At 42.1% G+C, this 72,089-nt stretch overlaps 1 protein-coding gene across 4 annotated transcripts; it reads left to right on the plus strand.

Moving 5' to 3' along the window:
- Positions 1-2,728: 2,728 nt before the first annotated feature.
- PDGFRA (platelet derived growth factor receptor alpha) lies at positions 2,729-37,354 on the plus strand. 4 transcript variants are annotated; one of them, XM_051790374.1, is made up of 24 exons: positions 2,729-2,947; positions 8,920-9,148; positions 10,153-10,213; positions 11,616-11,930; positions 14,639-14,902; positions 15,632-15,762; positions 16,765-16,936; positions 17,039-17,228; positions 17,725-17,840; positions 18,318-18,444; positions 19,442-19,635; positions 20,095-20,189; positions 20,300-20,432; positions 24,475-24,579; positions 25,258-25,368; positions 25,714-25,867; positions 26,983-27,149; positions 28,278-28,393; positions 28,969-29,091; positions 29,702-29,813; positions 31,686-31,785; positions 31,903-32,008; positions 32,719-32,954; positions 33,972-37,354. In XM_051790374.1, the coding sequence occupies exons 3-24, from the start codon at positions 10,165-10,167 to the stop codon at positions 34,117-34,119; spliced, it is 3,264 nt and encodes a 1,087-aa protein (XP_051646334.1). In that variant the 5' UTR covers positions 2,729-2,947; positions 8,920-9,148; positions 10,153-10,164; the 3' UTR covers positions 34,120-37,354. The 4 variants fall into 4 exon arrangements, 3 of the variants coding, with proteins under 3 accessions (XP_051646334.1, XP_051646332.1, XP_051646331.1); XM_051790372.1 differs by lacking the exon at positions 8,920-9,148 and having other exon boundaries at positions 2,729-2,954; XM_051790371.1 differs by lacking the exon at positions 8,920-9,148.
- The last annotated feature ends 34,735 nt before the right edge of the window (positions 37,355-72,089 follow it).

Genomic DNA, 72,089 nt, shown 5'->3' on the forward strand with positions numbered 1-72,089 from the left:
CAGTGCCCCCGATGCCCGGCTTCTGCCGGCGCCGCGGGCCCGGGAGCGGGACATACACCCACCCATCCAGGCCAGGGGGTAGGTTGGGAGCATAAACAGGCGAGAGCTGCTCTAGCTCGGGCACCGCAGTTTTGTTTAAGACGTGTGCAGCTTCCATCTGTTGCCACATAAACATAGGCTAGCGGGATACTTTATGCTCCAGCCCTTCAGGAAAGGGGAAGGCGGGAGGAGAGGGGGCCGCAATGGTAAAAAGTTCCCCCACCCCCAGCTTGTCCTCTCGCTAACCCCACGTCCCCCGCGCCTCTCTGGACGGGACCCCCCTGCACCACACAGGGCGGGGGGCAGAGCTCAGCAGACGTCCCGGAGGGTTTATTTTAACTACCACCTCCTCTGCGCGGAACCAATCCATAGACACCACCGATACTGAGGAGGGGGATCGGCCCAACGACGAGAACCGGCAGAGCCCACCTCCCGCCGGCTCGGTCCTTGTCGGGGCGGCGGGCATGGGGACGGCGCAGCCGGGGCCTTAGCGTAGGGAAGGGAAAAGTATCACCGCTCCCCAGAGGGGGGTCTGGGCGACGGGACACCGCCGTCCCTGTCCCCGCAAAGCCGTCGGGCCCCCGCCTGCAGCGCCAGCCTGGCCTGGCAGACAGCTCTGCCAGTCCCTCAGTTTGCAATTTTTATTTTTCGTTGGGTCTTGTGAGATCCCACGTGGAAGCCGTTAACGACCTCTCGATAATGATCATGACAAAGGCATTATTCAAATGAGCCAGGTAATTGCAACCAGAAGGCGCCTCCTCCCCTTTCATTTTGCTCCTTTCTTTTCGCAAGAGTAACTCTCGCATTACATCCCATCCTGATGATACTTCGCCAGGAATCACCACCTCTGCCCCGCACGTTAAACCAGACACGCTCACGCCGATACATCAAGGACCGAATCCTGCAAGATCGCCTCGAGGCGCACAGACAGTTGACGCTCATCTTCGCGGGGCTTATATTTGCGAGACCTCACAGCTCTGATCCAAGTCATGATAGAACATTTCCCTCCACAAATTAAGGGGTTCAGGCTACTAGGTACGCTTGCCCTCCCAGATGCAGAGTTCCAGGGTGCAGTGTGAGTTTTTCCCGCCCGTGTTGTTTTTTGGTTGTTTAGTTTTGGATTTTGGTTTATTTTGTTTTGGTTTTGGGGGATTTTTTTTTTTTTTTTTGCCATACTTTTGACTCACTGGGAGCCTGTTGTTTATTCACAAGCATTACGGTATCCTGTTAGCATTCCGACCAGGGGCTGCTCACAGTTCTGACTCCGATGATTTCCTGGAGGAACATGTGGAAGCAATAGCGGGGTTGTGCACTCACCCGAGCCGTGGATGCACTAGTGGAGGGCGTACAAAGGGCCGGGAGCACCACCGGGGACCCTGCGAGCCCAGCCAGGGGTACCCCAGCCTGAGCGCGGTTCCATGGGAGTCGGTTCTCGTTTCTGTACCCATTCCCTCCGGGGCATCTTCGCTTCAGAGGCTTAATTCTGCTTCACTTAGTAAAGAGAAAAACCACTGGATCCTGGCTCTTGACTTTGAGAACAAACTTTTCTTTTGTTTAATATTAAAGGGGAAAAAGAGATGCGGGTGGTGGTGATGCCACATTGGGGAGGGGAGGAAGCAGGAGAAGCCCTGGGGCGCAGATCTGGGGCCGGTACCCTCCCCAGGAGGCAGGCGGCGCGCAGGGACCCGCTCCGCTCCGCTCCGTTCCGTTCCTGGGGCTGCACTGCCCCCTTTCCCGCGGCCGCCGCATCGCCTCGTCCCGCCGGCCGCGCTCGCCTCGCTCCGCACGGAGCCTACAGCAGGAGGACGGCAAGGGCAGCTCCCCGGCAGCTCCCTCGGCCACCCCTTATCACCAGCAGATAGCGACGGCCAACAAAGCAGAGATACCCAGCTCTGATTCCCCGGCGGGGATCAAAGCTCCGTCTGGAGCGTGTTCAAACAGGACGGGCTCGGACGTGCACTGCCCGCGCCTCCGCCGGCACCTCTGGCCCTTGCCGTGCCCCTGATTTGGTTATTACTAGGGTCTGTTTGCGCTGGGAAAAGCGAAGGCAGAGACGAAGAGAAGAGCGTTCTCGGTCCCGTCGGAGCTGCGGGGTTTGGGGGGGCTGGCTCTTGCTGAAGGTTACCTTTCGTTGTGTCTTTCATTCATAAATGTTAGTAATTCGTCTCTCCCTCTCTCTCTCAGTGCTTCCTGCTCCTGGCTGGCTCACGGCCGTCCATCCATCTCTCTAGCCCAAGCCCGAGCTCAGTGGTGTACAAAGGACAGGAGGAAGCCGCGAATTCGTTTCCAGATCAAACTCCCCGTCCATAAACTCGCACTGTGACCGTGGACATCGAGCTCGGCACCAGACCCACCGTCCTGGAGGGTCTGAGGCTCATTCATGAAACTGGGAGCTCTCTGAGTTTTCATAAAAGTTTTTTGGGTTGGTTTTTTTTTTTTTTTTTTTTTATTTTCTCCCCCTGCAGCGCAAAAACTCCCCGCTTCCCCCTTTCCTCCCCCTCGCCCCTGCCATATGGCTAACCTCCCCCTCCCCTGCGAGCCTGGTGAAATCTGGAGGCAGAGACTGGCCCCCCTGCCTGCGTAAGAGCCTCCCGCCGGCGCGCCCGCCTCCGGCCGCGGGGCTGGGGGCGCCGGGCGAGCCAGGACAGCTCTTATTCTGAAGGGGCCTGAGGGGGGCTTCATTTCCTGACAGCTATTTACTTAAAGCAAATGATTAGTTTTGGAAGGATGGACTATAACATTGAATCAATTACGGAACGCGGTTTGTGAGACCATTACAGTCAGATCGGGAGGGAGGGCAAGCGGGAGGGAAAGAGCGCGGCTGAGCGGGGAAAGTCACAAAAGACGTGGACATATTTTGGATGTTTTACAATCTGCAGGATTGGGGCTGCGGATTGTAAAGGAGAAGGTAAGAGGTGAGGAGCAGTTTCCCCACCTTTTTCTTTTTTACACCTTTACTCTCACTTTTTTTTCCTGATTTATCTTGTTATTTTTTCTTTATTTATTTGTCAGGGGGGTAACTTTTTTCTTTTTTTTTCTTTTTTTTTTTTTTCCCCCCCTTTTTTTTTCCCCCTCGATGCTCTGAGATAGGCGTGGGGCTTCTTCCCGCAGGGCGCAGTCGGCGGGCGCTGGCGGCCCCGTGGAGGGGAGCGGGGAGCCGGCGCTGCGCCGGCCGTCGGGGTGCGGCGGCGAGGAGCGCGGGCAGCGCTAATGACAAACACATTGGGACGGCGGGGGCCACCGCGCCGCATTCCTGCCGCGGGGGTGGGAGCGACCTGCCGGGGCTCCGTGGGCAGCGGCGGTGTCCGCCCCGTGGGGGGGAAAGTGGGAAAGCGCACCGACAAAGTAAGCGGCTCCCTCTCTTCTCGCATCCCTCGCTTCCTTCACCCCGCTGCTCACCCGTCCCTTCCCCCACCCTTTGTTTTTCACTACCTTCCCCTCTTCAGACCCCCTTTCTCACCTCATTCCCCCTGACCCAGTAGCCTAAAATGCCCCGAGATCCCGAGCACGTACACAACACCCCCAAGGCGACCCGATCTCCATCCCTGCGAGCCCCGTCTTTTTTTTATATGTCTCAGCAACAGGGAAGATGCTGAATTTAGGCAGGGCTGGTACCTGGAGATTTTCCAGCTTACAGTCCCTCTCGCAACGGGAGCGCCAGCCCTGCCGCATGTCCCGCCGGATTGCTGGACCGCACTGCCTCCTACCCCGGGGGAGGGCAAAGTCTTCGCGGCCAACTTTTGGATTTTGTTAAGCGCGGAGTTGCAAACTTGCCAGCCTCTGCCAGGCTGGAGTCCCCTGGAAAAGTCCTAGGAGCAAGTAGGAAATGGCTTTTTGGCTGTCCGCGGTATTGCTCAACATTTTTGGACGCGGATCCTGCAGCTCAGGAGCCGTTCCAGACAACAGGACTTGGACAGCTTTTTCTGGAGCCAGCAGCGACAGATCTAGGGAGGCAGCAGCAGTCCCGGGGCGCAGCCGCCAGCCCCCGGGGCTCGCCCGCACCCCGTCGGGGAGGAGGCTGCGATGCCGAGGCGGGGGCGATGCCCTGGCCCCCACCCGCGCCGGGAGCATGTTTCCAGCGCCCCATCGACGGCATTTTCGGCGCGTCTCTTGCAAACCTCCGGTTTCCTAGCGCTCCTCCGGGGCCCAAGGCAGCATGCCCGGGGAGGGCTGGGCATCGCCTCGACCCTTACGGGGACCGACGGACCCGTTCCCGGGGCTGCAGACACATCGCTCTCTCTTGGTCCCACAGCTCCCAGGTGTGGCACCACGTCTGTCCCACGCCGCACCCTCTCCAGACCCCGCGCCCTCTGGGTTCATGCTTCACCTGAGGGAGAGGGTTGGAGAAGAAGCACCGGGTCGTAGCTCCGTAGGGAGACACGTCTTTGCTGTGCTCCTCTCCGTCTCCCGTACTTTTCTTTTCCTGGCTACCTCGCATTAGAAAAAAAAAAAGTCTCTCCAGCTTGGCAAAGGTTTTCCTATTGTTTCCCAGACAAACAGCGAAGTGGCTGGGAGCTGCCATCTCTGCTAGGTTTGCTCAGTGTCTTGGGCAGCCTTTGATCTGCAGCGGCTCCAGCCGTCGGGCCCGCCGAGGGGCGGCGGACCGAACAGGAGTCGCGGCGGTGCCGTTTCCCCGCTCCCTGGGGGCTGCTGCCTGGGTTCCCCGCGGGCAGACAGGGTCTGTCAAGCGCCTGCAGCCTGATGGGGGCTTGAGGGTGTGAACGTAACCCCACCACCACCATCCACACCCCAGTCCCGGCTGGCTGTAGAAGGCCGCTGTCTCCCCGACGGGACACACAGGGAAGCGGGGTGGCTTGTTATGCTCTTGGCGTCTCCCAGGGCCGATGCAGAGCCCAGCTGGGTTCCCAGCTCAACTGACTAAACTCTGTGTCCTTGGATGGGGCAAGAGACAGGATCAAAACAAGGAGACAGGCATCAAAGATTCCTCTGTCATCGGCTGATCAAAATCTGAACTGTGAAGATCCGACTTTTAACTCTGGATCTAGAAATGATCTAGAAAGATCTCCCAGCAAGGGACTTCGGGTTTAGCTTCTAGTTAACAATAAGCATTTTAGAACGGCCTCAGCTAAACAGCGGTTCAGCCAACCTCAAAGCTTGGAAAAAAAAAGTTTGAAGAAAAATGAGACCTCACAAAACACTGGGATTTAGGAGTCCACAAGTAAACCAACTCTGTCAGTCTGCAGGCACTGTCTCGCTGCTTCTAAAACAGATCCCTTGTTCTGGTACTCTTCTCCAGGCACTGAAGAGCAGGAGGTGTGCCAGTCCAGTTGCCATCGGGCATTGGGGCTATCTTTACTGTTGATAGCTTGTTAATGTATGAGAAATCTTCATGTGGCTCTGAGGGTAATATATAAGTATTAGGTTTCAAGAAAGCAGGAAGTAATAAATATTTTAATAAAATACCTCTCTTCTGTACTGCAGCATCGAGCTAGGATTCAAGCACAATGAATAGACAGAAGAAGTCTTGCATAGTGCAGACCTCGCTGGTTATTTCCAACTATACCAGTTGGTCTAAAGAATGAGGTTTAAATGTATAACTTGATATAATCCTTGCCTTGCTTTCGTTCTTAGTTCATCATGACCACAATGGCACTTTCGCACGTGAGCACTAAAATTTTTAATAGAAGATGTTTTCTTTGCTTCTTTTAAAGGCTTAAAGACACAAGAATGGTTTCTGAGAGGTGATTTTTCTTGGTAGTAGGCAAGAATTGCTGATAATTTAAAAAAAATCCCCGAACCACAAAGCCAACTGTCCTTTCTCTCCCTCTTGCCTTGCTCTCCTGCTTGACTCATTTCTTTCAAGCTAATAAGGCTTTACATGGGCACCCAAGGGAATAGTTTACAACAGCTAGGCTTCCTAGCTCCTGTGGTCAACAGATATGGATAGTTTTTTCCACACAATGCTTCTTAACACATGAGTTAGGATCTGACGTGTTCTTTGATTCTGAGAACACAGGTAAGGTGTACTCCTTGGAAGTGACACTTTTGGTGTTGGTGGGTTTGTTTGGTTGGTTGGTTTGGTTTGATTTATTTTTTGTTTGTTTTCTTTTCTGTTTGCTGAGACAGTCTGGAAAATCCTCTTTGGATCAAGTGGGAAAATTTAGACTTTGCAATTTCCCCTCCCACCTTTAGCTTCTAAACTGAGGGACTCTTTCCTTGAGGGTTAGGCTGAAGAATTGGGGCTGACTAGAGGGCAACTATTGCCATATGTAGGAGCCCAGCACTGGACTATTCTTGATGCATAGTTATTTCTTGGGCTTTTCTTGATGCATAGTTTCTCCTATGTACAGGCTATGCTGGATTCAAATACTTGTAAAGGGATGAGGAACAAACCTCATTTTTGGAGAATGTTTATACCAGTCTTTTTCACTGAAGACTTTTTCTTTTGTTGTTTAAACCTTTTGCCAGTGAAACCTTCAGAGCCACATGTTACTGCTGCAGGGCAGCGCTGCTCTTGCAGACAGTTGAGTTTGCAATCTGGGAATTGAGAACCAAGAAACGTTTCAGGAGGTCCTGACTGAACATTTACATTCAGATGCTGACAAACACCGCAAGATGGAAATATTTCTTTCTTTTCTTAGGCTTCCCTTAACTCTTCCTGGAAAAGATCAGTTTTCCCAGAAGGACAGGCTGCCACTCTGACAAAATCACCACTGAAATTACCCAGCCCTCTCATAGCAAGGGTAATCATCTCATTACATGCCAAGATCTGCAACCCAACTGTTCTATCCCTTATGTAAATATAGAGCAGTTTGGTTTTATTTTATTTTTTTTTTATCACATGAAATTAAAATGCAAGAATTTTGAATTTTAAGTTGATCTAGGAGACCTAGATTTTTAGATTCTCTCTGGTCCGTTGGAGACTAGCGTTGCATTCTATTGGACAAGAAATTTGGCTCTATATTGTGGATCAACATTGCCATCATGTGGCCAAGAGGATGAACTGTAGTGACTGGGTAGCTGGCAGGAAATCAGCCCAGTAGTTTGCAGTGTTCTGGTAGATGGACTAGTTTTCTCTCTTGAAAGAGGTCTTCCGTTAATTTACAGCAGTATGAAAAAAATGTATACCATTGGCTCTTCTGGTTCCTCTTCCTTTCTTTCTCTTTAGGTCATGTAGAACAATCACCTAGGAATATAATAATTTTTTAAACACATATTTCCATTGGCTTTCTGGACATTGATTTTACCTTTTCTTCTGTGGTACAGTCAATGAAACCTGACTTGGTAGTAAACCAGCACTTGACAGTTAGTGTTTGGAAAACTGACTCCTCGCTGATAAGTTCTTCAGATGTTATTTTTCTGGGTTTTTTTTGGTTTGTGTTTGGTTGGTTGGTTGGTTTTGGGGGTTTTTTTATCACTAAAGAGCACAAGAGACATACCAGGATTTCAGTCAGATCCTTTGAAAACTTATATAAATCCAATGACTCTTTTACCCTGGGCAATCCCCTGCAAAGAATTTGGCAAAGCTCTCATGGCATCACTTAGCTTTTACTCTAGGTGTCCATGTTTATGTATTAGCTAGCAAAGTCCAAGGTATGCAGAGAATTAAGGTTGGCTCAAACTTACATTGTATATGTTCTGTTAATACTGGGTTTCAGCTTGCATAAAGCTACAGGCTTCAGTGAGGCTACACCAAGTTATGGATTGATGGACCAGTGTTAGGAACTGAACCTGATGTGCTTATCCAGGGCTGAGATTTGGATAGTTGAGGACAAAGATAATTGATCTGCCATAAGGAAGGTAAAAACTAAATAAGTGCACACAAAAATGTATGTGATTGTAAATAAACAAAACCAGGATAACTGTCCCTGCTTGGTGTTGTGGGCATGAACAAACTCTCTCACGCCCTAAAGTGTGAAATTGCGCCTATGTTAAACCTTGAGTCTGGCAAGAATGTGTGAGGATATGCTGGTGATGGGACTTCATCATGCTTAAGTCAGATTCATGATACAACTAAATTCAGTTAAAATAGATTTTGAATACAGATGACGGTGAATCCTCAGTACATTATTCTGTCTTTCACAGTGAGGAAGTGTTGCTTTGGTCTTGATGACATTAACAGGTCATTGAGGAAAGATCAAAGCTCTGGGTTGTGAAAGAATAGCCAGATGGAGAAAGCAAATTAAGTTAAGTCACTGTGTTTTTAAACTAGGTTGAGACAATCCTTGATTTCAGCAACAGCCTAACCAAGACAGCAAGTTCAAAACAGCACTTTGTAAATGCCATCACGTTTACTTACTTACACCAGTAAGTCATGGGGCTTCAGTCCTCGCTTACACACACAGCTCTGCAGCAATACTAGTCCACTTCAGCAGAGCTTCTGGTATGCAAAAGATAAGCTAGCTTTGTTTTTTCTCCTCCTGTGCTGCATCACTTGCACTGAACAGTCTGGTAAAACAACACAAAAGGAGGAGAATGCTGTGTTTTCAGAGAGAAAAGGGAGGGAACTTGGCGGACAGTGAGGTAACATGGGTCTTGGAAGGCTAGGAGTTAGATCAATTAAGCAGACCATGGTAAGTCTTTAAAGAGTTACAGTGGGTTACTTTATCAGAAAAAATTACAGGATATGAATGTGCTAAAAATGAGTAAGGAAGCAGAAACTGAGGGAATTCTTTGATATCCAAGAGTCTGCTATCAATGAGACACAGATACATAAACACATGGCAATTATTGTCAATTGAAGAATCAGGCAAAAGGCCTTGTCTCTGCTGAAATATTTTTAGCTGAATTTCAGAAATGGTTTGTACATGTTTTTGAGGCTTGCAGTTTGTAAGTCTTGTAATCCTGCTTCTGAGACCTTTATGTTTGATTTGAGTATCAAATACTTTTGCTTTGCAATGAGTGCTGTCTACTCCACAGATTGACAGAGGAAAGCAGGACTAATTCAGAAACACTCCTCGGTATGTCGTAAGCATTGAACTCCCACACGGCAATGCCAGAGTTGTAACAACTAGTTGCACCTACATGTTTTCCTGTCTCAGCATCAGGAACTGAATACTAGAGGATGAATAGAAACTCTCCAGAACCTTTGAAAAGCAGCTTCTGTCTTGGCACATCATCCTTTATTTAACTCCTGTCTGTGTTTCAGGTTAGAGGCTCTTCCATGCAGTGTTTTTTTAATTTATATTGTCTTTTGGCCAAATCCAGTTGCTACTAAAGTTACCAACAGAACATCTGTTGATTCCAATGGGAGTAGGGATTGTAGGAACTTCTCCTTTAGAAATTACCTAGCAGGATGCTTGAGGGTTTTATGTAGAAATGTCGTTAGCTGGCACAAAAATTACATAGATGCTTACTGCTGTTGTTACTTCTACAAGAGAGATGCCTTAGGATTATGTGTTTGAAAGCTGAAATAATTGCATGTGATCTATGACTCTCCACACTGTTGGGGAGAAGAGATGTTATATGAGTAGCAGTGCTGGCCTACAGTCTGTCGTGGATTTATTTCATTAGAAAATTTCAGCATATGTTTTAAATAGCATGTTGCTTGATCAAGGGAATTCCTGCTAAATAGGCAATAAGCACCATTGTATTCTGTAAGCTATATATATACACATGTACAATGGCAAAACAGAAATATCACTCGGGATTGTACTATTTGTAATAAGAGTGGTTTTCAAATGTGCTTTTTCTCCCATAAAAACCACTTGCAGCTGAAAGGTCAACTTGCTGCCTGAAGCTGTTGCGTCCTCATTGATGCCTGCAAGAGAGCTGTCTCTGTGCAGAGGTGTTTCTGTAGGCTCAGTCTTGGAGGCAGTAGTGGGCAGCAGAGCTGCTTGCAGGTCATTTGAAAGGGGATATACCGGGACCTGGTTCCATACATTGGAACTTGTTTCGTTACACTGCCAGTTGAAAGAAGGGGTTATGGTGCCTTAGCTGCCTGTAGTCTGTGGCCACATGTATCTCATGGGCAATGGTGTGAGTCTCAATGGGCTGTGGGTGTGAGCTGGGGTCCCTGGGTCATTTCTCTTTGTGGCACCATGAGGAGTGGTGGGAAGCTGTACTTGGGCATTGCAGAAGAGGGGTCCTGCTAAGTCTTATGCAGTTATCAGTCCATTAACTGGCTCTCTTTCCTTCTCCTTTCTGTTTCAGTTGTTGGCAGCTATGGGTACTTCCCCACGGATGTTCCTGATCCTGGGATGTTTTCTTACAGGTAATGTTTCTCAGTCCTCTAAGCCTCTCCACCCCTAATTCTTAATAAATTTATATTTAAACTTGCTTTTATTCTGCCCATAATAACAAATACCAAATGGTTGCCAGCTGGCTACAGACGTGGTTTTTCTGCCTTTTCCTTAGGTAAGCTAAGACAAGACCTACTAAGAAGGCAGTACTTTTGCTGGCCCACGTTTGTCACTTCGGCACTCCTATGCTGCTGTAACCTCCTCCCACCCAATTCTTCTGACTGCGCAGGGAAAGTGAGCCTGCCTACCTCCAGCTGTCCCCAGTGCCCTGCTGGGGTTTCTGCAGCAGCATGGTGCAGGCGGGGCTGCCTGTGTGGGCTTCCCGCATCCTCCCACTCTGCACCACTGAACCGCACTCGCCTGCCCAGCTCCCAACATCTGCCGAGTGAATGGGGATAGGAGGGGAGGGCAGGCTTTGCCACAGGCTGCCAAATATAGAAAGGGCCTGTAGACTGAGGTAACTTTGTGCAGGAGTGGAAAATGGTTTCAAAGACAGTCTGGAGTCCTGATGCTGATTTATTGCTGAGTGGCAATTTCACACTGTGAGCCTAGGTGCTTGTTTATCATGGACTACCCTATCTGCTTTGTACAGATCGTTTGGTAGACTGAAACACCAAATGTATTTGCTTGGTGAATTCCTCATTCTTTTAGGATGTAGATACTGTAATTTTCCTTTTGGATTTGGATCTGTTATGAGCCCACCTACAAATTACCTAGACTTGCAAACCTGAGCCTGTAATTGGAGATTGCATCTGAAAACCAGTGCCATCTACAACATCTAGTTCAGTGGATTGCAGTTTTATCTGGCTATAAAACTGTACATTTTGGCTAGAGGTAGACCCAATGCACAACTTTTCAGTCTAAGCCCCTGCTCTGGCCCTCTGCACAAATAGGAATCAGATGTAAAGTGCAGGTGTTAGTCTTGGGAAGTTGTGTTCAACTTTCAGCTGTGAGCTTACTCGAAGGCTAACAGGACTGCTGGCTTCCTGATCATGTCTGTAAGAAGCTGTGAGATACCTGTAACAAACAGCCAGGGTGTGGGATTCACTGGTCTGCAATAAAGCCTGCCCACCTTTGGGGCTGGAAAGCTAATGTGTGAATTGGGAGCTATCTCTAACTTAACCTCTGTCTGTCTTTCACCTCTTGATTTGACAAACAGAAGTCAGCAAGCAAACACTTAACATTTCAAAGGAAAGCCATTTGCCATCCCTTGGGCAAAGCTCTGCCTTTTGACAAGGGCAAATTTCCTGGGACATCAGCAGATCTGAAATAGTCAGAAAAATAGCTGCTCTGGATCCTGTCTGCTTCCTTTCACGTCCCCATGCTGAGGCTGTTCTGTGTGTTCATATGATATTTATTTGTGTCTTTTTGCAGGACCATTCTTAACATTTTGCCAGCTTCCTCTGCCGACTATTGTTCCCAATAGGAATGAAATGGTGGTACAGCTGAATTCCAATTTCACACTCAAATGCTCTGGAGACAGTGAAGTGAGCTGGCAGTACCCAGTGACCGAGGGAAGTCACAGGATAGACATTAGACATGAAGAAAACAACAGTGGCTTCTTCGTGACAGTGCTTGAAGTAGTAAATGCCTCAGCTGCTCATACAGGCTTGTATGTTTGCTATTATAACCACACACAAGTGGAGGATGGGGAAGTGGATGGGAAGGACATCTACATCTATGTGCCTGGTAAGTGCAGGGTGCCAGGGCTGTACTTGGAGGTTTGGATGGGAGAGGTGAACTGTGGATGTTCAGATGAGGTGTATTGCTGGTGGCAATTTTTGTCTCAGAGGAAGAGAAATTGACCCCAAGGCCACTGCCTAACATACAAATCAAGACCAGCCCCTGTGAATCTATGGATATGTTCCTCTGTGTTTTTATGGGCTTTCGCTTTTTTGGTGAGAGTTTTAGTTCCCAAGAACAATGATGAACTCACAAGTTCAGACCTGAGGTCTTCTGACCACCAGGGGCTGGATAGTAGACCTTGGTGACCGGGTCAGCCCAGCTGTATGAGTATGTCCAGCCTTCAGCTTTGCCAGGTTCCCAGGTGGGGATTAGCATAAATGCCGGTCCTTTCAGGGAGGACTTGGATGGATATTTTGGGATGTGTAGGGACTGAATCAGTGCCATGTATGATACTAAAGCAGTTGCTAGATGAGGAAGGCCATATCTTGTTCTTAACCTGAATTAGGCTTGAACTGAGATCTAGAAAAAGCTCAGGTGTCCACAGGGCCTGGGAACAGTAAAGCAATGGAGATGTCTTGGGGGTGACTGTCAGAAGGGTGGGAAAGATGTGTGCTTGCTGGCTGGTCTGATGCAAGATTAAAAGCATGGTGCTACCATGCAGTGCCCTGTAATTTTCAAAGCAAACACAGCCTTCCCAGGCTCTGTGCTACATTTCTCTTTAGTGATGGAAAACCTGTTGCATTCAGAAGAAATGGCATCCCCTCTTTTTGGGAGTGCCTACTCCCAGCATTGCCCTTTCACCCCCTTGTTCAGACTGGAAATCTGCTTAAATGTTTTCCACACTCTCCACCGGATGAAAATCGTTATTGTCATAGCTGAGACAGGCACCAGAGGCTGAGCCATGACCGATGGCCTTTCTGGATGTTTCCTCGGCATTGTCCAGGGTTCAGGGGGAGAGGGGCAATACTGTAGGGCCAGAAAAGATCAAGCCACTTGATTTGCAGCAAATATTCATAATAGGAAACAAAAGAGAGAAGAAGAGACTGCAAATCATCCTGCAAAACTGCAGTGTTTTCTGAAGAAGATGATGTCTATAATGGTAAAGGAGACTCTGGAAGGGGAAAAAGTCAGGAAGCAGTAACAGGATCTGTTTTAAAGGCTGTTTTGCAGTGGCATTAAGTTTTTTCAGTTCATGATTTGTGATTCAAGGACAATGATTCTTCCAAGACTTTTTCTCCATTTCTCACAACAAATGTAAAATCTTCGCATTTGTTCTTGAAGCAAGATGTTTCAGCAGAGTCTGCCAGCTTTACCACGTGTATCTTCATTTCCAAACACCTCTAACCAAATCACCAGAAGAGGTTTTTTTATGTTAAGTAGTCTTGTAATTCACACAGTGAAGGAATATAAAGGCAAGAGATTGAAGATTTCTTCAAGAGGGCTTTTTAGTTTGGTTTTCAAAAGCCTCTAGACATCAGCCTACCAGAATTGCCAGGCAGAGACACCCTGTAATTTTTTCCACTCTCTAACCATCAAGATGTCATAAATGCAAAAACATATCCTTTTCTCCAAATTATAGAGGATGTCTCTGTTTCCACTCTAAACTTTGTCTTTACAATTGTTTTTTCTGCAATGAATTAGGAGGGCAATGGGTGGTAGCAACCCACTTTAGCCAGGGAGGATTACGTTGAGACTTCACACAATATCCTATTTTCACTAACAGCACACAGAGAACCAAACTAGGTGAATCCTGTTTCTGTTTTAAATTACAGTGAGAAAATGAATACATGGAGTTGGCAGTGTCTTTGGAATGGAGCGCTGTGTTTGGAATATTGCTACAAAGAGCCTGCCAGTGCAGCAGAAAGTCTATTGTTGGAGGGATTTGGATTGCTATTTATTAAATTTTATTATAAAGCTTTGCACAGAAGCTTCAGGCTAGCAGGGATTATTTGTTTATTCTGAATGGCCAAATGGAGGGCTGTGCTTTTTATGCATAATGTTATGCAATTATGTTTTAAACTCAGACTTTGGATTGGCTGGGTAGGAAAGTTGGCATGCTTTTTGTTGACTTTAAAAGAAATAAAACTACCAGGTGTTTGTTTGCTTTTTTCCTAGTTGAATACCATATTTTGAAAACCACATGCTGTGACCATAATTAACTATGTCTCATAACTGTAATGTTGGACATGTTAGAAATACATGAAGATAAGTACCTTGAACTATTTTTGATGAAATGTGGCTTTAGTGGCGTTCAACATAACCAACATGAAACTGACTTCTACTTTATTTGACTTGGAAAGTGGTTGGATTTTCATTTTACTTTTATTTTTTTTTCACTGCTTATATGTTGGTTAAAAGACAGTTAGCAATACCATAGGAAAAAAAAATTAACTTAAAATGAGTGAGTTGTGATTAATAACACTTAGCATTTTGGGGGGAGAATCTTTTGCCTTTTTCATCCTGCATCCTGAATTGTCACAAAGTCCTTTCTTGTTTTGTGCTTAGAAGAAATCTCTCACTACATGTCACATCAAATAGCTAAAATGAGATACTGCATTCAGTTAGCAAGCCTTACCTGCAATCTCTGAAAAACTGGGATAATGAACTTTACAAATTTCAGTTATGACCTATAAGTGGCCACTGACATCCAATTCTTGTATGTGGACTTGCTACAAACAAGACAGTGTAATACTATATCTCGTTTTTTACAGACCCAGACATGCCTTTTGTTCCTTCTATACCGGAAGACCAGTTCATCCTAGTAGAAGAAGGTGATCCCACAGTTATCCCTTGTCGGACAAGTGACCCAGATGCTCAAGTGACTTTAACTGACAGCTTAGACAAGGCTGTGTATGCTTTATATGACACCAAACAAGGCTTCATAGGGAATTTTCCTGCGGGCTCATACACATGCAAAACAGTGGCTAAAGGTGTGGAGTTCAAGTCTGATGAGTTTCTCGTCTATATTATAAGAGGTATCTATTTCTGTTCGTTTAAAATAAAAAAAATAGTTGTGTTCTTTCTTCACACTGTAAGAACCATATCAGCACCAGCAACACACGGTTATATCCCGTTTCCCCAATGATGAGCTCCTTGCTCCTCTGTCAGTATTGCCAGTTACTTAGTTGTGAGTTTACTTACAATTAATTTTAATTTTGATAAGAATAAAGTGTCCCTAACTTTTTCTCCTCTCCCATCTCCTCTCTCTCTCCTAAATGGTTGAAAGAAAAGACTTCTGTAGCCCATGTATTTTCATCTTATTTGCTGAAACATAACTTAAAAGGCTGGCATTTCTCGGTGGCTTTGAATTTTAGAACCTTGTGTGGCCTGAAAAACATCATGATTCAATTACTTTGAAAATGTTTTTCCTGGACAGCAAGGGATTCTCAAAGACAGTCACTGATCAGCAAAATGGGAGATTTCTTTTATACTGAATGCCTTTTCACAGGGGCATTTGAGATAGGAACTTCTAATTGAAACTTTATGAGTGGATAATTTCTTTGTGGGATTGAACTTAATGCCTGTACACTTCATCCTTTAAATATTAATTGTTTATATCAGTATAGATCAGCAGTAATTTTACTGAATTTTTCAGATAATTCCTCAGTAGAAGAAGTGAAATGGAAATCTCCTTCTGAAATTGTACCATGTGAAAAGAGCATTCTTTTTAAAACTAAATGAGGTCTCTCTCTCTCTTCTCTTAGCTACTTCACAGCTTCCAGTTGAAATTGAAGCTCTTAAAACTGTCTACAAAACAGGCGAGACCATCGTAGTAACTTGTGTGGTCTTTGACAATGAGGTGGTTAATTTACAGTGGAATTATCCCGGGAAAGTGGTAAATCTCTCTTTCTTTTTCTTTTTCCCTCAATATTTCTAGTTACTTACTGGGAAAGAGGGTGGGGTTGTAATATAGTCTTCTCTTATCTGAGTGAGGACAGCTGAGGAGGGAAAACAAAGTAAGCTCTTTGAATTTTAAGTTATCATAAAGGAAAGTCAATCCCAAAAGTTAGAGTTTGCTGTTAGTAAGTATGCAAAGCATGAGAGGAAAGTGAGGTATGGCTAGCAGTCCGTCCTCTGAGGATCTGTCTTTCAGGTCTTGTGCTGCTTTGAAAAAAGAAATGTGAAATTGGAAAGATCTAGGTGTGTTGGACATTTCAGTAGAGCTCTGCTGCTGAAGGTCTGAACCTCTAAAATGGTTCTCTTAAACTCTGGTTCTCAGGCATAATAAAGGACAATGAAGAATCATATATTCTTAAGTGTTCTTCATTATGCAGGTATAAACTGAAACGACTCTTAGAGTCACTGTAATTATTAACTAATGAGAAACATCTAGTAAGAAAATCTTAAAACTTTTGGAGAACCTTGAAAATTTTCAAACTGGTGTGACATATTTTTGCAGTGAAAAATTTTATTCAGTGAAACTTGGTTAGAGCCCGTCCCAGGCAATTTCAGAGTATCCCATGTAAAAAGTCTGGTCACTGAAGAAATGGAACAATTGAAGTGTACCTGGTTGTGAACACAATTCCCATGTTTTATTTAAGTAAGTTATGAGTCCAAGAGGAAAAATTTGAGAAAGTTTTGTTCCATTTTCTGTCTTACACGTCATAGTCCCTGGTATATGCCACCTTTCAAAACTAGCCCAGGAATATGTTTTGTTCCAGCCTCTCATGATAACACGGTCTGCCATTCTCACCATCCTTTTACTCACAGGAGTCTTCTTCTTTTCAATAAATTATTCTTGTTTTGAGAGGAGGCAGAATCTAGCATCTGGTTAGATTATGATGTGTTTTCAGCTCAATTACTTAAGTAAGTTTTTTTTTCTTTCTCCAAACCACAGAAAGAAAAAGGTCTGATAAAACTTGATGACATCAAAGTCCCATCGCAGAAGCTGGTTTACACCTTGACCATTCCTGAGGCATCAGTGAAAGACACAGGGGATTATGAATGTACTGCTCGGCATGCAACCAAGGAGGTTAAGGAAAATAAGAAAGTAGTCATTACAGTTCATGGTATAGTTTGATTTTAGTGTCCCAAATTACTAATGCATTGGAAAACACCATTCTTGAAAAATGTTGCACAGTGTTGTTTACGCAAGGCTTTTTCCTTTACAGACAAAGGCTTTGTTCACCTGGAGCCTCAGTTTAGCCCTCTGGAAGCTGTCAACCTGCATGAAGTCAAAAACTTTGTTGTTGATGTGCAGGCTTACCCAGCACCAAAAATGTACTGGTTGAAGGATAATGTGACTCTGATTGAAAATCTTACTGAGATTGTTACTAGTTCTAACAGAGTCCAGGAAACAAGGTAAAAACCTTCTGACACTTACTTTGCCATGTTGACTTGAGTTTCCCACCAAAAACCTGGCACTGCTCCTGCTCTCTTTCCACCTCAGTTTGTTGCTTCTTCTTTAGTGGCATTTAAAAATAATTTATTTGTTTTCTACTCTAAAGGGCAATGCGTAATCTGCCTCTTCTTATTCTCTTCATAATACCAACCTCTTCAAGGTCTCTGAGCACTAAACCTATTAATTCCCTTCAACATGTCTGCATACCAATAATGTCTAGCTGTTTCCAGTAAAATCAGAGCTTTGTCAGGTCCCTGCAGAAAATAACTAATCCCACTTCTTTCTCAGTTTTATGTTGGTAGTTATTTACCACTTGAGTAATGACTTCATTTAAAGGCATGCTAGAAATGCTAAATGCCACTATGTTATAATCTCAACATACCCAGATTATATGTTTCACCAAAGTGATTTTTCATGCCTGCTTTAAAAGTACAAACAAAACTTGCATTTCTGCAGGTTTCAGAGTGTATTAAAATTGATAAGGGCCAAGGAAGAAGACAGTGGATACTATACTTTGGTTGCTGAAAATGAAGACGAGATTAAAAGATACACCTTCTCCTTGCTAATACAAGGTAAGGAGTCCCACAGCCTTTCCCACCATAACTGATGCCACACAGCAAAGACTTGATGCACTTACACACTGGATTGCCTGGAGTATAGATATAAAAAAGGCATGAACCAGGGTCTGCGGAGGAGTGTGTGTGTGCTGGGTCCCTTGAGCTCTTTTACCCTGATCCTGGCTTTCATTTCTGCACTGGCCTTGAGCCAAAAAGAAACTTTATTCTCCCAGCTAAGTTATTCCAGCTGACAGCAGGGCGATAGCTCATTCAGTATGACATGAGGACGTGGCAAAACCGCAGGACTTCTTTTTCATAGCTCTAGCCTAAGATCCAAGCTGTCCTATGGGAGATAAGCATTTCCTGGATGAGTCTGGGTCTCTAGCTATTGCTAAGTTGTTGGCCAAACAACACCTGTCCTGCTTTGAATTTCAAGTTGTTTTTTTCGTAAATGCTGACAAATATTTTAACAAACTCCTGACTCCTTCCCAGTTCCAGCTCTGATCTCAGCCCTTGTGGATGATCACCATGGCACTACAGGTGGGCAGACAGTGAGATGCTTGGCAGAGGGGACCCCACTTCCTGATGTGGAATGGCTGGTTTGCAAGGACATTAAAAAGTAAGAGGAGTGGGTGCTGTCTTACCTAAAATATTATGTGTATCCTCAATTAGCTTAATGTAATTAGTTACGGTACCATGTTTTCCTCATCAAGAGCCAGTAAGTTTTAGATAATTTTTATTTCTTTTTAGAGGCATGTTACTTATATTTCAAGAGAGGTTGCCTGTGTCCTTCCTATTACATCTTATAGGAGAAGAAACAGTGCATCAATTCAGCAGGTTTATCTCACAAAAACTTTGTGTTCAATAAGCCAAGTTTGTGGATTTCACAGTCCTGGTTTGAGTAAGGACCTTGAGAAGTAGCTGTCCCTCCACACAGGGAGCTTTTTTAGTTTCCCAGATAGTTCAGTCTGCCTCATTAACATTGTTGTGTGCTTCTAAGTTTTCACTTGTGATTATTCCCCCCTAATTATAATTTTCATCGTCAAAGTATTTTAAAAACATGGAGTAATTACTTCCATTTTTGCCAGTTCCAGGTTGGCTCTTTCTGTGTTTACTGCAAAGCTGCTTTCTCCCTGTGGTATTACCCAACAGGGAGGGGGAGACCATGCATGGAAGAAGGCTAGGAGGCCTTGGCACTTCCGAGCTGTGTTCTGCTCTCATTTTACTAAAACCTCTTAGTGCCTAATGGGGATGGTTGTCTTCCTAGCCCTGTCCCCAGGAGCCTTGTACAGCACTAAGGATTCTGGGAAAAATAGGGATCCATCCAGTACCATAACTCCATGGGATACACAGTGACACCAAGGTCAATCTCTACCAAACCTACTGGGCTGCATTGTTGGACCCTCCAGTCAGAAGCAGTAATGAGAATCAGAAGGATAATTATTATGAGGGAACAAAGATGCAGGCTTTCTATAGAGGCAGTCTTAACAATTTCTATCTTTTAAAAGGATTGCTGTTAGCAGAAATTTGCAGGGAAAGGTAATTCTTGTTCTGTTCACTCTTATTTATCTGTGCCTACAACCAATGCTCATTTCCCCCATTATTCTTCTCTGCAGGTGCAGCAATGACACCTCATGGACCCTTTTGACTAACAACATCTCTGATATACACATGGAAGCCCACCTGGATGAGAAAAATGTGGTGGAAAGCCAGGTGACCTTCCAGAAGGTAGAGGAAACCCTGGCTGTGCGATGTGTGGCCAGGAATGACCTTGGTGCCGTTACTCGAGAACTGAAGCTTGTGGCTCCTAGTGAGTTTGCTTTTTCCTTCTATGAAATTATAGCAGTCAGTTTGACCCCACTCTAACACACCCCCAGTTCAATCTTAATGGATAAAAGTATGAATTGTTGTAGATAATTAATTAAAATGGATTTTTTCTTCCACCCTGAGACATCTGAGGATGAGGCATTTTACAGGTCTTTATGGTGCATCTGTTTTTTGCTTATTATGTGGTTCCATGATTCATTTTACCATTTTACTGCCACTGGCTATCGGGACATTCTTCTAGACAATCTGTATTTGATTTTGAAATAGGAAGGCAGAGCAGCTCTGGGCTTGGAAAGACTTTACAGTCACCAGCCTCAGGAACTGCTCCTACCACTTCCGCAGGACATAGGAACTGCGATGACAGGCGAGGTGGATGTCTTATGTGTGTGTCATGTTCCTCACGGCTCAGGAGGAAAATACTGTCTGTCTTTTTACTCCACAGCCTTACGATCAGAGCTAACGGTGGCTGCTGCAGTCCTAGTGCTGTTAGTGATTGTGATAATTTCACTGATTGTCCTAGTCATCATATGGAAACAGGTAATGTAGAAAAGCATTTCAGTTTGGATGCTGAGCCCTGCTGGGTTTTGATCTTCTCTGAAGTCAAGCACAGGACTAATTGTTGGGTCTGCATTCAATGTGCTCTGCAGAAGCCAAGGTACGAGATTAGATGGAGAGTCATTGAGTCTATCAGTCCTGATGGCCACGAATACATTTATGTGGACCCAATGCAACTGCCCTATGACTCCAGATGGGAGTTTCCTCGAGATGGGTTAGTGCTTGGTAAGTTTTGTCTAAGGGACTAACCTCATTATTCTCTAGGGATAAAGACAATTAAGGACAACTCTGAGGTCTGTGTTACTGGGATTTACAGTGGAAGTTATGGTCACAAAGTTCAGAGTGTCTCTGTGCCTGTCTGTTCTCCTCAGTTCTCCTTCCTCATCCTCTTCTTCTCCTACAGTGGCATCAGCCCTGAAGTTCTTGTGTTAGTGTCTCCTGTGCCTCAATTCCATCTCTCTCTCAATGTGTAGTGCCCACCTCCATGCAGTTTAGGGGGATGCTCTCAGCATTAATTGCCCTCTTCAACACTCATGCTAATACATCCAGAAGAAAAACATCAGTATTTTTTGTTTGCAACACATTTATATGCTTATGTACAGAGGCCAAGGGAAATCTGCAAGTAGTTATGTAGTTTTATTAAAAATATTTTTAAAATTATTAATCCATGCCAAGCATATATCAATAACTGCATATTTTTGTGGCTACTGTCCTTCTTCCTTCTCCTTCTTCTTTCTTGCTTTGTTATTTCTCATTGGAATTCATGCAGAATTCAGTCATAATTACTTCTTCGAGGCTGGCCCAATGCGTCTTTTATATCAATTGAAAATGTTATGATTATAGAAAATTTTAATGTTCTATACAGACAGTGCTTTAAACATACAAGGCTTCCCTCCCTTGAAGGTATCTCTGCACCAAGTTGCATCACAAAATAGAGGGGAAGAAGATGAAATATGTTTTTTGTTTGATATATTTTAAGAAATGCGCTCCCCTGGTGTAGTTCTTCTTCCCCGTTACAGAGAAACAGTTGATGTTAATTCTTGAAAGAAGCAGCACAAAAATTTCTGGTTCAGGAACAATATCCTTTAATTAAATTCGTGTTGCTAATTGAACACTAGAGGAGGGTGGATATTTAATGGAATTATTTTATTACAACCCAGACTTTAATTATATGCCTAAATAGGATTTGTCAGATTTGAGTTGGTAAAGACCACCACTGTGACTTTGTTTCCCTCTGACTCATGAGCACCAGCCTGCTTCAATGCCTTCTTGTTTACAAGTATATTCAGGATAGTCAGTGCTCTAAAAATCAATGCTACATATCCTTTTAGTAATCTGGATTGCACAAGCTTTCTTCTTGACACAGTTCACATTTATACCTGCTGACAGTTTTGCCATATTAAATACTTGCTGATGGGGGGGACCCTCTTTTGTTTCTGTGGCTGATAATCTTGTTTTGTGGGGGTTTTCTCTTATCTGAGTGGGAGATGACAGCAAAGCTATTACACCTTTAGCTCAGGGAGGCTCTGAAGCAGGTTACAAACCCATTTTGCCTCAGCCAGATGAGCATTTCCCATCCTAACTGTGTAAGCCAGCTGGCATTTATTTGTTTTTTCTAGCCAATAGTGCCTGGAGTGCAGTGCTGTGTTAAACGCCAACTTTGAATGTTGACTGGATGAAGCTTGAATTGATGAATTTGGGTTACATTGCAAATTTCCCTTTGCAATCACTGCTCCACAGTGTATGTAGTGCACTGCTGTTTGAAGCTTTCAGCAGCCAGTGCAAGCCTAGGAGATGCATAACAGAAAGAACAATGCAGTAATGCCATGAGCTGCTTGAACACCACTGCCTTCTCCTGGATCTGCTGAGAAATGTCAAGGTTCCAGCAGGACCTGTACCTCCTCCTCTGGCTGATACAGCAGAGAGCAGGGCCTTTTGAGAGTCCTAGTTCTGTTGCTCAGGAACCTGGGGTGGCTGTAGAGAGATGGCAGAATTGCTCTCATCACTTCCCAGCAAGCCACTCATTTTTCCTGTTGACTTTGTTAAAATGAAATGCTGGTCTGACACAGAATCAGACCTATGCCCATTTGCAAAAGGCAAGTTAAGATTCAAGTCACACGAAACTTAGAGATGTCATACCTAATTCCTCATGAGTCTAGAAACTGACTTAGATTGTAAAGCTTGGCACTTGTTTGGCTTTTGATATAGGCCAAGAGACTTAACGATTTAATTTGAGGTGGGCTGATCATCCCAGTTCAATTTTAACCAGAGGCATCCGGTTGAGATGGCTGGATCTGGAACAAATTCACACACTTCACCTTTGAATTTGTGTCCTCTGAGCAGAAAAGCAGCACTTCTTTTGGCAGTGACAGCAGATAAGCTCTATGAATTGGTAGAGAGGCTGAAATAGCTGCTGTTCCTCCACTAGTTTGAAGGGTCTTGAGCTGCTGCTGTGTCTGCACAGTCCCTCTGTGGTGGCAAAGCAGATCACAGCTGTGCATGTATACTGAGAAAAGTAAACACATGCTATAATTTTGGGCTTCACTGAAGCAGTCATCAAGAATGTGATGGCATTACAGATGCTTCCAGTTCTTGAGCTCCCACCACGTTCCAAATTTCCAATGTAAAAGATACGGGGCTTGGGCTACATCTGCAGAGAGGGTTGAAAAGGGGAAATAGCAGTGATGACTCCCTACCACTTAGGAAGTGCTCTCACTGTCTCCACGTGCACTCCGGCCCAGGAGAGGTGATGAAGAGGGAGATATGTGCCTTGTGCTCAGCTAACAATATGGTTTGGGGAGGAATTGGCTTGTGAAGACAAGAAGATCAAGGAGCATCAACAAATACCATCACATTCTGAAGGGCTGCATCCTGCCATATGGCTCCCAGACCTTCAGTCTGAAAAGTTTCAGGGGCCAGATTTCAGACTCAGGTGTTTTGAATTAGTCTGAAATTTAGTGGGAAGCTTTCTCACATCCTGATTTGGAAGGATAACCTTTGGAGCACAGGAATGTTGAAATCACATAGTTTCTGTGGGCATGACAAACTACACTGTCATAATCTTGGAGAGGTTTGTCTGTGTTAACTCAGATAAGCATTCTTAAACCATTTTTTATGCTTGTTAATGATGCAAATATCTTTTGGCTGGAAATTCTCTTTTAAAAATGTGTGTACAATAAAAGTGGGGGTTGCAGCTAGAGGATAACAGAAACATGGCATTGCGTGCCAGATAACGCTTTTCAGAAGTGTAGAAGATGACAACTTCAAACCACAAATGAATATCAAAGACAAAATGCTGTGTATCTCTGAAGTAGAAGTCACTACTTATTCTTTCTGTGCTGAAAGTTAAAAAGTAACATAAAATTAAAAAGAGAGTTTGTCAGGCATACGATAATATCCTGGCATCTGTACCTCATATACAGGTTTGTTCACTGAGTAAGTGTTGCCTTGACAAACTTGGTCTTCAATGTAGAAGCTATGAAATATAGTGTTTTACAGTATGTTTATTCATATTTCTCTAAAATCTCAATCAACCTGTACACAATTCTTCTGCAGGCTGTATCTGTATTAGAAGACAGGATATGATAATCTAAAATGTTTGTCTAAATTGATTAGTGAGAAAAGCGTGTATAAACATTAGCTGTTTCCTTACAACACTTGGAAATTTGCAATACAATTTATTCCAGCAGATGAAACACAGTTGTACATTAAATTTCAGGGAAGTTTCCCCTCATACGTGTTCAACATGCATTTCAGCTTCTTGCAGATCTGAAATGGCCCTGCCTGTCTGTTTCTGAATGTGCTGTTGATGTGCTTTAGTCTGTCTTACTGCTTAGATGCATCCAGCATTATATAATAGACCAAAACTACAGCTGAGGGACCCAATTCAGATTTTTAAGTCAGGAACATGACTGTATTGTATTCAGGTGCTGACTGAGGCAAAGAGGTCAACTTAAGTCTAGGACAATTAGAGAGGATAAAGTGAAGATGACAGGGCACAGGAACAGATGAATTTGAATGAGTTGAGCTTCCAGGTGCAGGTGTGCTACTGATATTTGCTTTCTTGTTCTTAAGAATTGTACTTAATGACAGCATTTTAGATCTGCTTTTCCTGCTTAACAACAACATCAATAACAATAATACCAGTGATCTGGTTGTGGGAATCTGTTCTTTCCACACAAGAATCAACTCATAGAGGAATGACAGAAGGAAATGAGCTGAATTGCTGTTCCTTTCCGAAATAAATAGTGCTCTCCCTTATATTCAGGTCGAATCCTTGGTTCTGGTGCATTTGGAAAAGTAGTTGAAGGGACTGCATATGGATTGAGTCGTTCGCAACCAGTGATGAAAGTAGCCGTGAAAATGCTGAAACGTAAGTTGTTGGAGTTCCATTTCCCAAGCTAGGGGATGGGCAAGGTAGGGCACGTTCCACAGGGCTATTCGAAACTTCCTTTTGTATAAATTAATTCTTCTTATCTGAAGTAGAAAATGAGTGGTGGAATGACTGAAATTTAAAATTATACTTTAGGCTGCTTTATGACATTTCAAGACAGAAAGTACCCAGGCTTCTGAAAACATCCAAAGTTTGGGTTTAGCTGAGCAGCCACAATAACTCAGCAAATATTGAAAAAGATAAAATAACCATGAATGTTTGTGAACAAATGAGAGCCACACAACAAAGGAGAAGCAGGCAAGCCTTGTGTAAGAATCTTAAGTTCACTGAAGATTTTCTAGTTCATGAAAGCTGAGAATCTGATGCAGTGATTCTGGAGGAATCACGGGAATCTTGCTTGTGTTGAAATGAGCAGCTTGTGGAGTGCCTCTGTGCCACTGTACCACTGGAGAGGGAAAAATAGGCTGGATCAGCTATTGAAGGTGCATCAAGTGAGTCCTTTGTTAATTATTTGTGACTCCTCTCCAAATCTTAAGACACATATCAAGTAAAGGATATAGTCTTCTCCAAGAAACCATGCTAGCAGTGCTCCAATGAGGCAAGCAAGGAGAAATCATTTGTTATTTGAAAAAGGCAATTTCTGTGTTTTTTCAACAGCTACAGCTAGATCCAGTGAAAAACAGGCACTCATGTCTGAACTGAAGATAATGACACATCTTGGCCCCCACCTGAATATTGTGAATCTGCTTGGAGCTTGTACAAAATCAGGTGGGTTTGGCTGACAAAATAAAGGTTTTTACAAAATCAAGTAAGTTTGGCTGACAAAGGTTTGCTGTAGGGTCATCATTCACTGTTTAACAAGCGTACAGATTTCACGTAAAGGATTTAACAATAAATATAAACAAATATAGGTTTCACAAACCTGATTGTTATTTGGTAATAGTTGCAGTCATAACTTAGTAGATAAAATTTATTAACTCACAATAATTTTAATGTTTTATAGTCTATTTTCGACTATTTTTGGAGCCTTTTTTGTTTGTTTCTGTAGAGTTTTCTGGGTTTGTTTTTCAAAGACCCCACTCATCGATGCATAATTATGCTTTATTTTAACAGGTCCTATTTACATAATTACTGAATACTGCTTTTATGGTGATTTGGTGAACTACCTGCATAAGAACAGGGACAATTTCCTGAACCGACACCCAGAGAAGCCAAAGAAAGATCTGGATATCTTTGGGATGAACCCAGCTGATGAAAGCACAAGAAGGTGTGAAAAAAAGGAAAAAAAAAAGCGACTTGAGACTTAAGGAAATGTCATTACTAACACTCCATTTCTCTCATCCACTGGTTTAAAGTTCTCCCTATTTTTTCTCATTAGACTTTTATTTATCAAGTTTCTTAGGTCTGGAAAGGTTTTAACACTTTTTGTTCAGTCTCTCTGACATGTGTCCTAGTTTCATGTTTCCTGCATGTAGAGATGCCTGCAGTCCAAGGACCACCGTGGGTTCTCCACGAACATTCTGACATCCCAAATAAGACTTTCATTAATAAATCACAGCCCAGTGTTCGTTTTTTTTTTTCTCTCTGTAAAAAAACCTATCTCTATCCACCCAAGTTTAAAAGTAAAGTGCATCTACCTGTTTCCTTGTTTCCCTTCTTGGGGAATTTCCACTGTCTAAAACTCCTTCCCTTCTACCAGCCTGGCAGAGCTTGTTCTACAAGCTCAAGTACTCTCCTTTATCTACCAATGGCTTAGCCAGTCTCAATAGCTTCCTTATTGTCACTGTACACCCCACAGCTTTTTCCAGATGATGGTGAAGGAAGCTTGTCATCATTCGTTCAGCAACAATGCAGTGCCATAAAATTAGCCAGGATTTAGAAGGTGGAGAGATATTCATTCCAAAAATCACTCAGATGAATAGATCAACTGACTTGGTAGCTGTGTACAAACAGGACTATGCATCTGGACATGGGTTTGTTCAGCAAGACTGGATTTGATGCAAACTGTCTGGGTGGATAAATGACATTTATAATTTGGAATACCTTGAACTAAAAGCCATAGGTAGTGATACTTGAACTCAGTGGGATTTTGGGAATTAAGGCAATACATGTTTACATACCTGACTATTGAAAAAAGCTTGTGTTTAACTACAGTGATGCACAGTAACATGTACTAATAAGTGATGGTTGTATTACATACATGATACATGGCTATGTTGTAATACATGATCTTTATCTATTCCCTATCAAGAAGCCAGTTCTTATATCTTACAGCAATACAATTGTACACCATAAAAGAACTATTAGATATGCAGGATGCTGTGGCAGGGAAGTCACCTGGGAAGTACTAGCTGATACACCTATATTTTTTTCCAATTTCAGTTATGTGATATTATCATTTGAAAACACTGGAGAATACATGGACATGAAACAAGCTGATACCACTCAGTATGTGCCTATGCTGGAAAGAAAGGAGGGATCTAAATACTCTGATATTCAGAGATCTGTGTATGATAGACCTGCTTCATATAAGAAAAAATCCATGTCAGGTAATGTAGAACTGTCTCTTCTGCATATATCATTAATATAAATGCATATTGCATAAACACATATCTTATTTTGGCCTTCTAAATAGATGTAAACTGCTCAGCTCTGTTCAGCAAGTGTGTGAGCATGAGGTATAAGCTAAAAGCTTATGCTTTTATTCTTTCGTTATGCTCTGGGGATAGGAGTGCATGTTGCTGGAGCAGAAGGGGTCCAGTTGTGTATTTGCTTCTGTTCTGAATGCTCTGCAACAGGGCTGTAGGTACCTCTGGAGGCAGTGATTTTGTCACTCTTGTAGTTTGCAAGATTTTGAGCAATAGCAATGGTCAATAATAACAGTAATTTATATTGCTCTGTTTCCACTTACATTTCACATTAACTGACACTTAAACAAACACAGAACACTCCTAAACACTTTCCTGGATTATGTAATGAATATAATGAATACATCTCATTCCCCACCGCTGTTCTCAGAAACCAAATATGCTTTGCTTTAAAAATTGGCACCGTCACTTCTGCCTCTAGGCCTCGGAAACTGAATCACATCCAGTCTCAGATTTACACGACAGACTAATGTACCCATGTTGTTCTCTAGGACAGTCAGGGTAAATGAATCACTGAATTTTGACTGGTTTTTTGCTGATATCTTTCATAAAAGAAATAAGAACTGTTGCCATAGAATTTCTGAACCTTTTTGTTGGTATTGGATTAGTCCCAGTGAATACTTGCTGGGAAACATAACAGTGTTCAGCAAAAGTAAACGGATAATAATGTACATGCATGCACAAAAAACTAATGAAGGCAAGACCTCTAAATGAATGTTTTGTACTACACACCGAGTAAACAGCCTGTGTAACATTACAGTGAGCCTTTTTAACTTCACTTTTTCCCAGGGGAAAAAATTACAGACAGGAGAAAACTCAAACCCTTTATTTAATACTCCATGTTTTTAAGAATGCAGCATGTGCTAGTGACTGATGAAGACATTAAAAGTGGTTAGTTATTATGAAAAGACTGTTTTGGTCATGGTACTCTGCTAAAATCATCAGCTCAGAATCATGATAGGTAGGGGAAGATGGATGATACTTTCACACTCCACAGCACAAACACTTTTTTCCTCTTCTTTTCAATAGAATCAGAAGTCAAAAACCTTCTTTCGGATGATGGCTCAGAGGGACTCAGCCTGCTGGATTTGCTGAGCTTCACCTACCAAGTTGCACGAGGAATGGAATTCTTGGCTTCTAAAAATGTAAGTAAGTAAAAAAGTAAGTAAAATGGAAGAAAGTGTAAAAATGTCTTTTTCTCTAACTATGGGTTTCAATTTATATTTTGAACACTTGACACAATATAATATTCTTTTTGGAAGTGTAGACAGATTTCTCATTTACCTGGAAACAGAGATCACCATGGTGGGAAAAACCAAAGCAGCAATCAGTCCTCTTCTCCTGCTGCAGCCTGTGACATTAGTGGAGTCAGTGTCAGAGATGGTGGAGAATCAAGGCAGGGTCTGGGTGAAGGGTCTGTACAGCCACAGACCAGCATGGTCAGAAGCATAGACATGTCATTAGTACAGGATGGGTAGAATGGGAAAGGATGGTATCACTTTGGTCTCCTCCCCACTACAATCTATCTGCATAAGACCTCACCAGTTCTGTGGGCCAGTGCCTCCCTGTCCCTATTCTCAAGGAATACAGGCACTTGTTCATTAGAAGGTCTTGTTAAGACTGCGCCCAGAAGATCAAACCCTTCTCAGGGATCTTTGTAAGGGAAATGGTCCTCATGGAATTAGCATGTCCTTGAACAACTTTATTTCTCCCCATACAGTGTGTGCACCGTGACTTGGCAGCTCGTAATGTCCTCCTGGCTCAAGGAAAAATTGTGAAGATCTGTGACTTTGGGCTGGCTAGAGACATCATGCATGATTCCAATTATGTCTCCAAGGGCAGCGTATGTACTTAATCAGTAAAGCTCTGCTTTAACTGAAATGAAAAGTGTCAGTTTTAAATGCTGTTTCATGTTCTTGCCATTCAGTGTTGCTTACACTAATTGACCATTGGGATGAATGCTCCTCAGAACAATTTTTCTTCAGTTCATTAATTCCTGTAAATTTTCTAACTCTGTTTTAAAGCCAAAAAGTACTTGGCCGCATTCAGTACTTCACAGTACTTTTTTAAACTGGCAAGTTTTGTGACTGCATAAATTATTAAGGAACTGATAGTATGATATGGAAAGAGTAGTGACATATCAAACAATGACATGTCAGATCTAGTTCAGCAGTGCTGGATTTTGTATCATTCCTTTAATCAGCCTGGTCATTTGCTAGTGATAAAATGAATACAGTTATGTCTTAATTAGTTTTTGTGGGGAGCAGCTAGTAACATTGCTTATAATCCTGGTATCTCTGTGTTAAATGACATGAAAAATAAACCCTAGTCAGGTTAACACAACTTTTCTTATAGAGAGAGGTTATTCCTGGCTATCAAATAACATTTGGAATGGTAAGCATTTCTTTAATGACTAATCTGTGTGGTTTGGGGTTTCTTTCTTTTTGTTATAGACTTTCCTCCCAGTAAAATGGATGGCACCTGAAAGCATTTTTGACAACCTATACACAACATTAAGTGATGTCTGGTCTTATGGCATTCTGCTGTGGGAAATATTTTCTCTTGGTATGCACAGTGAATTTTTTCCTATGCTTAGTGATTAAGATTTTTCAGTTCAAACTGTCTTACACGAAGTATTTAAAATTCTACAGTAAAAATGCACGTGTGAAATCCACCGTTAGTTGTCCTTCTATATGGGGTTTCAGATTCCAGTGTGAAGTGAAATGTCCATACTCTCCCAAAGTTCTATTTGGTTTTTTTTTGTTTGGTTTTTTATTTTTTTTTGTTTTGTTTTTTTTTTTGTTTGTTTGTTTGTTTGTTTTTGTTGTGTTTTTTTTTGGGGGGGGGGTTGGTTTTTTTGTTTGTTTGTTTGATTTTTTGCAAGATACTTTTTTTTACTTTTTCTAGAAAATTGAAAAACTGATTGAAAATCTTTTGTGCAAAAGTATTGATGCGATGTACCAGGACTGATTTTCTAACTAATATGAGAAGCAACATGTTTCTCCCTTGCTGTGGGGTGCCTGGGCTGCAGCCCAGCTTAGTGGCTGGTTTGAAACAGACTCTTCATATGTTTCACAAGAGCATGTCTTAGTCCCATTATGGAATGAAAATAAATGTCAGTCTTCTGGGACACTGATTTCTCATTTCCAGGTCAGCACTGTTCACACAGTTGGTTTATGGCAGTGTAAAGTGGTTATGACAATAAACAGCAGTTACGGACAACGTACAGTTCCCGTCTGGGAACAGCCTGGCTCTTTCCTCAGCCTCATTAATTAGCCCCATGGACAGGTGACTGGCCTGCTTCAGCAAGTGTGCATTGCCCAGATTTACTGTCAGCAGAATTAATTGTGCCTGTATGGTAACTACTGCTGCCTCTTAGCAACCCCAAGCCTAATGTTATTTTCTAGAATAAGTTGTCACATAGCTGCTTCTCAGAAAACAACAGTTGCACCACTGTTTATGGTATCTCTGTAATCTGTAATCTCTGGGCATCATAGGATCCCGTTAATATCCATTCTCCGGAATACCTGTGAGGCATGTGAGTGCCATTGCTCAGGAACTGAAGCACACCTATACTTCACTGCCCTGTAAAGAAGGTTCTGAAGCCCAGTTTTAGGTGAAAATCCTTCTTTTGAAAGGGCTGAGGTTTCTGGGGTAATATTATAGTATGGCTCCTCTGTCTGAGAAAGTTTTCTTTCTTGGAAAGCAGAATATATTCTCAGAAGTGTTTGTTAACAAGGTCAATTTTGACATCTTGCTACCATGCTTGAATGACCCTTTTTTCACTTCAGCATCAACCGAGCATGAGTGCAATGATTCCTGTGTGCTGCAGCCCAAATTATCAGCTAACTGTGTCAGCTCAGGGGCCAAGTCCAGACTTTTGAACAATCCATGCACCTGACATGTCAGCTGTTGTTCTAAAGCCAGCTGCCCAGGTGGGACCACTCGGGTATAGAGAGGACTTACTCACACTGAGGCTTCACCCTCAAAGCCAGGATGGGGTGTGTAACTCAGGCCATGTCACTCTCAGCTGTCATACAGGTGCCAAAAGCAATAATACCAAACAGAGCAAGTGTGTTGGCTAAGATCTCACAGAAATTCAGTGGCAAGGCAGAGTCATGGCCTCAGATATGCCAAATGATGGCTGATGACAGGGATCATCTGATCTCTGTAGCCAATACATTCTATAAACTCTTCAAAGATATTTTTTTCTAGGTAGTACCTACTTCAATCTTTCCTAGCCAATGTTTCACACTGGGACTTAATGTCATCAAAACGGTAGTTCTGAAGTGAAACACTGACTGAGAAAGAACCATTTTGATGCCATGTCAATTTATGGCATTAGCACTCTTTGACATGAACAGCAAGACAGTATTTGGGAACTTTGCATGGATAGTCAAGTACAGAGGAGTACTTTTAATTCTCTTTTATCTGCAGGTGGCACACCATATCCTGGCATGATGGTCGATTCTACTTTCTACAACAAGATCAAGAGTGGATACCGAATGGCCAAACCTGACCATGCTACCAATGAAGTGTATGTGTAAACTTGGCTTTTCCACACCTGGCCAGCCTCCAGACTTGGCTTTAGTTTCTGTTTGGTTACTCATGTTCCTTTACTAGTTGGATAAAGTGGTTTCCATCTAATCTGCAGGTATGAGATCATGGTGAAGTGCTGGAACAGTGAACCAGAGAAAAGACCTTCTTTCTACCATTTGAGTGAAATTGTGGAGAACTTGTTGCCTGGAGAGTACAAAAAGGTTTGTTCTTTGTAATTTTCTCTGTGTTTTGTCTATTCTGTTCCAGAGGGAATTATAAGTGTTGTTCCAGCGACAAGAGCCATTAGCACTGAACTGGCACATCCTAACCTACATGAATTACGTGATTAGGATGGGGACACTGCATGTTTGATTTCTTCATTCAAGCTTACTGAGAGAAGCAGTTCTGCAGTACTGGCTGGGAAGCAGAATTCTCCATTCTTAATGAAATCCTACCAACTCAATTTTTCTACTGGAGAATTGGTTTTATATATTTTCTTGGGATTTTCTAGGCAGTAAAATAATTCTAAAAAAGGGACTACTTGCCCCATGTGTATAAGCTCCCTGTCTCTGTCTTTGTACCCTTACATCATCAAGTTTTCCCCCACACTTCTGATAGCTCTGGGCACGCTCTTCCTGCCCCATTATTCAGTGTTTCATTTTCCCACCTACCTTAACTCCCTTCTCCCTCTCCCTACCCTTCTTTCACATTTACTAGTCTGCTTTGTGCTACCACATTTGCTCTTGCATCATCCAAAACTTACGTGTCACTTCTCCCTTCAAAGTAATTGAAGATGCTGGGCTTCTCCATCCAGTGTCAATGGCTCATAGGGCAGAATATTTGCTGGGCTAACAAATCACAGGTGCCTATCTGAAGAAAGGCAGCCTCAGTGAATAGCTACTAATGAGGGGTTTGAAATGAATATTTTCAGAGCTACGAGAAGATTCACTTGGACTTCCTGAAAAGTGATCACCCAGCTGTCACACGCATGAGAGGGGACTGTGACAATGCTTACATTGGTGTCACCTACAAGAATGAAGACAAGCTAAAGGACAGGGAGAGTGGTTTTGATGAACAGAGGCTGAGTGCTGACAGTGGATACATCATCCCCCTGCCTGACATTGACCCCGTTTCTGAAGATGAGCTTGGCAAAAGAAACAGACACAGGTAGGTGCAGTTTACAGATCCTGTAGCCCATAGTCACCATTTGGGGTCATGTTTGGCAATCTCCATTAACATTCTTCAGTGTCCTACTCTGCAGATCGTTTTCTTAGCTCTGTTGAAAACACCTTTTGGGGGAGTCCCATGTAAATATGGTAGTATGACTGGTCACAGTGTTTTCAATGGGAAAAATGTAATTTTCCTCTGGCAATATGATCGCCACGGGAAAGGAACTGCTAGTAGGGTGCTCCCGTGTGTCTCTGGGACTCCCTTACTAGCTTGGCCAAGCCACAGTGGCTGTCTTGTGGCTCTGTGGGTATATTTTGCAACACATCTTGCCTCCACAGCTCAACATCTTGGAGCTTCATGTGAGCTCTCAAAGGATTGATTTGTTCTGCATGAGACCAGTTCAAAAATTTGGGAGAAGTTTTGAATATCTTCTATGGTATAGTTTTCTGTGACAGCAGGGTATCCAGGACTTTTTACTTCTCTCTTGTCAGTTTGCATGACCAATTCCACTACAACACAACACTGTGTGATCCTAACTGTGAATGACCAAGATTTAATTCAGCACTTAATTCATAGTTTATAGAATTACCAGCCTAGAAGCTTTTTTTTTTAATATATTTTTATGCAATATTCTAGAGGGGGAAGAATGAAGTCTCTAAGAAGAACTATCCAGATTAGGATCTATTACATCTCTCTGTTATTCCTATCTTAATCTCTGTTATTGCTATCTTATTTTCACCTGACCTCCCTAGATTTACCTATTGTCACAGCATTATCATAAAACTGTTTCTCTAACAAGTCTCTGACTGAAAGTGTTTGGAGGAACATATGAACAACTGCTCCTTTGAATTCCAAGGTGTTTCACTAATGATATACAAGATATGTCATGACCTAAGAAGCTGGTGGTCATAGTCACTTAAGATTGCGCCATGGGTCAGAAAGCATCTGGGAGGTGGTGTTCAGTTCTGCCACATTTGCTACATATCTTATCTCTGAGATATTTGTCTCTTCCAGTTCACAGACATCTGAAGAAAGTGCCATTGAGACCGGTTCTAGTAGCTCTACTTTCATCAAGAGAGAGGATGAGACCATTGAGGACATTGACATGATGGATGACATTGGAATTGACTCCTCAGACCTGGTGGAGGACAGTTTCCTGTAACCCCATGGACGTCTTCCAGCTGTGCATAGGGGGAAGCTTGCCTTGTCATCTACAGACTTCTGCTCCACAGAGAAAACCACTTTATTGAAACATCAAGGATGTAAAGAGGAGGTGGATTTGTACAGAGGAACTTCCAGTAATGAGCAGAGGAATCAGCCTGAGTATGAATGAAAGAGACATGTTGAAGATGGATTTTTTTAGTGTTGCTTCTTGCAGTACTTCAGTGGCATCTCAGTTTTGTTTGCCATTCGAACTGGTAGGGGGACGAAGGGAAAGGCCACAAACAGACCAGTTTTGTGTTTCAAGGGCATTCATATGACTTTGATGGATCAAATTTCCACTGCAGCAATATTTCACCATTGTAATTATGTAAATAACTGTCTACTCAAGGACTTTTTGGGGTGCACATTGAACATATGTCATGGATTTTAGAAGACATCACTCAAGAATTTTGTGTACTTCCTCTCTCAATTTCAATGTCAGCTGCTGTTGAACTACCATGTGAATTAAAGAACATGCGAAAACCACTTTTGGACCAAAAAGGTCTAAAACCATGAGGGACTGACTGGTACTACAAAACATGTTACTTTTAACCGTTAATGCAAGTAAAGGGGAGTAACAATCATAATAATAATAATGATAATAATAATAATTAAAAGTCAGTCTATAATAGGTGTTAGAAACCTAGTAAGTCTTTATTAACTCTAGAAGGTAGCTGTTTTCAAGATAATACTACTACTGTTTTCAGTAACACTAAATGTATATTTTACTATTCATTGTCCTTCAGTAAAAGCACAGTTTCAAAAAGCTTTTTGAAGTGCAGGGGAGAAAATTATCACCTGAAAATTATTATGAGACAATTTCTTTTTTTTAATCTATACAGTATGGTAATTGTTCTGATTAGCTAAAACTACTTTAACATGGAGAAAAAAGTTAAGATTTTGTTTTCTTTCATAATCTGAGTAGCTTTTCTAATCACATGTACTAGAGGCATTTAATTGTCCTCTGATTGAAGTTCTAAGAATTTAAATTGAAAAAAATTATATCAGCTTTTCAAGATTCTGGAGAATAGAAGATTATGATAAACCACCAGCAATATCCCATTATTAATGTTTCATGGGTACTCAAAAGAAATCTTATCCTGGGGTTAGCTGTGAAGAATTTATTTGATATTTGAACTAAGATATCTCTCCCAGCCTGGAACTCGAGGTAAATAAGCAGAAATAATTCTGCAGCAAATATTCTTTTCTTAGTTTTCAGGTTTAAACAGGAACAGAAAGCTCTCTTATTTTTGCAGACTGTAACTACAAAAGGTAATTACTTCCAAGAGTGTATTTTGGAGGAACATGTATGAAAACGAGCCTGTTCTCAACCTGCAATTGTTGTTTTTTGACACCACTTATATGAACAAAGTATTATGATTACTGCTATCACTGTACAACGTGTTATTGAGTTATGATGCCTTGGAAGACTTACATGTGAAAAAAGGTACCTCACTGCAAAAGGCCCCAACCTTTCAAACTTCGCCTTAATTCAGTGTGAGGAGCACCTCCTAGGATGTGCCCAGCCTCTGTCATGACATAACCAATGCAAATGCAGTGTAAACTCATTCCTGTCTTGCAGTATTTTCCTAGGAAGTGTGAAAGACGGACCAGCAGCGACTGACAGAACATGCTGCATGTTAAACTACAGTTAAACTTTGAATGGCTCTGTGAAAAGCTCCACAAGTTCCCTTGGTTTCACTTGCTGTGGACAGTTGTGGGTTAAATGAAAGCAAATGTAATATTGCCAATGTTACAGGGTGGAATGCCACACGAGCAAATAATTCTGAGTATGGGTTTCAAACTGTCACCAGGCTGAGGCCATGTACAAACTACAGCAGATGTGAAAACAGGACCTGAAGCAAGCCCCTACATTTTCAATCCTGATAGAAACTGACAATCAGAAAGAACTGTGAATGATGGTGCATTCTCTATTTCTTGTATTCAACAGATCAGGACCAAGTGTCTTCCTGGGAGCCATGCTTTAGGCAAACACGTCACTGAGCTCTGTATGGAGACAACTGTGAAACACAAGACTCTTGATATAGCCAGGACTGGTGAGATGATATAAGGTCTCCCTCCAGTTACAAACTACAAATTGAGGAAACGCAAATTGTCTGTGGACATCCCAGATATCTGAATGGCCAATTGAGACCACATGTACCTTAATTTGCATGTGTAGTCATTATATCTGCACATTCAAATTAGGCAAGCAATTTCACCTGCATTTTTGCACATGGCCTAGTGTTCTTCGGGGTTTGAAAATCAGCCCTAGCACATTTTATTATATCAATTACTGGAATCTAAGGACATTTTCATGCAGTCTTGCCTTTTCCCCACCAGTTTCATTCTGTATCTCACAGCGCATCTCAGGCTAGACTCAGATGGTGGATATGAACCAGAGCTGGCTCACTTTCTGGTCCATGGTAATGTTAGTTCTCCATCTTGTAATGGGTATTGTGAAGATGAACTGCATCTGTGGCAGGGGTCTAGTCAAAGCCAGCTCACTGCAGGCTTGGAATCAGATGAGCTGGCCTGGAAACTGGAATGAGAAGCAGAGGAAGATAAGGAATTTACTAGAGAGAAAGAAGTGTGAGAGGATGAATTGTTTGATTTTACAATATTATGAGTATTATAGACATTTTTTTTTTATGGCTTAATTTTTGAGAAGCCGCTGGAGAGATATTTCCAAAACTTCTTCTACGGTAATTGTATAACGACAATCAGTGTTAGCCTATGAAATGCAGCTTTTCATTTGGAATGGCCAACCAATTCCTTTATGGCGTGGTCTGAAACTTGTACAAAATGGTCCTATTACATGATGAAGGACGTGAGATATGGTGATGTTATACATCAATATGTATATAAGTATTTTTATATAGACTTCTAGAATACTGCCAAAACATTTATGACAGCTATATCACTGCCTTTGTTTATATTTTTTTTACTGTGATATATTCCACAGGCACGTTAACTGTTGCACTTTGAATGTCCAAAAGTTATATTTTAGAATAATAAAAAAGGAAGTGTTTCCAAAATGATGGCTGTTGTGAAATGTTTGAAGAAGGTAAACTGGCCTGAGTGATGGTAGGCACAAAATGTATTTCAAAAATGCCCCTGTTGATATTTTGTCTTTGAAAAACTCTTGTAAATTAAGATCTCTATATTTCAATAAATGATATATAATTTAAGGATATGTGAGGGGTCTATACTCACTTATTGAAAAATGGTTATAAAGAATCAGTGTTGCTCAGAGTTTTTTCCTTTAAGAGGTTTTTGGTTAATTGAATTCTCTGCAAAGCCATCAGCCAGCAATAACAAGCAGGTCTTTGAGCCCTTCCAGCAGGCATAGTGGGGAAGTGCTGGCAGCAAATGACCTGGGTAGCAAGTGACATCTATAGCGAGTCATGTTTTCTCCCAAATCACAGCAGGTGTGATGCTCCAGTGACTGCTGCCTAGAGCAGAATATGTGCCCTGAGATGGGCACTGGGTTCCCCACACAAGATGAAATCCTTTTTGGCCTCGGCACCAGGTGTGCTGAAGGGTTTGATGCCTACTGGTCTGCGCACACTCAGGAAAGGCCTCTGGCTGCAGGGTTTTTTAAACCTACGCTGAACTCACTTCCTTTATGAATCAAACAAGATTTGTCCTATGGTTCTGTGCTCCCACAGTAATAAATTTTACACAGTGGATGTAACTGAATGTAAATTTGAGAAGATTTGTAAGATTTCAACCTGAAATCAGAGTTAAACTTGACAGTTGCACTTCCTGCACTGGCTACACTTCCTGTATGGTTTGCCAGTGGGAGCCAGGCAAGGTTGACTGTGGGAAAGCCCTGTGAACTTTCTGTTCATCGGGTGGTCACTGTTCTTAGAACATGCTGGGAAGTGAACGCTCCATCTTACCTCTTCCCCTCCTTCACCACTTCCTCACAAAGGAAAACCCCTCCTCATTCAAATGGGGTGCAGCATCCTTGGCCCTTGCCTTAGGTAAGGGTTAGAGTAGGTTGTCTCTCCTTTGTGTCTTGCTGAAGAGGAGCCTTTATCTTGTAACACTGCATGGTAACACAACACTTCCTGCCACCCTGGGGAGTCGGGAAAGAGTCATGGCAGTGCTTGTGACCTTACATCCTGCTCAGCTGTGCACCTGCTCTTCCTGAAGTTCAGCCGCTGTGTGAAACATGAGGACTGATGTATTCATTTTTCCTGCTATGTGGGGTAAAGGGTGGGGGTACTGAAATCTCTCCCTGTGCAAGAGAGTATAGAGGTACTCTCTGGGTACAAACCTTAGATTCAGTTCTCCATCCCCTTCTTCCCCTTTATGGAGTTGGGTGCATTCTCCCATGTGTAGGATATGGTTGCGTATGTGACTGTGAGCATGTCTGTCCATGCTGGGGAGCATGGATAGTGAGTTTCTCGCTCTCTTATTGAAGTAGATTAGTTTTGGACAAAAGCTTAGCCCTTGCTCCACTGATAATCCCAGACTGGCTGGCTGACAGGAGTCCCACTCATCATTTTGACCCCTGTCTCAAGGCCTCTGCAGGTATTTGGCTGGAAATGTGTCAAGGGAGTGCACTGGCACATGGCAGAGGCAGTCTGCATGGGAGAGTGGAGCTGGGTAACAGCAGCACTGTGTCTGGAGTAGCAGAGAAGGGTGGGCTTCTGGCTAGAATGTGAAGGGAAAAGTAAGGAATGGCTTTCCACATGGGCCCTGTGCAGGAGACCTTAGTTTATGCAGGTAAAAAGACCTTTGGCTAAGCTTCTGGATTGCTATGAATGGTGCAAAAGGGAAGCAGCAGGTTGACCAGCCAGAGACAAGTCATCCAGCCACCTTGAGATGCTCCCAGTAGCTCTGGAAACCTGAGGCACAGTGCCTTTGCAACTGTCTCAGCAGAATGGTTGTAATCCATCAACTTATCCCCATTGTTAGAGGTTTTGTGGTATGAGAACTATTTTCTGGCATAATCCCCAGGAAAGATGAGAGGGAAACAAAGGAAAGCCTTCGTGGGCTCAAAAACAAAGAAGAAAGTCATCCTATGGACCTGGGCTACCTCATCAAGCAGAGTCCATACTCCATAGGAGTCACATCACTGATGCCTACAGCAAGATAAAGGGTTGGGTTAGGGTTAGGGCTTGTCCATCTGACCCTGTCTCTGTCCTGCACCCCTCGGCACAGCCAGCTTGTGTGAGACTAAAACATAGTGGGTGAACATCAATGCTTCCCCTGCTAGCATTGATGTTCAATGCTTTTCAAAAGGAAAACTCATCTAATTTCCAACCCCAATTCATTCCCATCCAAACAACTGGAGGTAAGAATTAAGGACACTTTTAAAGTTCCAAAGTTTCCTTTCATTTGTTAATAATACGTTTACTGAAATAAAAAGCCAAATTTTTCTTTTCTGAGTTGGCCACAAGATGGAAGCATCAGACAAAAATATGTGAAATCATTCTTTTCCTCATCCTTTTTCTGGTTTTGGTTCCACAGCAGCACATGTGTACTGCCACTGTGGAGGCAGAGCAGCTGGAGCTCTTAAAGCAATAGGAAGTACATACGGTGTCCATAAGCTCCAACTGTTTTATTTGGAAGAACCTATTGTGATAACCATAGTTTTCCATAGGATGACTGGCAACTGCCTTGCTATCCCTGATGACACTGAAGGACATTCTGCATTTTGCCTCAAAAAACTTAATTCTTGTAGAGAGAGAGAGGGAGGGATTTAGGATAAAACACGACTTTAAATATGGTGAAGAGTGAGACCTTAGATATCCCAAACTCAGCTGAGACTGTCTGTCTCTCTGCATTTATTCTTTTGTTGCTTTAGTGTTGTGCTGGTGTTAGATGAGAAGCCAGAAGCAGTCCTGAGCTGAGGGCTGGATTCATGTACCTTCATGACATTAAAAAAAAATAGTTGGAACCATTCTAACATAGGTACCAAGGCCCCCAAACTCTAACTACAAGGAGGCATGTGGGTTTGAGGGTTAGCTTGAGTTTTTAAGCTATTTCAAGTCCTGTAACAATCTGATAGATCATACATTGCTGTATGCACGTTGCCATGAGTTCTGCTGTGCTCTGCCAGCAGGAGCATCGCCTGCTTCATCATTTCTCCATAGAAGTGATGCAAGATTTGTAAGAAAGGGGATATAATTAGACCACCTGATAAATTTGAAAAAAAACCAAAAAGCAACTCAGGTCAGGTGTTGAGGTAGGGCTTCGTAACTAAAAACTGGGTTGTGTTTTCCAGCTCTACTAATTAGCCTCATAAAATCCATCTCTGCATATTATTTCTGTGTGGCTGAGACAACAGCCCTTGTGTTGCCAGCAGAACCACGCGCCGGCTGATATCTGAGTCTTGAAAAAGCCTATTAGAGGCAGTTCTAAGCTTTGAAATTGGAGCCACCTTATCAGAGGTAAGGCAAGCACGAGTGTGTTCCCAGAGACAACGCTGTAAAAAAGTGGGTCCCACCAGCAAGTGTATTTGGGTGTAATAGTGTTTAAACCAAGTGCATTTGTGATCTTGTTGATTGAGTGCTTTTAAAGGTAGAGTTTTGCTTTGCTCATGACCTATTTGACATGCAAAATGATGGGTGCTTTGGTAGGTAAAAATGCTCCTATATTGATGTGGGAAAGATGTCAACGCTCTGAAGCTAATCTTCAATTATAAAAAAAAAGATAATCTACTGTTGTCATTTAACCTGGCATGCTGTATGACATAAACAGAGGGTTTTCCCAAATCAATTCCTATTTGAATCAGAACCTGTCATCTAAAAAAAAAAAGCAGTCTTTTCTCATCTTTGTGAATCCTTGTGTAAATATCAGGTTTTGCAGCTGCTCACATATGAGGCAAGTGTTATTAGTTCAACACTCTGGGCATGCACCAAACCAAGACTTATATCTTCACATTGTTTGCTCAGAGCAGCTCAGAAACCCAGTTAGATATCATTTCTAGTCTAATGGGCTGGATGAGCAGGAGAGTGAGATTACATCAGCATGTTTTAAACACTTTCAGTGTAGTTCCTGGTGTCTGCCTGTGGCAGTTCTGGTTATGTGCATGCAATACTCTGGTGCTCTGCATATGAAATGGGAATTCCTCTGGCTGGAAGTTGGTGGAGGTGGACTGGCCTGAAGAAGGAAAGATGCCTGTAGGCAAAAAGAAATGTTATAACTTTTCCATCCAGTAAGAAAATATAGGTGAATTTAGTTAAATGTGTTTTCCCAATCTGTCCCAAGATTTCCTGTGCTTCTCTGATCTGTGTCTCCCCACTGGATGACCCAGGGAGATTGCTCTGAGCAGAGCAGGAGGTTTGCCACTGCCAACCCCTCCAGGGCTTCAGTCAGGGCTACTTGCACTTGGCTTTTATGTATGAAAAATCAGGAAAGTATAGAGGACCATTCATTCCATTTCCAACTACTGTAGCAACATGGAGATTTGAGACACTGCTTTTGGCTGCAAGCAGAGGGGACTCTCCATGCTCTGTTACAGCTGTGGGCTGGGCAGGAGATGCTATCTCTGACTGTAAGGCTTGGCACAAGTAGTGAGACACTGTTGGGACATGAGACATTCTGCTTTTTCTGCTGTCTTGCTAAGACTTGCATTTGACTTGGCCCTTTTTCCTCACACCCACACTTTTCATCTTCCCCCCCGCAGAAGTGGGCTGAGAGCTCTGCTGCATCTCTGACCCACGTCAGAATAGGACACCACCAGCCACTGCCAAAGGCCAGGGTCAAAGGGATCCAGTGCTGCTCCTAGCTGCTCTTGAGAGCCTGCATAGCTAATGCATTTCCACAGCTCCTCTCTGGATCCTCGGCTGCTCCCCTGGCAGTGAGAAACCATGAGAACTAAATACCGTGAAAAAGCGTTGTTGAAAATGTTGAAGAGAAACTGTATTTTGAGAGAAAATGCATTTGAAAATGTCAGCATAATGTAAAAGAAGATGGAAAAAAATGGTGAGAATATATGTTACTTTACTGTCAAAAACTGAGCAGCCCAAACCTGTCCTGAGCTGCCAAAAATTAAAAATTTTTTTTGGCTCAAATATTTTGGTATTCAAATTTTCTCCTGAAAATGCAATTTTTGCTATGGAGTAAAAAGCAAGCTCTTGGGTTTTTTTGATCCTGTTGAAATCTGCTTTTACCTCCTTGCTGAAAAGGACTCACCCTTTCCATCCCATGTGCTGAGGCTGAGATTGAGATGATACAGGGACCTTTCATAGGAAGATCTGTTAGAAGTTCCCTTGCAACTCGAACATAGTATTTATCGGGATTCCTTATCCTGGCAGGTTCCAAATGGATGCTGGGAGAGGGTAGGGCATGAGAGCTGCCCTTGCCAGATGTTGCTCAGGCTGTGGGGTAAGGGATGCCCAAGCAAGAAAGATGCATTTTGTTCCCTTGCTCTGCCCTGTGGCAGTTGGCTCTGGGACCCCGTGAGGGCCCTCTCTCCTGAGAGTGTTCCTGAGGCAAGGGCTCACATGTGGGAGTGAGAACACAGCGATGGTTCTGTGAGGGCACAGGTCTGCCCACCTGCTGGCCTACTGCCTGCCCATGGGACTTCACCTTTGTGTCCCAGGAGCAACATTAAGGAGGAGTCTGAGTCCCACCATGGCTTTGCAACTTCACGCTGATCAGAGATGCTGCCAGTGCGGCCTGGGTTTTGCCAGCCACATGGACAGGGCTCATAAAAGACACCACCAATGTGACCCACACTAATCCTGAGACTATCTCAGCCAGGGGAGCTCTGCTGTGGCAGTGCTGAATTTTGTCACAACACTGCTCAGGTCATCTTCTGCAACAACAAGTGAGCAGGAGGCTTGTGAGAATACTAAGTCATCAGAAAAGAGGAATTTTCTTATGTGGCTACTAAGCAGTGGTGATGTAGCTCATGGCAAATCTCCCTTCCTGTCTTCTCCTCCCTTCAGCACCATATATCTGGCCCCAACAGCTTGTCCATCATGCTGTCCCCAGGCTCCTGCTGAGATCCCTCAGTCACACACGTACTGCTGGCCCTTCTGCTGAGACCTGTCTGACTTGTGCCGTGGGGGGAACAGTAGCTGTGTCCCAGGAGACCTCTCCAATAACAGGAGGTGGCACTGGATCTGCTACTGGGGGGGGAAGTAGAAGGATCTCTGTTTGATTGTATGTTGTGGGAGAGGGAACAGGACCATATAAGCACTAGAACAGGGTAAATGTCCTCATATAACACACTTTACAGTCCTAGCAGGGATCAAACCCTGTCACCATGCCCAGGACAAAATACCTCTGTTCTCATTCACAGAAGAATATCGAGAAAGAATCTGGTCAAGACCAGTAAGTCCAAAAGTGTGACATTCTGGGATCACCAGGAGAGACAATTAAGGTCTTAGCCTTGAGAAAATCACCAGGAGACCATCACAAAACCATAAAAGCAGTCCCTGCATTGAAGGAGGCTCTTTTAAGGCTCAGAGGATGTTGTGATTCTGCGTAAAGCTTCTTACTTCCAGATGTTCTTACTATTACTGAAGATACCCTCACTGAGTTTTGTGCATTGGCACCTCTCTTCTAGGGAGTGGTCTGAGAGCTTTTTTGGCCTATTTAGAAACCAGAGAGATGGGTAACCTAAAAAGGTGGTAGTAGTCCACTGTTTTATTTTACTTCAGGCAAACAGCTGCTGGAAGGTAATAGCAGAGGTGGTTCCATTACTATCACTATTGCTGTTGGCAACCTGGGCTAGATCTACACACCTGACAACTGGTCCTTCTGTCAACTCCCCAAACCACCCATTCTTCTTTATACCTAGAGTTTTACATCAAGTGACCATGCAGTATCTAAAATACTGTCAAATTATTATTATTATATTATTATATTGTTCAACCTGATCTGATGTCATGAGATTGAATTGTCTATATTTATATATATACATAACTGCACCTTCTTCTCTATTTGAATGGTCAAACACTCCAAATGTCAGTCACCTGGTGCATTGAAATATATCCTTTGTATTTTTCATGAAATAGAAATACACATTTTGTTTTTTTTTTTAATTTCATAAAATACCTACAAGAAAGTTTTGGGAATCTTTGCAAGTTTTCCATTTTTTTTATGAATGGAAAAAACAAGATGAAAAGCAATTTAAATTAGCAAAAAATAAAAATTAAAAATTATATAATGAGTTTTAAAAATAACAATGGAAAATCAATGATTATCTACCTTATGTGACCCACAGCCTAGGCTGAGATCAAATCTTTTTAGTAGAGCAGGCACATCTTGAAGACATAACATTCTTGCTAATGATCTTAATTCTTCTGGTTTTAGGAGCTCTGTGATTGGAAGTGCTCAAAGTCTACACATAAGTACTAATAATTCAAAGCAAAAGTGAATATTTGTTGTAGAAGTTATACATCTTTCAACCTTTTCATTATATTATCATGACTACATCAAAATGGTTTGCTGAGTTTTGTCTCAAATCTAGATATGCAGTTTTAGCTTATCAGCCTTTGGAGGTGATCTTAGTTGTCAGTAATTTTGTATAATAAATTCTGTTAAATACATCTACTCAAAGAGGCCATGGTTTCTAAGCAGAGAACACTTTGCATGACAATGAAATTATTGTTTTGCATGGAGTAATGAAAACAAAGGATGCTAGGTAATGAGAGGGTCCTAGGGGAGCAGGAGGAGCAGGAACTACCTGTGAAATGGCTGTGCTTGCCTGTGCCCTGTCGCCAATGTGTTCTGTCCCAGTATAACTCCCCCAGGTTAGGTTTTAGCAAGCTCAGCTCTTTTTGCAACGAAATTGGCAGAAAGGTTCCTTAGCATGCAACAACCAGAAAGTGGTAACTGATAAATCCTTGCCTTTCCTGCCTCCCTCCCTCTTAGGTCTGCAAACGTATAATTATGGAAGTCACAAACTAGCAACACTATTGTCCTTTCTTGTCCTTTCTCTCCCTTTAGGCCCCATCCCCCCATGATATGTCAGTGGTCAGTACCTTGGAAAATCAGTTTGACTCCTTCTTCCCTCCCTGCAGGTGCTGTGACTCATTTGCCTGAACCTTGTTCTAGAGGACATGAATGCTTTGCTCAGTGGTCGCTGTGGTACTTTGCTCCATGCTGACTGCAATACTTCAAATCACAGATTGGTCTTTGCTTTAAAACCTACAGATTTCGAAGGACCATACCTGTAAGTAACTGTGCAGGATCTCAGTGAGACTGTCTCTTTAAAAAATATGCACTTTGATGCAAGATTTGCCAGTTGGAGAAGAGACAGAAAAGCAGAGAAACAGTATTATCAAAACAATAAATGGACAATATGCACCAGTGTCCTAATATGATCTCCAGATCCTCAATTCATGACTCTTCAATCCTTTGTAAATGAAGGTCCATTTCCATCTCTGCTTCCAAAATATTATCGAAGGGTTATTAAAAATGTCCTCCTGTGCTGTTTCATCCCTATTCATCTTCTTGTACAAGTCTGGAAATATCACTACTGACGTAGAAGGATTTTGACTCAAAGTCTGTCTTGATCACATAGTGGGCAATCTGCTCCTCAGTGGCTGACCTTATTAACCCTAATAGAATCACAGAGTCATAGAATCATAGAATCAATTGGGTTGGAAAAGATCTCTGAGATCATCAAGTCCAAACGTTGACCCAACACCATGGCACTAAGTGCTACATCCAGTCTCATCTTAAAAACCTCCAGGGACGGTGAATCCACCACCTCCCTGGGCAGCCCATTCCAATGTCTGATTATTCTGTAAAAAATTTCTTTCTAATATCCAACCTAAAGCTCCACTGGCAGAGCTTAAGACCATAGATGTCTAGGAGGCAAAATGATGATGGTGCTCAAGAAAAAAACCTGAAGCATTGCTGTACCAAATAACAGATTCATAATCCGATCCTCAAAGGCAAGATTTAAAACCAAGACAAAAGACACTGAGTTCTTTCAGCTCCAATTCGTAGACTTTCAAGTTGCGCTTGCTTTGCATGACGCTGTTTATCTATAACGATGAGAGCTAGCAATGCACTGTGTACAAATAAAAGTGAAGAAGCTGTGATTCCAGCAGATGAGATTTCACCATCCATCACAAACACATGGAAAAGCAATCTGATACAGCACATCACCAGTCCAACTCTCCTTTCTGCCAGCACAGAAGACCACAGGAGTTCACAGATTATAGGGTTCCTTCAGAAATTCACTCTCTGGGAAAGCCACTAGCAGTCAGCTGATGAGGTAGTATTTTGGGATCAGTTACATGTTTATGCAGGAAAAAAAATCCATCATCTTGTCTTTTTCATTTTGCTAATAACTTTTTAAAAATGAGAATCCCAGAATCTGTTGCTAAATATTTCTCGAGTTTGCCTGTTGAGCTTTAATAATTAGCAGTAATCTGAATAGAGCTGAAAGTTCAAGAGCTATACTGAATAGGAGATCCAGGTCCTGCCTTCAATCTCAAGTATTCACATCCATAAAGCAGAACTGTAAGAAAGCCATTAATAACCTCTATTTACCTCCCCCATTTCCACAGAGGCAGAGGCTCATGTGCAGTCATTAGCATGTAATAACATAAATACCTATATTCTCTTATCAAGTTGAGTTGTTCATCTGTTTTTCATCTTTGCAGGTTCAGATGGCTGTGTGTACACAGTCACAGGTGTAAGTGCAGGGTCTGGTTTGGATTTAATGCTTCCTCTTTCATCTCATCCATTCTGAGGGAAGCAGTGATGAGCGTTTCATAACTCTGAAGTCCATTTCCTTTAGCTGCTCCTTGTCATTTCCTAGCAGGATTTGTCTGTGTATGTGAAGGCACAGCTGGAGAGGGGTGGTGTTTGTCCTTTTTTTCCCTACAGCTGCTCTCTGTGTGTGTGTGTAAGATGTCAAGGACGCTGCAGGTCTCTTGGTTGCAATGGGGGAGCAGTACAGGAGCGTGACCTTGAAGTCTTCTCAGGACATAAATCAGCTCCCTGGTTTAAATTTGGTACTTCCTGCGGTTTTAGATGTATAATTATTTTCACTTTTTGCTTCTTGGAAAGCACAATAATGAGGAATGGGGAACTGAGAAGAAAAAATGTTGTCTTAGGCTAATATGAAGAGGTAGGAAAAGAGCAGAGACAAGTCCACAGGCAGGGAAGGTGCTAGAGATTAAATGAACCAAAGTTAAACCTGGCTCAAAGTTTGCAGCAGTTTGTAGCTGAGGAAACAGCAATATCAGAGGCAAAACTGGTATTTATAGAGAGGCTGTGAAATCAAGGGCAGATACTAATAGACTTCCTTCAGTCTGTATCACATCATAGCTGTCATTCAACAACAGCATTAAATGGCACTGAAAGTTGAATTTAAAATGTCCTTTTCTAGACTGATTTCACAAAAACTCCCATCCCAGCTGTGATAAAGCTGTCACTCAATTTACCAATGGAATGAGGACTGGGTCCTCTAAGAAGACCGCATCTTACCATGGGAATATCTACCTTTTTTTTTGTTAAAGGCATGCTGTCAAAATGATACCTGCATATTTCCTAAAATGAGCCTTGAGGATTACACCTGTCTTTGCCAACTTCTGTCATTAAACAATTTCCTGTCTCCGGTTTCGTGCTTTATTTCCTGCTGGTGTCTAAAGGATGCAGGCTGACAGCTGAAGAAAGCGACTGTTGTGAAACGCTGGCACTGCCTGTGGGGCCGTGATCAGCAGCAAGACTGACTGGTGAGCCTGGGTGAGATGTTTTCTTTTGTTTTGATCAATCGTTTAGCGTGAGAAAAATGTGGCTTTTGTGGATCTGGCACTATTTACTAATTGGGCTGAATGTGCAGATTGACTAAAGCACATGCTTATGGTTTGGGTGATCCAAGTTCAACTCTGCCATCTGCTTGAAGCCTCGTCTTCCTGCAGCCTTGGTAGAGCAGGCTCTGGGTTGAGCAGAGCTGGCAGATGTAGAGTCTCTCTCGCTGAAGCTGTTACACTTTGCATACAAAGATTAAATATTTATTAGTGATGATGGTCCTGTGTGTCCCAGCTGCCACCTGGGTGCCCTAATCACTGCCCTGTAATGTACCCTCTGGAGCAATTCATGCTCAATATAATGTGCAAAGTAAGACCACAACAAGGGGAGAGACTGATGAAGCCTTTCGGTCTGCATGACAGTTTGCAAGGATAAGACAGCCTCCTGGGGAAAGGATGCAGTTACGAATCTCCCTGTACAGAGGAAAGCAGAGTAGAATTGGGTTTTCCCTCACTCTGTAAACGTGCCAAGCCTGAGACTCTGTGGAGTTCCCCTCTGAGTGTGGAAACTTTGTTTCTGAGCTGTGCAAAGGACCATGAAAATTGCTCAAGAAGCCTGAGCCTGCAGGGGACATTTTAAATACTTTATACTAGGATTCTCACCTGGCAATTTCAGGGAAATTCAGTAAATCAGAAGAGCTGGAAACAAGTGGAGAGATCCTTGAGTAAAGGGCTGCAACACCCTGTAGAAGAAGAAGGACTAGGAATAACTGTATGCTTTTTTGGCATTTATCATTTCAGGTGAGATTCATTCAAGTATTTCTGAGGTCTAAAGATTGGCCCAATCAACACAAAACTGCAGAACTGAGACTTTCCTTCAAAATTTCACAGGCCATAGTGGGTAAATATAGTTCAGACATAAATACACTTTTAGATGAAGCGTGTTCTTTTAATTTTTTTTTTCTCTCTTCTGAGAGTGCCAAGTAGTGCCAGTTTGGAAGTAATTTCTGAAATGTGGACATCTGTCTTCAAGGATCTGTACTGAAAACACCATCTTTTTTCATATGGCTCACCAAATAAGTCATTCATTAGTAACTAGTTTCAATCTGTAATGACTTTGAGTCTGATTCATGGTTATAACTCTTGAACTTAGTGCCACTGTCAATGCAGTTTTCACGAGCATGCATCTGGGTGCAGAACTGAATCTGGTCCTCTTTCTGGTCAGGCTAATTATTTTCATGTGGCATTTAACAGCTCTTCATCGATCCCCAGAACCCTTCTAATGTCTGAGAAAGAAAAAGCTGCAGAATAACAAATACACCGTAAAATTACTCTAAAAATAACAGTTAATCTCCTGGTTGAGATGCTAATTTATAGAAGGAAAGGTTTTGGAATAAACTCTAAATCTTCTAATTAAGTGACTGGGTTTTTTTTTCTTGAGGTACATAAGCAACTCTTCTGTCCTTAGCTGAGAAAGTATGTGCTGTGTTGTGTTCTATCCCCAGATCCTCTAGCACTAGCTGAAAGGTATTCACACCAGTCCACATGTAAGAAAAAGCATTTCATCAATCTGAAGTAAGGTATAAACAACCTCAGGAAGTTTGGAACATGTTATTAAAACTGTCTTTAGTATCCCTGCTACAAGGTGTTTTGGCATCACATCCTTTAATGTGAGCTTATTATGTAAGTCACTTGTTGGCTCAACTCTGGTCTGTCCCATGATTTCTCATTAGAAAATCACATTGTTTTGTAAATAGGGTATGAAAAGAGAGACACTGTGCTGCTATTCATTTAATGATTCATCTGTCTTGCTTTCAACCTCATCTAACCCGCCTCTGTATCTGAATTTCAATCTGCCTGTGTCTCGGGCATTTCTCCTGGCTTTCTCCATCCCATGCCTTGGGCATACCTGCCCTCAAAGATATCCAGGCTGGCTTTGGTCACATCCCTGAGCATGGTGTCAGGGATGTGCTGGCCCTCAGGCTCTGCTACAGTGAGAGGAGAGGCCATGGCACCCATGGGGAACAATGCATGCAAAAGCTAGCACTAAAATATTAAGGATACTGAAGAGGAGCCCCTTTGCTCCCCTGTTGTAGGGCATGAACTGAGCCTCCCTAGAAAATGGCCCTCTCTGAGGTCTGCACACTATCTCATTTGCAAGCATGCCGACACATTCAGGTTTTGCAAAGACAGGTTGTGGTGCCTAAATTTCTTCAGAAACCATTAGGTCTTTAAACCTCCTTAAAAAGGGAAATGGGGCACCCAGTTATTTGTGTTTCCAGTTTCCAGTGAGTGTTTCTACCTTCTACCTCACATTTGACATATTAAACTGAAGGATGCTACATACAGGTCCTATATCCAAAACTTAGAGGATTTTGAAGATCAACAAAATGTCAGTCTTGGATAATGCTCTGAGGCCCTGTAGCTGCAACAAGTGATGTGTTTAATACTGCTGAGGAGGTATAACTGTATGTGGTCACAGGAAAATATGAAACTATGGAAACATAAATATGAAATATTTACAGAACTGTACAAGGAAAAGCACTAGGTATTTAATTTTTGGCAGCGTATCTTGAAATGACTAGGTCAGTGTGTTCCTAGGATATCTGATACCTCAGAGTCTTCAAAGTCTTCAGACTTTTGTCACAGGGCTATGATAATCTGTCTCTTTAAAAGACCCTTGACACTGACCTTTTATCAGTCATGCTGCTCGCGCTGAATACAGCACAGATCATAAATCACCCTGCAGATCAAGTAACGGTGCTGAAAACAGCTGGGCGATGGGGACCACAGAGCATTGCCACCACCACAGCAAAAATCAGTTTGAACTTGTGGTGAGGTTATCTGAAGCACCCAGAAGCCCCAGAATCAGTATGAACTCAGCCTCCCTCTGGGCTTCCTGTACTGCCTATCAGTCCATCAGGCAGCGCTGGTGCTGGGGCCACAGGTGACAGGGTTCACAGGGCACCAGGGATGGCCACGGGAGGAAGAGGAGGGAGACAGGGGCAAAGCAAACCTTCAGAAATCTTCCTGTGGTTTCCAAGGCATTACCAAAGTTTGACACCCTCGTGCAGGAGTAACTGGAATAAATACATTGGTGGCAATGAGCCCATAAAGAAACCCATGAGGGGGACATTGCCAGTGTTTGCAGATGCTTTTTCTGAAATTGCTTTGGAGGTGGAACAAGTCCTGAATATTTCTTTGCTCTTCTTTGTACAAAGGTATGTTTAACTCATAATTTTGAAAGATATGTCAGGGACTTGATTAACAGAATAGTGAGGTAAGGGATGAGCAGCAGAACCAGAAAAGCCCGAACCCTGCAGTGGCAGGAGTGGTGGAGTGGGGGGAGAGTGGGTGGCTGCAGAGGTCAGGAGGGAGGGCAGCAGCCTGTATCGCTGTAGGAAATGGAAAAAGCCTACAAGAATGTGCTGGCAAGAGGGAGAGAATACACAGCAGCCGTTAATCTAGTCTGTCCTCCTGGCAAGTGGAAGCTCATTAGTAAAAGTGGCTATGGTTGTTATACACTATAGTTATGAACTATCTATTGTCCCTCAGGAATTAAAAATGTGTTAATGATATGTTACCTATCAATAAGTACTATAGGTAAAACAGAATTTTTCTGCTCTTTCTCTGGCTCTACAATTTACTTCCACTGAAAAAGGCAGGTCTGGATCTACTTATTTGCTTATCTGAATTGCTTTTGCTGCTTTTGCTACTACTGCTATAAATTTCCTAGGAAACCACCCTTCAAAGCCTTAGAAAGAATTCAAAATTTCTCCAAGGTCACTCACATCAGAGGTGTTGTTCAAAGCTTTTAAATAGCTAGTCTAGTGCTGACTCAAATATATTTTTCTTGACTTGGTTTGTATTAAAGGTCTGAGCTACAAACCTTACTCAGGCAAAATTCCCGCTTATTTTAACCAGGCCCTTAGCTCCTATCATGTCCTGGCTTTGCTTACTTTGGTGGAAATCAACTTGCATGATATCCTGACCTGCACATATAGTGTGACACTAACCTTCTTTGCCCAAGTTATCCTTGCTCATCCTGTGCAATCCTGTTGGTTATCACAACAGATGTGGATGTAGCAGTGAGGGAGGGCTTGGACAAACCACCTGCACACAGCCAGCTCCTGAACCTCAGGCACAGCTGAGTAAGGTCATCTTGATGACTTGTCCATTCTCCTGGGACCGCAGGATGGCTTTCCAGGGTGCAGAGGTTGCCTTGGATTCATGTAGTGATATATCTTTCCCTGGGAGTATATGAGATTGTCCCAGCTGAAGACAGCACTTCACCAATTCCTTATTATCCTGTTTGGTTCCAGGGCCTTTCAGGACATAATTACTGGTACCAGTGAGTTTCCACAGGAAACTAGCCCCATGATCTCTGTCTGCTGCTTGTCAAGAGCAATCAGACCTTTGCAAAATAGTCCTCCTCAAACTGGAGTTTGCAATTTGAGAACCATTGCCTTGTTACCTTATCTGAAGTTAATAAATCTTCCAAGGCCCCAATTTTTTCCTCATTAAACCAGAAGGAGACTTATTAGTTTGAAATGTTTCAGAGAGCAGAAGAGCAAGGTGAGGCAGCAGTAACCAAAGCAGAAAATGAAGGTGACCTGTTCATGCAGCACAGATGCTCCCAGAAGGTCCACTAGCTCCTGGAACTGCTCTAGATGTGGGGCTGGGCTCTGCGACTGCATGGAAAGAGCAGAGGATCTGGCTTGACTCTCAGATTGGTGTTTACAGGGCAGAGGAAAAGTGAATGTTTTATTTGAAATGTTATGGAAATTGCTGAGAAATAATGCCTGCAGAAGGCAGTTCTCAGAGTCTATTTCTGTTCATGAGGGACATAAAGGCATGCACCACAATCAAAAATTCTGCAAATTCATTTCCTTTTATTTTATCACTACAAGATTAATGAACTAAAAGAGAAGTCTGAGCAATTTGACTCAGTTTTGAGGTGGAATTACTAGGTTTAGCTTTTTTTTTTTATATACTTAAACGTATTGTGTTTTTAAGATAAGCTGGGATTTTTTTCTCTATACAACAATAGTTAAATCTGATACTCGGTTGCTTGGCTAAGAGACTGATAGGATTAAAACCTAAAAATACAAAAGATAGAAACCAGATTGTGTTATCTAAAATATACATCCTCTCCTGTCATACTGGTAACTTAAGTTCACAGAGTATAAACAGAGAACTAACGAACTCTGGTATTGTCATTTGGGCTTGGGATTTTTTCTTTTAACATAAACTAGCTACAGGCAGCTCACAGAGTTCTCTGAGAGAGCAGGTACATAGGTTTCAATGTGTCTTCAGTCAATGAGGGTTTGATTGATATAGCACAGTACTCCTGTTCGTGTAAATATTTGAAGTTTGAAAACCTTCTGGTTTTAATTCTGTTAAAAATCCCAACAGTTTAAGTTAATTTCCCATGGCAGAACAGGACTTTCACACACACACATACACACACATCTGTCTGCAGCTCTGCTTCTCATATGTAGACCCCCCCAAAAATGACGGATTGCATGTAGTCACTTAGCCCTTCTTGTTTCTTATGAACCAAGAAGAATGTAGTAGAGGCCTGATCCGAAGTAAGCTGATTTTTCAGATTCCCTATTGACTTCGGGGGATGTTGGATAAACAGAGTCATAGGACCACTCACTTTCTAGGTTTCACATTTTTCTAAGGAATCCAGTCATTCTCCTTGCCCCTCATGCAAACTGCAGTCCCAATACAGCATTTATAGAGGCAACTGCTCCCACACTAAAAGGCTTGGAGACCTCAAGAAATCTGCTAGCCTGGATGTTCAATTAATATGGAAGCCTTTTTGCAGCATTCACTGCTTTCTGAAAACTAATGCTACATTTTTATCTTGTTGATATGAGAAAATTCTTGCCAACTGGACAGATCCCTCATAAATGAGTATCTGAGAGAAGAGAAACGGGAACACCTCAGATTCTTGTCATCCTGGGACACAGGCAAAAGCAGTGAGTAAGGAAACCCTGAAGAGTATTGTTAACAAAGAAGGAATTGCAACTGACATTAAAAAACCTCTCTGACATGCTTCGCTTGACAAATTCAGAGCTGGAAACCACGTCTAAGAAGCCTCAAACAAAGAAAATAAAATCTAAATGTCAGAAAAATCAAGAGGTTGATTCTGTAATCAGTGAAGGAAAAAGACACTGTAAAGTCAAAGGCACGAGACAAATACAGATCCCATGCTCTGGGGTTTGTGTGTTCTCAAGTTTTTTTTTCTTTTAGCCTCTAAGGTTCTCTAATAGGACTTCTGGCCTACACTCTAGCACTGAAAATACCATTCTCCTGGTTATCAGTGTCTATTGATAAGCTCAGTTATCTCAGACGGGGAGGAGATGTCTGAGGTACTCGAGTTCCAACTTTGGAAGGACCTTCAATTCGAGACTAATAAACCAAAGCACCTGCAGAAGTCAGAAGCAATTTTTTAGATGCAGCTCATGTGCCAGCAGTAACTGGATGTCTGCAGCAGTTGGTGACGAGTGTGACTCACCGACAGCAATGCTGCTCCCGGCATAGTAGGGAAAGGCTTGGAGATGCCACTATCACGTAATGCACGTCCTCCAGATTGTGCCAACTGCATTGGGAGACACAGTTTGTCACCCAGTGAGGAGGGACCTCCAAGGCTTTGCCACTTCTCTAACCTAGTTCCTCCATGTGTTGATGTGGCTTTGCCCATAGCTTCCTCAGGGAACTAGAGATTGCATTGCAATGGTGGTATTTTCTTTAATTTTAGACAGGATTGTTAATTTTTTTCACACTGAGTATCTACTCATCTGGGAGATAGGAGCCTCCCAGCACAGCCATGATGTTGAGAACCATCCCCACTGATTTCACTGTCAGGGTGGTCTTTGTCCTTCGTCCTAAACAGAATCATAGAATGGTTTGATTTGGAAGGTACCTTCAATCATCTAGCCCTGCTGTGGGCAGAGACACCTTCCGCTAGACCAGGTTGTTCAAAGCCCTATCCAACCTGGCCTTGAAAACTTCCAGGGACGGGGCATCCACAACTTCTTTCTTATCTCCTTATGCCTACACAAAGTCTGTGACGCATGGAGGGGGTAAAAAATGTGTGTCAGCAGGGGAAGAGGTAAAGCTATCTTGTTGTAAAAGCTGGAGTGAACCAAGACCACTTGTAAGGTTTATTCAAAGCTGCCCAGACCAGATCATTTCTATATCCCTGCATGTTGTTTCCCTGGAGCAGTTTCCTAGTACCCTGCAATTAGCAGCTTCCTTCAGTCCAGCACCCTTGCAAGAGACACCACTTTTCTGGGAGAGATTATTTCAGAGCCAGGAAGCCTGTGGAAGGAATAAAAGGCTACCTCCAGTGGGGTCTGAGCTTGAAAGCCTATGCAGAGTACAGCCTTGTGCTTCCTGACACTTGGAATTAAATATAATTGCAAAGTTTAAGAAGGGAGGCCTTATTTAACTTCACCTTTTCAACATTTTATTTATTTGGATTTTTTGTTTGTTTGTTTGCTTTTTAAATTCTGGTTTATGCAGGTGGAGCCAGTCTACGCATTAGCTTGTTCCTGTCTGCCTGTGGCTCAGCTATATATTTTAAGACTATTTTCCTTTACAGGAAATGGGGAACTGTGGAATGCAAAATATCATTTTAGTGAAAATAATACTTCCTAACAAAGCCCAAATGATTTAGTGTATGCAAAAAAAAAAAAAAAAAAAATAAAAAAAAGGCAGATATACCAGAGACTCATTTGGAAACAGTATTTGGTGATTAACTTTTTTTCCATACTGAATTTTTTGAAGTTGGATAGATGCATCCAGAGAGGCTGACTTGAGTAGGCGGTTTGTTATTCATCACTTATTTGTCACCATTGCTCCAAGCATACACAAAGTACAAACATGTTTGTTCTGCACCAATGTCCCCAGCAATAATTCTGCCTCCAACACAGTCGACCTGAAGCCATTATTCTATACAACACAGAATTGGCACAGACAAGAAGAAGTCCAAGGAAAGTTGGAGTTATCCTTTCGGACAAGGAAATATGAATGTATTAGAGATTCCTTATTATCTGGTGAGAAATATTTCTTCTCAAAATGATATGAAGTTATTTCTTTTAGTGTTACACTGAGGAATGAGAACTTAATCAAAAAGATGATACCAAGTATTTCTAATTACCTAGAAGGCAAGTTAGTGTGGGGGTGGTCAGTGGTCTGCAGTATATGGCTGTGATCTGCCCATGGCAATGCAGAGCTTCACAGGGATAAATTTGCTTTCAATATTTTCACCTTCTCAGCCATCTGCCTGTTGTCCTTTCCCTCCCTGCTTCCCCACCCATGCATAGGAGAAGTAGCTCAGCTAATAACATAGAAGATGAGCCAATTTGAGAATACCTTCCATGGCCAGAGGTGAAAATTGGCATACTAAAATGTGCAGGGGACAGCCCCTTCAGTTTGGTCTTGGGTGTGGGGCCTGAATGCTTCCTGCTTGCAAGTGCTGAAGGTTCATGGCTGTGAGTGCAGTTTGCCATTTGCAGCTTTCACACTGACTTGCCTCTTTCATCCTACCAGGTGCCAGAACTTGCAGTGCTGGTGGCTTGGCAGAGCTGGTGGGTGGTGGAAGGGGTCCATGGCTTAGCTGCCCACACAGCAGGTGTGTCCAGCAAATCCTTATGTGCCAGGATGTCCTCAGGAAAAGCAGGGAATCTGTTTTCAACCTTTCAATTCATTTAAGATGGAATTTGTTACACAAAATAAATTTATTTGTACTGAATAGTTCCATCTTCACCAGCAAAACAGTTAGTTTTGCTTGTGGATGGACTGCAGGAATAAGCCAAGATTTTTCAGCATCTGCAACTGAATTTTGACCTTGCAGAGTAATTAAAGAAAATATATTAAATAAAGTATGCTTTAGCTTGCTCGTTGCAGTGTCTTCCCTTGGCAGATAAAATTACTTTCAAATGCAGTGATAGGGTAACATTATTCTGGCAGAAACTCTCCACAGTAACCTTATCAGAACAACTTTAAGCCAGCACATAGGGACAAGAAAGTCAGCTCAGGTTCCATAGAACTGGGACCACCTCTAAGAGCCCCAAGGCCCTGTTTTGCCTGCCAGTGAAATGAGAGAGAATGTGCTTGGTGCTACAGCAGAAAACAAATTAAAAAGAAGCTGTGAATCCACTGACAAACAAGGTAACCGTATCAAGCATATCTCTGCCACACAGCTGTGTCAGTTTGGTTAAAATATTTACATTTTATATATGTCAAAAATATAAAGCACACTAATGTATCTTTCTTAGAAAAAGATAATAAGTTTAATAGTGTAGGTAAGACAGATAAATCCTTATTTTATTAAAAATTTTGCCACAGATATTTTTCTTCTTTTCTATGACTGCTTATAATAAAATATCATTGGGAAAAACACAGACCATTACTATAGCAGATCTCCCTTCATGCTGACCACAGCATCAGGCAAGTACAGCTTCCTGAGAGACCATTTGGCATCATGATTTTGTTTCTCCTGGACATCATCTTTATGTTTTGAAAGAGGGGAAAAACCCGACATTTGCCTGCTGTTTTCTCATGGATGCCTCATGCCTGTTCATTTAATTTATTTGTTTTTCATATTCCAAAGTAAAGGCTTTCTTCCTGACAATGTTTGGTGTTTGCCATGTACTGGAAAAAAAGATTACTGCTGTCTGGTACATTCTCTTTCGTGTAAAAGCAGTCCTAACCAACAAAGCCTTCCACCTGTGAGCGATACTTAGTCAAATAAATGGGACATTGCACAAAAATTACTGACTTGAGCAAAGATTGCAAAGTCAGTTTTGCCCTTATGAAAACACTGCTGATCATAAACAGAAAAAGGTAAAAACACAAGTTGACTCCCTCGAATTCAGGGAGGCCCTGCAGAGAGACCTTGACAAATTAGGGGACTGGGCAATCACCAACCATATGAAGTTCAACAAGAGATTGTGCCAGATTCTGCACCTGGGATGGGGCAACCCCGGATGTACATACAGACTGGGGAATGAGATGATGGATAGCAGTGCCATGGAGAGGGACCTGGGAGTCCTGGTCAATGGCTAGCTGAATATGAGTCAGCAGTGCCATGGCAGCCAGGAGGGCCAACCATGTCCTGGGGGGCATCAGGCAAAGCATCACCAGCCAGTTGAGGGAGGGGATTGTCCCACTTTGCTCTGCACTGGGGTGGCCTCGCCTTGAACACTGTGTGCACTGTTGGGCATCACAATATAGGAAAGATATTAAGCTCTTAGACAGTGTCCAGAGGAGGGCAACAAAGATGGTGAAAGGCCTTGAGGGGAAGCCGTATGAGGAGCGGCTGAGGGCACTTGGTCTGTTCAACCTGGAGAAGAGGAGCCTGAGGGGAGACCTCACTGCAGCCTCCAACTTCCTCGTGAGGGGAAGAGGAGGGGCAGACACTGATCTCTTCTCTGTGGTGACCGGTGACAAGACCCAAGGGGAATGGTGTGAAGTTGTGTCAGGGGAGGTTTAGGTTAGGTGTTAGAAAAAGGTTCTTTACCCAGAGGATGGTTGCGTCCTGGAACAGGCTCCCCAGAGCAGTGGTCCAAGCCTGACAGAGGTCAAGAAGTGTTTGGATGATATTCTTGGGCACATGGTGTGCCTTTTGGGGATGGTCCTGTGCAGGGCTAAGGGTTGGACTCAGTGATCCTTGTGGGTCTCTTCCAACTCAGCGAATTCTGTGATTCTTTGATAAGTACTGGCTATAAAAACTATAACTCGATGCTTAAAATACCAAAAGAGAAGCCAATGTCGCGGTAGTCCAAATATCATGCCTCATTTCTTTCAAAAAGTTACAAGTGAAAAACATCCCAGCAGTGACAGTTTCTTGCTTGCAGTGGACATGGGTCAAATCAACACTAAGAAGAGTAAACACTGTAAATGGAAGCATCTAAATGTAAGCTGGAGTTTCAAAGTGATATCTACTACCAAAAGCATCACATAAAGCCTAATACTTCCACTGTGGTGTGGCTAAAACTCACACCAAGATCACTAAGGGAAGGATGGGATCCAAAAATTTGGGCCACAGGTAGTGATAGCAATTTGAATATTGTAAGGAGTGAGCTCTTATATCTAGTGATGCTCTCCAAATCTTCAAAGTGCCCCTTATTCCCAGCTGGGAGTGTTGCCCTAGTTTGTACAGGGCTGGCTCTGATTATCAGGTAAGCTTTTGTTCATCTGCTGGGTTAGCCACATTTTCATAAGACTGCCTGTTCAATACCAGTTTGAATAACTGGCCTTTTCATTTTACTTGCAAACAAAGTGAGGTTTTTTAAAAAATGAAACCACAAGAGTAGATAAAGGCTTTCCAGTAGACTCTATTTAACACTACCATACTGTTCAGATTTGCTTCTCATCAATTTGCAATGTCCTTCTGGTTATTAAATGCAAACCCTTTGTTAAGGCATAGTGGGAAAACAAAAATTTGCTTTTGTCTTTTGATTGAACAGAAATTATAGAAGATCCACAGGAGGTTTCTTTTTTATTTGTTTGTTTGTTTGTTTTCTTCTTAAAAATATGAATACAGAAATACAACAGTGTTCTATATTGGCCTCCTTGCTTCAGCTGACGGATGTCTGTAGAAAGTTTAGGAGACTTGGGAGGATTAGGTAAGCTTGGAGCCACAAGTGTTGTATCTTTCCCAGGACCTTTAGACATCATTGGAGCGGCATTGGGTTGAGGTCAATCATACCATATCTCCCCAGCTGGTCGGGCAGCAATCAGGGATTGCTCTGAAGCTGTTGCAGCTTGACAGCTACAGCAAAAAAACAGGAGAATCATCACAATCCCACCTTGACTTGATGGTCCTCAGCTATAAGGCCAAGGTGCCAATTCAGAGGTCCAGTGTGGTGGAAATGGGTAAAGATAAGGCCATTCCCAGAGTGAATCGGAGTTCCTCACACCCCCTTACCTCATTGTGAGATTGGTAAAAGGCTTTTTGCTAAATTGCTGGGCTCCAGCTGCTGAAACTCTGCATAGAGATGTATTTCTGAGTTGTGCTGTTGGGTCCAGCTGTCTCTAGAACACAGAGAACTGGGAATGCTTTTTTTTTTTTAAGCTAGAAAAGACCTTTAATTGAAATTTTATTCAGTGTGAATAGGTCTTGCAGAAAAACTAGCTTTTACATCTTAACTTTCAGTGACATTTTTTCACCCCAAACATATTTCTTTCATATGAATGTCATACTTGCAATTGGTGTTATTTATTCTTACTCTCAAAGGCACAAGTTTGCTGCTTTATTTGTGCAGTTCAGTTGCAACAACATAATACAAAGATTATAGTGCAAAGGTATAGGATTTTTTCCTTCTCTGTGTTCAGTTTTGCTTCTTGATATGGAAGTGTCTACATCTAATATGTGTGTACAGAAAGTGCTGCTATGGAAGATTCAATTTGTTGAGAAGCATACCCATTGATTTGTGACTCTTCTTCTGTAATCTCATCCATTGCGTTAATGCAAATCAAATAATTTTCTTTGTGAAACAATAGCTTTTATACATGTGTATGGCATTTTTATTATAGTTCCACTTCATAAAAGGTAACGATTTACCTTGGATTTAGAAATCCAACTTCCAGGCTTCTTTCTTTGGGTTTTTTTTATTATTGTTGAGTAATGAGTATTTGTTTGAGTAGCCCCAAACAAATATTTTTTCAGATCATTTTTTTTAGCCCTCAGGAGTTCTGGTTACTTAAGTGTTAGATATTAGAAAAATCAGTTCATGGAAACCCTTTTACCAGTGCTGGTAGCTTTTGGTTCAGGTCTCCATCATTGCAAAACCCTGAGAGAAGACATCAGTATATGAGTTTGTGTATGTGCTGGGCGTTGCTTAAGACACTTGTTTCGGTATCTTCATGGAATTCTCAAATTTTTAAATCTTTGTTGTCAGAAAATATCCTTTGTGCTATTTAATGATTGCCAGCCTCTGAATCACTTTCCTTTTGGCTGACTCCAGAGTTTCCATGACAGCAGATTATGGTACCATAAGAAACATGCCTTACAGATTCAATTACAGCCTGAGAGAAGAAAGGTGAATAAGACAGAAACTTGCAGCCAGAGCAAAAAGCTTCTCTGTTTAAAGAGAATCCAGAATAATATACTTAGGAAAGTAGGGGAGTTACCTTCAACACTGTGAAAAAATGGAACAGCAGTTGCCTGAAAATCAAATGAAGCCGATGTGTATTCTCTTGTGTGTGTCATTCTTGTAAAGTGTATCTTTTTCACAAGCTGGTTAGAGTTGAGATGATAATTTGCATGTCAAGCAAACTGTCTTAATTTCCTTGTTCTTGCTTCCCTCCTAGGATGACGCTGCCTGATATGTGTTCTAACAAACATGTTTGTCAACGAAGAAATCACAGCAAATGCGCGAGTTAATGACAGTGTTAGCTGTTAGTTTGGCATCCCTCTCTGACTTCATTGTCAAATCTGTTGGCAAGGATAGCCAGCAACATACATACTCTGAACACATAGACTGGCTCAGGGAACCCATACAATACACCATAGACCAATATTCACTCTCAGTCAAATTAACTTTGAAGGTAAAGTGTTTTAATATTAGCAGTTCTGATGGGGCTCTGTACCTGCATGCACTACTGGTCTGAAATGCATAAAAAGCCCAGTCATACAGCTCTAATTTAAATCAATTTTATCCTTTGTAGCATTAGCATTAATTCTGTGAAACACTAAATGCACTGTAATTATAATAAATCCACTGGGTTTTCTAGTCCATTAAAAACACAAATGAGAAAAAGGTTCCTCCCCTCTTTCCCCTCCCCAGAAGGCAAAGAGTTTTTAAACTGGGAGACAAATAGATATTTCAGGAAGCCCAAGTGTTAGTGTTAATGACTTTATTGCTTCTGCTCCAAAGCATCTTATCATAGCAAATATAAAAACACGAATGCAGGCAGATTTACAATCAATAATACCACATTGATAAGGAAATACTTTTGTCAAGTACAGTGTTAATTACTGGCACAATGGTATTGCTGAAATGAGAAAAACCTGAAGGAGCCAAAAGGAAAAAAAAAAGGAAATTTGAAATGGAAGGGAAAGAGTTAGAAGGGAAAGTCATGCTACTACCGTCTCAGAAAGAGAATGTGTGCTAGGTAATATCGTCTCATTTCAGGGTTCACTGGAGTTAATAATCTTGAATGTTCTGCTCATTCCTGGTTCTTCATGGTCAAGTAGCAAATATCTAACCAGGGCCCTTCGATGTGAAGCGACATTAAAATGCATTCTATGCACCAATAATAAGAACACCTCTCACTTATGGCTTCAAAGTCTCGGTCACGTTCTCACATTGGACACTGCAATAAAAGCCTTTGTCCACACTGGGTGAACTGCTGCACTCTTTCAGCACAAAGCTTCCAGCTGGTCAGAAGATGCTCTTTACAGATCAACTTTTGTGTTAATTAAAACAAAACAAAGCATTTGTGAATTTTAAGTGCTTGTCCTAACAATGCCAGTCTTCAATATTGCCTCTTTGTCAGCATTGCTCAGATTTGAAGGGTGTACAGGAGGCACTTTGTGTTCACTTCAACTCAGAAGTTAGAAGTGCATTGCAGCAGTCTTATTTGAGCCAAAAAGATTTGGTCTTTCTTTTCTTTTTTTTTTTCCCCCCTCCAGTTTCAGACACCAGCCACATGACTTATGGCAAACAATTTTGGGTTGCTGCGATGCTTCTCTGCCTTTTGTCCGACTGTGTGTGCTCTTTCCATGAGTTCTGCTTAACTCGATGTAGGTAGCAGTGCAAGCCAAGGAGAGCTGGTGGTGCCTGCAGCTCTGCAGCAGGGTCCCTTTGATGTATCACAAACCTCCCTCCTGTGTCCCTGGGTAGGAAATACGCCAGGTCCCTGCAGAGCCTGGAGAGGCAGACTCTTCAAAGGAAGGCAGTGAACATGGGAGGCTAGGGCCTTGCACAGATTTACAGGGCTGGGGAAGCAACAGGAGAAATGATTCTGTAGCTGTGTATCCCCTCCTTTCTGAGTTGCATCAGAAAGCACCTCTTTGTGGGGTTACAACATAAGGCATGATCTACCATAAAATTGTTTACAGTAACAACTCTGGCGATTAATGCAGAATTCCCTTCCTGGCAAAGCTTTCCCTTTGTGAGCAGAAGCCAATGGATTTCAGATGTTTTGTCACGTTGCACATGGTAAAAATGCTCAATGTAAGCACTGACCCTGTTACACAGGATCTTAGCCTCAGTAGGCACCTACTAGGTCAATACCACTGAAAATGTAAGTGTACCTTGAGTGGTTTTTGAGGTGGAACTTGAAAAGACCAAACTTACATAAGAAAAAAAGCAAAAGGTTGGCCTTCAAATATAGATAGCCTGTACATGTAGTTTCAAATGCACTGGTTAGCCTAACCCCTACTTCCAGCTGAACTGAACACCCAGGTTTACAGATGATGCTTCTCAAAAATGAAAAGCATAAGAGGAATTAATTAGAGATGAAAAGGATATATATAATCTATAAAAGTAAGTATTGAAAGTTAAGCAAACAGGTCACAGTTTTTATTTATTTAAAGTAGCAAGATCCTACATTCCCAAGTGTGATAATATTTTACCACACAGACTTTAGGTAAAATTGAAATACTCTAATTGAAAGTCACTGAGGACATTTTTATTGAAAATTCAACTTCCAAGAGAATATCCATGGCTTTTCATGGTGTCAAACTGCAATTTTTTAATTTTATAATCCCAGTAGTTACCTATAAACAAAAAACTGCCCTACAATCAGTCATCACCACCACCCTAATGTTCTACACATCTGCGTTGGTGAAAAGGTATCTTAGCCATTACGGTCACTTGCAGATGCGTCTTTTATAATGTGTTGTAAAGATTTTTTCGTAAATATCCTTTTGCTCTGCAGCGTGTGTCAACCAAGCTGAATTAATTTCTCAGCGGATTACTGGGCTCAGCCATTGAGAGCAAAGGCTCTTCCTCTGTCTTTGCCGATGCTTGTGCATTGAGCATTGTTGCTCCATTTCTATCATTCACAGATGGATCGCTAGGAAATGTGTGAAACTGCCTTGGGCACCAGGAAAGCAAGGGCATCAAGCCAGGACGTTAAAAGACTATTTCCAACAACTGCAGCTGCAGTGTGCCTTACTCCACACTGAGCTCCACTCTCCTACCCTGACTGGTTGGCTTCCTCTTTATCTGAAAAAGAGGGTGTGTTTCAAATAAAAGCAAGTTGGGGAATTACAGAAAAAATGCAAAAGACAATCTCCTTTAAAGCATATGCAAATTCTTTCTATGCATTCCTACACATGAGATGAGCCATGAAAGTGCTTAGACCTGAGCATCTTTCATCAGATCCTCCCTATTTGTGCGGAAGTGCAGAGAAGGCAAAGAGCGGTACATAAACACCAAAATTAAACAATGATTTGGTTTCAATTTTTTTTATTTTAAACCCTATTTTTCACTTTTTATTTCTCATCATTTGACTAGAGTGATGGTCCTCAAAGCAGTTTGAGAGGAGAAATTGAGAGCAGAAGAGCAGATGAGCCAGCTCAGCATAAGCTGTAAGGAAAAAACAGGAATTACCATACCATGTCACAAAATGCCCAGCAGACCTGAAGTACATCACAAGCAGAAGAAAGTGGTTCAGATTTGACTGTATATTAGAAGGGTGGGAGGCTGCAAAATCAAATAGTAACAGGTTCTCAGAGGTGTACCCGTCCCCAGAGAAAAAAAGGACTCAGGGACAAAAGATATCTTGCAAAATTTTGGCTAAGTGACAAAATTGCTGATACTACTTGAACTTTTAAGGAATCTCTAAGAGAACAAAAAGCGGAAAAAAGGATATACCTGATACCAATAAAAAGGATATAAATGTATTATCTACATCAGTATAAATTTTACCGTATCAAGTCCAGGGCATCTGTCTTAAGTAGCATCATAACTGTATTCTCTGCATATCGCAATTAATATCATCATTCTGCATCTGGAATGCAAAAAACCCAAGGATATCAAACTGGAAACAACTGGTATTCCCTCCACCTAGATTAATACTTACAGTTCTAGACACTTAATCTCAAAGAAACGGCAGGAATGGAAGGGACATATGGAAGCGGAAAAGAAATGAGAAGAGTACAGGGAAAAGTGCCCTGGTGAGAAAGCTGAATTGTAGAAGAAGGAAAAAAAAAAGAAAATAAACTAGTTAATCCTGTTTCATACTACAAGGACAAGAGAAGGAGTCAATGGAACTGGAAATCAGTAATCAGAAAACTAATTAAATCACCACACTTTGTCTTTACACAATGCATAATTAATCTATGTCACAGATGTTCTAGAGTCAAGAGAGATTAGATGATTGTATACATAATATGAACATCTGCAGCCATGTGATATAGGATGGAAGCTTTTGCATTGTACAATATTACCCAGGTACTCACTGATGCACTTTTGGATCAAGCTTCTCTTACTTTCAGGTTATTTTCTATCTCCTCTGCACTGGGTTTGCACTACCTTTAAAGCAACTGGCAAGACAGTTGTCACACTGAGTTCCTGGTGTGCTAAACTATTTGGCCTTTTCTGACCTGTGTCATATATTCCACTTTGAATTGAAGACAAATATGTATATATATGTATTTATATCAATCTCACATAATAAAAATGTCTCCTGAAAGAAAAATAAATATGACGTATTTCTTCACATGGCTGAAAGCAAAGATTGCATCTTAAAGACTTTGATTAAAAATATATATTAATTCTGCATATATTATACAGAATTAATCATACGGATGCAGATCTCTTTCCTCAGAAGGCTGGCTGCCTTTAAGCAGCTTTTCCCTTTGAAAATCCTGAACTCTGGATGTGACAAAATCATTAGTTTGTATTTTAAAAGAATTACAATGAATGCTAAAGAGAGACCCCCACTTCCTACATACAAACTTTCTAGCCATAAAGAGCCTTTTCAGACTGTATAATCCTATTTACTGTTCTTAATTGGAGAACTGTGTTTGTCAAAAAGTAAATAAGTCTTCAGTTGTTTGGAAGTGAGTTTGGCTCATCAGCTCCCAAGGAAGAAAAGAACTATTTATTTTAACTGTTAAGCCTAAATGCAAACCACAATAAATCTGTCTATTCAAATACTGACCCATTTCATGTAATGTGAAGATGAGGCTGGCCTTGCTCTATAAGGCTATTGTTGCACGTTAAAAATAAAAGCAAACCCTATTACAGAGCCCTGGAACCAGCTTCTAGAAGTTGGCAGGGTGAATGACTGCCAACCCGACCGCCTCCCTCAGCTCCTCCACAACCCTCAACCTGCAGGGAGGCTGGAAATGAACCTCAATTACCCAGCTCCATCTAGTGTTTGGGAAACAAATCACTCTTCGGAACCCACCCTGCCCATTAAATATCACCAGTTTCCCATTTTCCCAACAAAAAAGAGTTTTGCAGAGCAGGCAGAGAATGGTGGTGCTAGGATGGATATTGGTGCTCATATATGGATGAGCATGGCCAGTACCACTATGTTTCGCTGCCAAGGAGCTTACTCTGTAGCTGTGTGTCTTTCTTCAGTCTGTGAACTTCTGGATATTGGTAAAATACTTCCAATTTGAGCAGGCAAAGACAGACATTGAACTGGGTATGCTTGGCTTGTTAAGTTGATTTGCATTTCCACTGGAAAATTTACCAGGATCAGCCACAAAAAACCACCGTTCCATATCCAGAAGTGGTGGTCAGGAGGAGATGGTATTGAAGCTTCTCAGAAATGCACCAAGATGTGGCATCCAAGATGAAAATGCCTCTGGATTTCTAGACAGAAGCAGGAAGGTCAAACCCCATCTTACCTCCCTTTAGTTTCCCTAAAAAAGGCCAGTCTGTAGAAAGTAGAACCCAAAGAAATTGCAGGAGAAAAGGTTGTCTTTGGGCCCTTCCAAAGACCTCCTTTAGGAAACTGCTGACACTTGCCCTCTGTACACTTCCTCTGGCTCACAGGTGTCTTCCCTTTGACAGCTACTAAAAGAGCTCCCAGAAAATATGCAACAGCTCAGCTACCAGTTACGTTATCATTTGACATTCAACTGTATTTCTTTAAGAAGGAAAAAATGTAAAGCTTAGGAAAACAAAACCCATGGCACACCCCTGCCAGTTCTCCAGTCAGAGCGTTTTGAATAGTGCTGAGATAGAGCAGTTTAAATAAACAACATGACAGTGTTTTCAAGAACGAACTAACTATAAAGACTTTCCAGTAAACACTTGTAAAATTTCATTAAAACTATCCATTTATAGCCAGGCGGTTTTTTTCTGGTCAGCTCAGAAATAAATTTTCTTGCTTTTTTCTCTCCTTAATAATTTTATGTGGCTTGATTGGCAATGCACTCCAGTCAAATTTCCTGGGTGATTCAAAGTTTGGTCCAGCAGAAATGGGACTATTCCTGCTCAGGCTCTGCAGACCGAAAAGACATCAAACTGCTTCTTCTTAACAGGCTGAATTAGATGCTTTCTTCAAACCTTGCCCTCATACTGCAATGGGGTTATTTCACTGGATGCAGAGATGGCTCTTTTCCTGAGTCTATTACAACTGTTGTAACCCCACAACAGGAGTTGTGTACTCTTTGATTCAGGGTATCTGATTTTGCATAAGTGGAAAGATGGTTATTGTGGAAAAAAATGGGCTGTATGCAAATCCCCATACTGCTGGAGGACAGCAGCCTTGGGAACCAGTTACAGAGAAGAGATTGGAGTAACTCCTGCATATGAGTTTTTTTAGGAGTATGTTGCCTGTGAGTTATTGTGAAGTGGCACAACTACAGGCCACCAACTCTCCAGCCTTCTACTGTCTTCCCAGGTTCCCTTCCTGTCCTCATACTGTTTAGGGGAGCCCAAGGAATCCCAGATTGCTACCAAAGGCAGGGATGGCTCATGCACTAGGTGAGCCTGGGTGTCTCCTTGTTGCACAGAGGAGCCTCTCAGCTCCAATTTCCAAGCCCCAAGAAATGTCAAGTGCCTCAGCCCCACCTCCAGGTTTCCACACAATATTGCAGGTTTATTAATGCACAAGCCTTTTGCCACAGCAACATGTTGCAAAGATTTCCTACAGCATGACTGGATATGCAGCACCTCCTCCTCTACCCCACAATATCCCCTGTTGTCTCCTTCTCTATAGTCTCCTTTAATCAGCCTAAAGCTAATCCCATCCATGCCTAAATAAATGAAAGGTAGTATAAGTTATTTAGGTTTACTTAACGACCTGTACCACCTCCTCTCATCTTCCTTCAAACTCTCTCAGCTAAAAAATAATTCTCCTCATGGTAATCCATAAAACAAAGCATATTTGTAGTTCTTTAGCAGTCCATTTTGCAGATTTCCAGAGTTAACACTTTGCCTCTAAAGAGTGACAATCAAATACACTTTAAAAACACAGTTTTGCACTCCTTTTCCGCTTCTGTCTAGGATTAAGATAGCAGATAATATTTAGTCTGATGAGACAGTAGCATGAGACATTTTAGACGGAATTTTTTTTGGCAGAGAATGCAGTACAAATTGCAAATATTGGCAACTGGACTTGGATTTAGCTTTAAACTGACCTGCTATGAGCTTAAGCAATGCACAGCTGAGGGACAGGCAGCATTGCTAAGATTTTCTACCACTACATCTTTCTGCAAAGATAAGCATCTGTATATCCCTTTATCTAGCCAGCTACTTTAGCTATCATGAGACCTATTGACTCATGATCATTAGCAAAGTCACAAACCCACAGTCACATTTATCCACAGTAAAACATTTTGCCATCTATGCTATCAAAATGGAGCAGAAGTAAAAAGAAAATGTGTAAATCTTTATCAGAATCTAAAACATTTTGGAGTAATTACAATTCAGTGAAATCCATATTGGAAAACAGCTCACACATCCTTAGGTTGCTGGGAGTTTAACTTGCTTACAGAAAAGATGTCAGTGCATCATTTTACCATGGGGCCTGATCATTCTTGAGGATAAATTTTCTTGAGGACCAGTCTCTACAAATTTGTAAATCATAGCAAAAAACTAAATGAAGGAATAAATCTGAACCTTCAATGAAAACATACCCAGAAGAATTTCACCTTTCATAGCCCCCACACTGCAATTTTCTCATTTCTACACTTCTTGTGAAGAGAAGTGGGTTTTCTGGTATTTTACTCAGAATAGACCAGGAAGTATCCAAATTCTAGATAAAAAATAGAGTCTGAATGTAGGAGATGTCCAGACAAATTTCTCAAGCTTGAAGTTTCAGATCAGTGTGGCTAGCCTTAAGATAAATATTTCAGCTTGGCTTAAAAGTTAAGTTCTCTACCTGTACCCACTAAAATTTAATGGAGTGTTTTGGTGTTTTGGATTGGACTCTAGACCGGAGAATAATCACTGGAAAAAAATCTTTGTTGTCTAAATCAGTATGAAGGGGACGTTTGTTGCTATTTTACTGTTTCTTAAGATCCCTGCTTTTGCATAGCAAAATGACATTCTTAAACAGAAGCTAATATTCTCCTGTTAGAAAAGTAAGATCTTATTGTGGCTGCCCACGTGTCAGCTGATCACCTGGGGGCCTGCTGGCTCTCCCACCTGTCCCTGCCAGCCCCCACACCAGAAGCACAGCACACTGTGGAAGCAGGGGCAGCCACCCCAAACCCAGACTACCCACATGCCCCAAGCACAGATCTCAAAGTACAGCAGCTTTTGCAACATTTGAAAGGAAATTGAGGTGTTTCTAGACACCCTGAGGGACTTAGTCACACTCCCAGGATCCTCCAGACAAATCTTTCCAATTCTGGCATATGGCACCATTTCCCAGGATGTTTCTTTAAGCAGAAAGGAGGGGAGTGTTCTTCTCTCCTTGGCACAATGGGTCATAGCTAGAGCTGAGGAAAAGCATCTCCAAACCATGGAAAATGGCATTTTAGTAACATCTGGAGAGTATGTCTGTGCAGGAAAGAGCACTTGGAATCATGCAAGAAGTAGGGCCAATTGCTGGATGATATTTCACTTCTGATAGCCAAAAACTCTGGCTGTAAGTCTGGTGGCTGACATCCCCTGGGTGGGTACTAGAACCAGCTGATGGGCTGAAGTTTTCTGCCATGCCAATCAGAAGAATCAGTGGCTGATCCAGAAGGAAGGAAAAAACATTACAAGATTCCCAAAATGCTCAGCCCCTGACCTTGCAGTGTTGTACCCTCCTTCCCCCAGCCTGCTGTTCTTCTGGCTACTCTAGAAAATTATTGAAGCAGCATGTGGTGTAGAAGTCACTGATGAATGCTGTGCTGGCATTGTGCAGTAACAAAAGCACTGGATCTTCAGCTACCACCACTCCTAAATTCTGTCAGAAGGAAACTCTTCAGTGAAAACTTAGGGTAGTCTCTGAGTTTTCACATTGCTAGCAAGTCTAGGAGATACTACTTGGCACAGTCCAGACTTACTAATGCAAGGCTGAATTGCACTGGCCATGAGAGGACATTTGTCTATTAACAATATTTACAAGCTTTGCAGGGCTTCTGCAATTTCTGCTCTGATGCAGATGGCAAAGGGTTAAAATAAAACCCTATGCATTTGAGGATCAGAAGTTGTCCATTGTAGTATCATATCATATTCATTTTGTCCTGGTTTTTTGTAGCCACACATTGAGATGCCGACTCCATGAAACACTTGAGAATGTTCAGAGCTGCAGCAGAATATGACTTTGAGAAGCTACAAGGAAATTGGAGGTGTCTGCTCAGTGACTAATGTGCTGATTATAATATCTGCCTGCTGAATTTTGCATAATACATGGGAGAGAACTACAGAAAAGGAAGTCAATAGACTTGGATCAATTTGTATGCAAACATCTAGGTGATCTGCTGCTGCTGAACTTACACAGATTTGGTCAAGACAAGGATGTCATAGTGCTAAGCTGGGCTTGCTCTCTACGTCCATTTTCAGATCAGTGCTGAGAAACTGGAGATAGATGAGTGGAATTAATGGTATATTTGGGTTAAATGTAAAAAAAAGGACAGAAGAAATAATTATATGTTGCTGGTTTCATCTGTGCTTTACAAATTTGAGCTTATGAATTTTTTTCTTGCGATTAGCAATTTCTATTTGAAAGGGTGAGGAAGTGCTTGGAAGAGCGAATTACTGCTCACCACTGCTGCCAAGTCTCATGTTTTAATTTCAAGTTTCATGATTTTTGATGCATTTCTTAAAACTTACAATCTTGGAATAAAGATTCTATAACATTTCCAGCTTTTTTAAAATGTAAAACATGAGGCAATTTTACCTAGGAGATCATATCTAAAAGGCAAATAAAAAGAATCCAAAATGTGTTATTTTAAGTATACTTCACAATGTTAGGTCAATCTGATGGGATCTGGAAGGCCTGATTCCTGGGGGGTTAAGGAAATTATAACCTGTATTCATATGAAAAATAATACATCAATTAGCTAGGTGCTTTTTTAAAACCAGTTGCAATAACCAAATGAAGAGAAACATTTGAAAGGACAAGTACCATAGAGATGTTTGTTTTACATCTTCATAGAGTCCATATGAGTTAGCTCTCAATCTTCCTCCTCTTTAATATGATAACTATCAGAAGGAAAGGACCTGAGATGGTCAGAGAGCAGCAGTTCAAGAAGTACAGTTCTGTACTTGAGCAAGTGATGTAGGACCTGTTGGGCAGAGAAGCTTTATTTTTCATATAAGATATCTTCAGTATTCTGGAATTTTTAATTCTGGAAGCCTTTCTCAGCTGGTTTCCTCTATTCCATCTCAAGCTCTCTGTGCTTGCAAAAGTGGCTTATTTAGAGAAATGCTTTTGATCTGAGCTCAGGTTCATTCTGCCAATGCATAGATAGGAATTAGGTTTTTGTTTTCCTTGGATTTGAGATTTCTATTCTTCTTCTGCCACAGATCCAATTTGCCTACTCCAACCAAGTCTATTTGTCAGTGATTACTACAGTGCATCAGCGGTTACCACGTAACTGAAGAAATTAATGCAGATTAAAGAGTACATTGCCATAGGGATATTCCATTCAGTCCTAGAAAGACTAAATGAGTGTAATTGAAACAGCATCTTCGGGCCAGTCCCAGTTTCTTGCAGCTCTCTTACTCATTTCACTTCTAAAACTAGAAGTGCATTTAGTGTGGAATATGCAGGAGTGCTAGAGAGGTTTGCAAAAAAAGATGAAAGGAATGAATTAAAGAGAAGAAATAAGAAGGGGGAGCCTTTACTCTTATCTGGGCTGATTGTGTGAACA

Source organism: Manacus candei, unplaced genomic scaffold (genome assembly GCF_025592945.1).
Source record: "Manacus candei isolate 608988 ecotype Guabito, Panama unplaced genomic scaffold, ASM2559294v1 h1tg000028l, whole genome shotgun sequence".
Lineage (NCBI taxonomy): Eukaryota > Metazoa > Chordata > Aves > Passeriformes > Pipridae > Manacus > Manacus candei.

Coding starts and splice junctions, on each gene's coding strand:
- PDGFRA (XM_051790372.1), top strand. CDS start 10,165: ATGGGTACTTCCCCACGGATGTTCCTGATCCTGGGATGTTTTCTTACA. Junction 25,369..25,713: donor TGGAGCTTGTACAAAATCAG/GTGGGTTTGGCT, acceptor TTATTTTAACAG/GTCCTATTTACATAATTACT. Junction 31,786..31,902: donor GACCATGCTACCAATGAAGT/GTATGTGTAAAC, acceptor TCTAATCTGCAG/GTATGAGATCATGGTGAAGT.